This window comes from Camellia sinensis, chromosome 2, assembly GCF_055761805.1.
Source record: "Camellia sinensis isolate YWXY chromosome 2, ASM5576180v1, whole genome shotgun sequence".
Lineage (NCBI taxonomy): Eukaryota > Viridiplantae > Streptophyta > Magnoliopsida > Ericales > Theaceae > Camellia > Camellia sinensis.
Window position 1 is genome coordinate 164,169,153 of NC_138962.1, and position 72,089 is coordinate 164,241,241.

General features: G+C 42.0%; 2 protein-coding genes across 2 annotated transcripts; one reads left to right on the forward strand and one right to left on the reverse strand.

Moving 5' to 3' along the window:
• Window positions 1–3,421: 3,421 nt before the first annotated feature.
• Window positions 3,422–11,491, forward strand: SYN3 (Rad21/Rec8-like family protein). Its single transcript, XM_082916025.1, has 14 exons — window positions 3,422–3,707; window positions 5,371–5,632; window positions 5,706–5,755; window positions 5,906–5,955; window positions 6,043–6,110; window positions 6,199–6,563; window positions 6,648–6,759; window positions 6,858–6,994; window positions 7,094–7,572; window positions 9,137–9,176; window positions 9,317–9,362; window positions 9,458–9,593; window positions 10,835–10,968; window positions 11,231–11,491. Exons 1-13 carry the CDS (start codon window positions 3,584–3,586, stop codon window positions 10,931–10,933), a joined length of 1,968 nt encoding a protein of 655 aa, XP_082772151.1. The 5' UTR covers window positions 3,422–3,583; the 3' UTR covers window positions 10,934–10,968; window positions 11,231–11,491.
• Window positions 11,492–12,815: 1,324 nt separating this feature from the next.
• Window positions 12,816–15,010, reverse strand: LOC114301243 (Thioredoxin superfamily protein). Its single transcript, XM_028246168.2, has 2 exons — window positions 14,731–15,010; window positions 12,816–13,220 (listed from the first exon to the last, which is right to left on the reverse strand). Exons 1-2 carry the CDS (start codon window positions 14,873–14,875, stop codon window positions 12,967–12,969), a joined length of 399 nt encoding a protein of 132 aa, XP_028101969.2. The 5' UTR covers window positions 14,876–15,010; the 3' UTR covers window positions 12,816–12,966.
• Between the last annotated feature and the right edge of the window lie 57,079 nt (window positions 15,011–72,089).

The following is a 72,089-nucleotide window of genomic DNA, read 5'->3' on the forward strand; positions in this document are numbered from 1 at the left end:
GAAATGAGATGGACAACAACTAAGTACATTTGTTCTCAGATCCAAAAGTAAGAAATGGATCGGGTCTAAACTAGAATCGTTATAATTTCTACTAGCATAAAAAGTAAAACAAGATGAAAATATACAAGTAGCATGTTTTTTTAGACGTAGTTACAAAAAATAGCTACTATAAAATTATATATATATATATATATATATATTAAAGTGAGCCATCTTGAATTATCGTACTCGACACTAGTTTATGTCACTAAAAATGTTTATAACAGAATTGATATTAAAATCTCGTACAATACCTTTCTCAATAAACTTGATTAAGGAATTAGTTAATACCTTATTCGATTCTTTTGAATCTTGGACTTGTAATTAATAGTAGTTATAATTATTTTTTTTGTTGTTATTTTTGTCTATTTTTTTAATATTATATTTTGATCCTATGTTTCATATATATAGAGTAACAACCATTTAAAATTTTCTAAAAAAAATAAAAACTTAGAGGGGACGAATTTCTACAATATGTAAATAATTGTAGCTAATATTACGATAATAAAATGGTTTTTTTGAAATCGTAGGGGGCGATCGCCCCGTCTTGCCCCCCTTTGGGTCCATCCTTAATCATTTTTATCAATAAATCATCTACTCAATTAACTGTTTTCAATTAATAATTCCATTACTTTTATTGTTGTATAAGAGTGTTAGTAATGGGCGCCCATGTGGCATGACCATTAAATTTGAATTTGAATCCTTATCCAAATAGGTTTTGAATTTGAATTCAAACCTATTTAGGATAACCACTCAAGATACAGATATTATCAGTTTTAACTGATATGGATAGATATAATAATATATTAGATATTATCAGTTTTAACTGATATGGATAGATATAATAATATATTATATATCTGATATATGGTTATGGGTAATCAAGTGAGAAAAAACGTATAGTCTGTTTCTACCCATATACTGACTCTCTCCCAAAAACACAACGATCAAGTCTTTGCACTGTGATTTTATGTGGGTGATATTCAATCTGTGATATCACTCCACTGCTGGGTTGATTTATCAGTTTTCTGGAAGTACGTGATTTATCCAAGAAGGTTCTATCATCAAGAAGGTATGATCTGATTATTTTATCCGCTGCATGTTTTGGTGGTTTTTTTAAGTTTACAAAGAGAATGTTTAAGATTTTACTTTTTCTATTAATTCTGTTAAATAAAAAAATCAGATAAGGGATTATCCATAATTTTAAAAATTCTGGTAGGTTTTGAAAGATAATTCTGTTAAATAAAAAATTCAGAGAAGGGATTATTCATAATTTTCAAAATTCTGATAAGTTTTGAAAAAGAATTTTGTGAAAAGAATTTTAAAAATTCAAAATATGTTTGGTTATGAGTTTTCGAAGCATTTTTTTTTTGTTGTTTATTTTGAAAATAGTTTTTAAAAATTTGAAAATTCAAAACTTGTTTGGTTATGAGCTTTCAAAACTAGTTTTTGAATTTTTTTTAGGTCTTGTGTTTTTTTGTTTTGTAATCAAAACTTTTTTTGCAATATTATAGTGAAATTTGTGTACTTCTTTCATATACCTAATCTAAATTTACTTTTTCAATGCATCTAATCTAATCTATAGGGCAAAGTTTCACTCCGTATTTTTTATTTTTTATGAATGTTTTAAAAATTTTAACATTTCTTTTCTAGTTTTATATCAACTCAATCTACTGGCAGTTAAAACATTTCACATTTAAATGTAACATTTTATAAAATTATTGAATAATGAGAAATATACACACCAAAAAAGAAAAAAGAAAAAAATCGACCCAGTTTAAAAATTAATACAATTTTAATGTTTTATATATTTATTAAATTTATTTTTGAATTCTTCACATTTTGTTTTACTATTTAAGTCTAAGTAGATGATATACATCTAAAATATAAAAAATTATTTGGCCAATACTTGAAAACCAAACAAAATCAATTTTGTGAAAATCCTAAACCAAACTGGTTTTAGGTGTTGAGTTTTGAAAACTTCATTTAAAAATTTAACCAAATGCACCTTTTGTATTTTAAGCAAATCTGAGAAGACGTATATGTAATTTACCTTTAAATTTATTGGGCAAATTATTTGAGAGTCCTATTTAAAAGAGGAGAAGTCTATTTAGTCCCACAATCTTTTGGATACTCTCAAAAGTCTACTATGTTTTTCTTCTACATTCTTCTCTATGCATTCGTTCTTTTCAACATCTTTTTCTTTATGATTTTCGGCGATCGACGATCATACCTTGCTTCTTTACTTTCTCTTTCTCTTTCTCTTTCTAATATATATAATATAATCACTGGCGACCGACGATCATCATTGATTGGGGTTCACCGGCAACTACTGACTCCTTACTTCACTTTTACCGACGATGAAGAAGACAAGTTTCCGACAAAGAAGATTTGAGTAGATCTACTCAGATCTACATCAGATTTGAGTAGATCTATATTAGATTCGATTAGATTTAAATAAAAAATAGTTACCGGAGCACAATCTTCTCTCTATATCTGTTTCTCTCATTCGAATAGAGAAAATTTTTCAAATTCTAAACAAGTTGTTTCAAATTTTAGTTATAGGCGGTGAAAATTGTAAAATTTTACAGTTTCATTTTTTTTTAGTGCTAAAATGAATCATACTTTAAAATTGTAAAATTTTACAGTTTCATAACATGTTTTCTAGTTTGATTAATAACGATAAATGCTTAATAGATTCATGCTTTGGAATAATAACATTTTACACTTTCAAAGCCTGCTTTTTAATTTGATCAATATTAGAGATTATTTACTGAAACCATACAAAATTTGTGAAATAATGTATATTTTTTCCCATTGTTGTTTATTGTTTTTTTTTTTCCTTTTCATTTTATCAATATTTACCACATTTTGTTATGTTTTTTTACTATAATTTTTCCATTTATTTTTTTTCCCAGCAATATTCTGAAAATTCCAGTGAGTCTTCGACAATGTTTTTGACATCCAGCGAACATTGTAGACATTTTGGCGACTTCTAGTGACGTTCAGAACACTCCGGTGATACTTCAACAACTTCCTGGTAATGTTGAACATTCCGGCGAATCTCTGATGACTGTCTGACGGAAGTCTGACGATGATGGGATGTAACAACGTTTTTAAATTCATAAAAAAAAAAAGATTTTTTAATAATGATTAAAAATATGTAAAATTACCTGGCGTAAATATTTTGTTTTTAGATTAAAGAGGTTTGAACTTTATGTATGTTACTTCTCGGTAAGTGCCCCAAATTTATTTTGCTCTTTGATTGGGCCTGAATGTTAGCTTAGATTGGGCTTATATTTAGGAGCCTATATTTTTTCTCCAAAATCTGAGGGGCCAGGTTCTAGTTTTTCGGAAGCAGCCTTGGCGGGAAGTGTATTTCGGGCGGGAAGGCTTATTTTGGGCGAGGTAATTCCAACCAAAAATTACACAGATGGCTTTGATACTAACATTTTCAACAACCAACTCTTTTTTTTCCGATGATATAGGGAGAGATAGATAGAGATCTGTAAAGCCTTGAGGAAGAAGAAGAAGAAGGAAGGAGATGTTTTACTCGCATACGTTTTTGGCTCGGAAAGGGCCGCTTGGAACGGTGTGGTGTGCGGCTCATTTACAGCACAGATTGAAGAAATCTCACTACACCTCCACTGACATCTCTTCCACTGTTGGTTCGTTTCCTTTCCTTGTTAATCCCTCTTCCTTTTCTCCAATTTTAATTCATTTTTGTTTTTGATTTATGGCGTCTATTAGACATTGTTGATTGTTCATAGAGAACCCTATTGTCAAACATGATTTGGGTTTGATGTGAATTCTTCATAATTTTTTATCAATGGGTTTTGAAATTTAATGGAAAAAAAAAAAACCCAATCATATTCTTTGACTCCATGATTATGAAACCAAACAATTGGTGGGTGTTTTGTTTAACCCAGATGACATAAGAGTGATAAATTTTCTTTCCAGAGTTTTTTAGTGCTATATTGACCCCAGTAATTTTTATTTTTATTTATTTTTTTGGGGAAAATTACACTGATTTCCCATTAGGTTTGGAGAGAAAGGACAACTAGTCTCGCAGTTTTGGCATAATTACATTGACCTCTCTTTTAGTAAGGCTGAAGTAACCAAAACTAATACAAATAGCGTGAAGACATGTGCATAAATAAGAAAAAATATTCATTTCACTATAAAATAGATAACATCATTTTTTTTTTTTTAATCCATGTAACCAACGAATTATGCTAAAATTATGGAGCTATTTATTTTTTCTCCATACCTCAGGGGAGTTCAGTGCAATTAATCCAAAAAATTTCAAGAGCCACTGTCAACTTGCACCAAACAATTGGTCCAACAAAGAAGAGTTTCATTGTATGTTAAAGCTAAGTGAATTTCAATTGATGGTTGCTAGTTGCCACACTTTTTAATTCTTAGATGCGTAGTAGGTCAATCTTGCCAAAAGTTGATAGCTAATAATCCCTTACATTTGTGAATTTGGGATTTTTTGTGAGGTTAATCGGTCCATATTTATTTCTTATAATTTCAGTTGGTGCATATGCATGTGAGCTTTCATCTTCATGCCTGCATGTTTGCAGCAGCATGAAGTCAAGAGAGGGAGATGTTGGTTGGTTGGTAAATCTACATGCTTGAATTGGGGTGAGTTTAGTGTGGTTAGATGATGGGGATGCCATGACTATTTTTGATGTTTTACGAAGCATTTTGGTTGTCGTACCATAAAGTTGTGATAGGGGATGTTAAAGAGAGCTTAATCTTATGGTAAATTTATATGGTTGAATTAGGATCACTTTAATAAGGTAGAACAGTCATCCTTGTTGTTCGAAGTTCTTCTAATGGCAACTAAAATTCTTATTTCATTTTCAATTACTCTCCCACCACTTCTTGATTTATGCTCCTATCTTTGTGATTCACTATTTGCAAAATATCTATATTTGTGTGAATAAATGAGTATTTACTTCTGATTAGTTGAACACGAGAGTCTAGTGGTGGGATGCAACAAGTTGAACTTCCTATCTACTTGCATAGCACTTGAAACCAAGGGGAATTCTTTATCTTTCTTTCTTTTTATTTTATTTTATTTTTAATGTTTTTTGGGTATGCTGGTGAAGATCCTTATCCTCTTCAATGTTGAAAAATTACATATAATTCTTTTATTGCTTCATCATTTGACTAGCAATCTGCTGCTTATTTTCTTAATGTACTCTAGTTCTGTTCTCATTCTTCCTCTAAACCTATGTGTTTAGCTTGCATAAAATCATACATCAATGGCGTGAAATGGCCTTGTTTGATAATTGTTTTTTCCCCCCTGAATGTTTCTTCTAGAGCGCATCATGTATCCCGAAGTTCCCATTGCACTAAGAATGTCAGGTCATCTTCTACTGGGTGTTGTTCGGATATATTCAAAGAAAGTCGACTATCTGTACCAAGACTACAATTTTTTTCTGATAACCATAAGAAAAGCATTTGCTCCTGTAGAAGTTAATCTACCAGAAGATGCAACTCATGCACCTTTTGACTCTGTCACTTTGCCAAACACGTTCAAACTTGATGCCTTGAATTTGGAGGATGACTTCTCTTATGACGGGTAATTTTCTGGCAACCTATGCACTTGTGCCTTTCTTTGAATCTATGGATAACACTCGCTTTTTAATTCTCAGGGCTCAAGATAATCATCTCCGGAGCGAGGAGGAGATAACACTTACTTGTGGTAGTATTTCACTTTTGAATTCATATTTTGTAAATTATTGCACTCTAGTTTATGATTTCTCAGTTCAATAACACTTAATGGTGCGAGTATTCATATTTTGATTTGATAGTTCAAATGGTAAATGATTGAACTGGAATTATCATATTGTAGATCAAATTCCAATTGGAAGAGATCCGTACATTGCCATTACTTTTGATGAGGTAACTTGATTACCTGAGTCATTTAATTTTTGAATTGGGAGGTATCTGAGTTGCAGTATCACATAACAAAGATGTCTGTTGTTGTAGGGCATTTTGAGGGATTCAATCGGTTTGAAAGATGCTTCTGTATCAGGAGCCAGTCCAATGAAGGAAGAGTATGTTTTTGATAAAAGGAAATAAAAGTCTCATTCTTTTTCCTGTCTCTTGATGAATTAATGAGTTCCTTTCTTTTGTTAATTGCAGTCCTCGTCCTTCACTTCCAGTGGACCCAACTGTAGGTTTTCAAGATCCTGGTCCAGAAGAGACTGAAATGCTCAATGAAGATAGTTTTCCTCAAAATATCCCAGAAATTGAAGTTATGCGTGATGCCGCCCACGATTTTCATGCGGATAACATTTCACTTTGGCCAGATCAAGGGAATGATGTGCTTGAACCGGACAGGCTTTTGGAGCAGCAAATCATAAATGAGAAGGAAATCCTTCCACCAGCTGCGGAAGAAATATTAGTCTCTGGAGGACAGTCTCTCCCATCTCAGCAACATGGAGAACCAGTTAGTTCTGCTTCTTCAGACAAAGCTCCTGACGTTTTTGATTCACATGTTTCATTTGGTAGGTGTGAATTTCTCATTATTGGATGCAGCCTAAAATTGAACTTGCTTTATATTTGGGTATACTTTCTTTCTTGTGTGGCAGGGCATGCATCACCTGAACTGGCAATGCGTTCAACGCCACCTGTTGGCCAGCCAAAAGCTAGACCAAGAAAGAGAAAGCAGCTCTATGATGAGTCCACAGTATTGACTAATAAGTATGAATTTTGAGGCTGTTCATTTGGGTTTTTTTTTATTATTTATTATTGTAATACTTTTAAAAAACTGTTTTTCAACAAGGATATGGATATGTCAGGTTTATGAAGGCAGCACTTGATAATTGTAGTGATCTACTGAGGAAGAGGAAATGTTGCCCTTCTTCTGCTTTGGATGTTTGGAAGTCAAATAATAGATTAAGAAAAGAAAAAATCTTTCTCGAGCCACTAATGACTGGTGAGTGGGTTTCTTCATTTACTGTTATGCCTCAATTGCTTTTGCCTCTTGATCGAAGGAATTGATTTTATGAGAGAATGGGTGCCCATATATCTGCAGGGTTGTGCGCAGATCTATGTAACCTTTATACAAGGGATTTCATTACTGTGAAACCTCATTTAGTTAACGTGGAAGAAGCTTGTCCAGAGCCTACTGTTGCAGAGTCTCCTCCCATGCATGACCTTGATATGGAAATTGAATGCCTTCGAAATTATGAAGGCCCCGATGGTAGTAACATTTTACCTGAAATCATGGGTTCTCCTAATAGATTCATGGCTTCTGAGACCAGATTCACGTCTTCTCCATATAGAAGAGATGACTTCACTCCTGCTTCAGCTGGCAACTTAGGCTCACAATCAGAACCTCAACTGGGAACAACTGTTGGGACTGGAGTACAACCCACACCGGACTTGGCAGCATCTACTGGAACTCTTGGGTCTGAGTCGGAAACACCGATGACATTTTTAGGGGAGTGTCTAGGATTTGAAAACACTGGTCTTTCAGATATTCCTGAGGTGATGAATTCCGCAGAAGCAGATGTAAGTTCATTCTGTTTAAATCATTTCTGTGCCTTGAGTGGTTATTATTGTCGGAGGTATATGTGTTTTGTCTTTAATGATCCATCATGTTTTCCTTTCTTGTAAATAGTTACTTTGGAATATCATTAACAATAGGTTCATTTTGTGGTTCTGAAATATGGTAGATGCTTCTTGATGACCTCTCAGGGCATTACTTAAAGAAAACAATTCAGCAGGGATCAACTTGAGACTTGTGCCTACAAATGTGACATATACATGAACTGCATGCCATACACTTTATGGTCCTGTTTTGTTGCTTATGTGTTATATAACCATCAATTTACTTAATGAATGTCATATACAGAATTGCCACTACTGTAACTTTTGACTTTTCTTTTATGCACATGTACATATATTCACTCTAAAACTTTTGGAGCGAGTTTCATTTAAGATTCAACACAATAAGTTGGAACTTGTAGTTCAATTAAAAAGTGTAGGCTCTACATAAGTGATATTCAAGGCTTTAAAAAGCGGCCGCAACTGTTACGTAACGCCGTTACGTAACGGTTTTGGCGGTTACCACCACCCGTTATAGCCGCTTTTGCAGTGTGATTAAGATTCACAAGTGTGTCGGCTGTAGCGGCTGCCGTAGCGGTCGTAACGGTGCCGTAACAGACTGTTATGTAACGGTTCCAAATTGTTTCTTTCGAAAAAACACAAAAAAACTGAAAATAGGGAAAGAGGGATAGAGAGAAGAGGGAAGAGGGAAGATAAAGAGAGAGAATGGAGAAGCAAGAGATAGAGAGAGAGAACAGGAAAGATGAAGAACATGTTATTGATTTGTTGAACTGAAGCTGTAAGACCTATGTTATTCTATTCAGCTGCTATCACTCAACCATTTTGTTTGTGTGTGTCTATCTGTATATTGTTTGAAAATAATAATAATAATAAGTGTGGTCATTATCTATTTGACTTGGTTAAAATATGTATATATATATATATATATATTTAGGCTCTTATTTATTCTCTTACTTTTGTCATTGTTTATCTTATATATAATAGTTAGTGATTGATTTTTTGTATAAAATAAAGTCATTAATTATTAAAATAAAATGCAAAAAATTTAGTTTATAGTGATTTAAAAATATTAAATATATTGGATCATACTTAAAAATTTACAAAAATTGATCAATATTTATTTGTAACCTAATAAATATGATCATGGAAAAAAAATATGCGTATCGGTAAGTTTTTTTCAAATTGTGCGAAAAATAAAAAAATTCACGATTCCGGTTACCGCAATCGTTACGCTACGGCCTTTACACCCTGCAACCGCAACTGCGCCACTGCCACCGTTACGGCGACCGCAACCGCTTTTCAGAACCTTGGTGATATTGTTAAACTGTTTGATAATGATCCTCTCTTTTAGTTGATTTCATAGTGCATGAAATGATGCAATGCATTAAATTCTTTTATGCACATGTATTTGTACACATGGCTTCACTTAAAACCTCATCTTTTGAATGATTGAGTTGAGAGCACTTATTGGAGGTTGCATCTCACTCACTGTCTCATTTCATTGCAGGACCTAAGTTTTTTAGCCTCTGAAGATTATACGCCAACCAGTAAGTGAAGAAACCTTTTGTAGATTTTTTTGATTATCAATATGAATGATTTTGTGACAAGACACAAATGATAGTAGACATTCCACTGTTATTTACGTTTGGTATCAAATCTTTGTATGACCTATTCATGCTTTTAACAGAAATCCAAACAACTCAAGGCGTTGACGTATTGTCGGGGACAACAAGGTAGCTTCTTGCAAGATATCCCATTAGTACTAAATGAGCTTCACTGTTTTAAGCAGCTTCTCGCAAGATATCCCATTTGTGTGACTTACTTACAGGAAAGTGGCTCAATATTTAAAAGGAAAGTCTTCAGTTACCCCCATCTCAGAAGACATATCTGGGGATCTAATCTTGAACAAGCTCGTAGAAGGAAAAATCAGAAAAGTATGTGCTCGAATGTTCTATGAGACTCTGGTGAGCTCCTGAACCTTCCATCCAACTGTGGGGTTTATTAGTGTTTTTTTTTAATTTTTTTTCAGTATTTGGTTAGTTTGTGATTGTGTCATCATTTTTATATTGTTGGTATGCAAATGGTTGAAAATATATGCATGATTTGAGATGAATATCATGGGAATGACCAATTTATATTCTGCAGTTTCTGTGGTTATTCTTGTATAGATAACATGGTTATTTGGCACAGTATCTACCACCATGCATGTTGGATTGAGTTTGTGCTTAAAGGCTCTAACTGGATCACTCTTCCCCTCAAATTTCTACCAAGATAACTGGAAGTTCCAACCAATAAAATGGAACTTCAGTGGTAATTGGGATTAGTATGATATATTTGGTTTATTGAAATAAAATGGAATGAAATGATCATTCTATTATAACGTCAATTCACACATTTGGTTTGCCAAGGCTGTGTTTGGATCATGGATTTTAGTAGGGATTTGGAAAGGAAAGAAATTTACAAGGAAATGAAGAAAAAAATTACCTTATATTTCATTAACATTTCCCTCACCTTTTTCTTTCCCTTTCCAAATCCATGATCCAAACACAACCTAAAAAAGTAACACAAATATGATGAAATTTGTATGACAAATGAAATAATCATTTACCATTGTAAGGGAATAGTCATTCCATAAGGTGGATAAAGAATGATCATTCTATTCCATTCTAGTAACCCAAACACTACATTAAATGTTTTAATCAGCATGAACTATGATGTATATCTACACTAGTTCATTCTGATCCAAGTATTGTACTCATGTCAGCCTTGCAATATAACAATGTTGCATACATGCTTCACCTATATGCCTTTTGATGGTGGTTATTGGTATGAGAACAATTTTCACGCCAAAGAGTCTGAATTGTCCTTGTATGTGTTGGTGGGGTGAAATAGCTCCCAACAACAAAGAAAGCTATCATTCGTCTCTCTATGGTTGTAAAAATCAATTGATTTCATCAAGTTGCACCATTACTGAGCTAATCCCTAATCGTAGTTTATAAAAGGGTGAATAGATAAATTGAGAATCACGATTTAGTAAAATTGTACATTTTGAGTCTTGTTTCTTTTTCACCATCTGATTGCTATTGCTGTCCCATTTGGTAATAAACATGTAGCAGACTATCAGTTATTTCACAAGCATTTGAGATTTGTGGTGCTAGATGATAAAAATTGACTAAAAGGGTAAAATGTCTGGCATCTTTGGTAGGTTTTAAAATGTTGTGGACTTGTAGATGTACAAGAAGCAGAGCCTTATGGTGATATTACTTTGAAGTTGACACCTAAACTATTCAAGGACCAGCTTTGAAGTTAAATGTGCTTGGCATGCCTTCATGCAAATAGGTAAGAAAGCTAATTTGCTTATTTTGGCAAATTGAATAGCAATGATTGCTTTTCCTATTGTCATATACACTGTTAACAAGTTCTGTTGGTGCCTTTCAGTTTAAATTCTCACTTTAACATGTATAGATTTTGGTTGTTTCTGTGAAGTATCAGTAGTGTATATCTGTGGTGTGGAGAGTCTGCATGCTCATGGAAACTGCAAAATATAACCGTCCAGTTTTTTTTACCAATTCTGATTGTAGTTTCGACTTGTGAATTGCAGTTTGTGTACAGCGGGACTAACATAATTTTGATAATCTTATAAAGATGCAGAGCCCTCCTCTTGTTTCTTCTTTCTGGCTGTTGTTATAGGTGATGCCTAATTATTGTAATCCACAGCTTTTTCATCCACAACTCTCTTTTTGTAAATTAGTGTGTTTTTTTCTCCACTTCGACTTAAGTGGTAGCCAAAGTGGCTGGATAATGTAAACAGCAGTCAGATTTATTTATCCTCGAATATGTAGTTTTTGCTTTCGGCTTTTAATACCGCATTACTTTGCATTCACTTAAGAGGACTATCTGCTGCCTTTTGGGTCTACTCTCCAGTCACAAATATCTCAGCTCTTCATCTTAGCGAGATGGAAACCAGGCTCTTCTATAGGGTTCCAAACCTGCAGTTCTTCAAATATCCCATAAATAAAGGTAGGGCTTCAAAGCTTGAACTAACAAACAAGAAACTTGACTGAGAGAGGAGTGCGCTAGCTGCAATTAAACTAAAGTGCCAACACTGGCCCTCTCTTGCTCATAAGCACTTACTAATAAGATAGAAAGGGCTTTTCAGCTTTCTTCCACCAAGTCTCTTGAATGTCTTATATGAACATTGAGTGAATATTACAAAATTTGTGTCTTAGAAGTGTCAATAATTACTATTAAACCAAAATTTGTTCACCTTGAAAGGCTACAAAGGTTTGCATATCCACAAGGCTGTTTATAAGAATTGTAAATCGAGGTAAAAAGTTTTTTCCAAAGTCTCGAGGTATGTTGGTCATACATAAAGTGGCAATCATAGAGAATACACTTATAGTCAGAAGATACAAAGGGTATTGTAATAAAGAAACTTCTAATAAAACAAGTTTATGCTACTATGGCTCTTATACCAAAAGCTTGTCGCTAAGAAGATACAATCACAAAGAAGGAATGATCAAATTTTAAACACTCAGCTTTCAGCTTATTAAGAACTGCAATACATTTGCCTACTTGGCTTTGCAATTGCAAGTGGCATTGTTACATGTGCAGTAACTAAATTCTGACAAGAAAATTTTTTAAATTTTTTAACTGCCACAAGAAAATTGTTTAAATGTTTGGAATGTCCTCTGTTTTAACAAGTGCAGAGCTGCCCCAGGGTTTGCTCAAGTAGTGGTTTTTTGTGTTTATTATAAAATGAAAACAGAAAACAAAAACAACCAAATAGCTGACTTCTACTTCATTTATCCTTTAGTTTTCATTACCCCCCAGATTTAAAATCCAAACACAGCCTAAAAGGATAATATACTCTATTGCTTGTGATTATCCATTGCTAGTTTAAGAATGCATGGAACTGTAGTAGCTGCAATTACTCTTAGAAATCAGATTTCTAGGTTGAAGCAGGTTTTCTAATTGGTAAAAAAATACTTCACTTATTTGGAGCATCTTTTACTGGAAAATAGCAGTCATGCTGCTCCAATTATAAACTAGTGCATTATAATTTTATAATCCTAAAAAACAAAACAAAAAAATTGTATTTTTATAAAAAATTTAATCTGCTGACCAGAGATTGTTTACCTAAATTAGGATTCACTTCAATCAATGATTCAAGTTCCAAAATCACATATCATGGGCATAAATTTTTTTACTTCATTAGCCAATAAGGGCAACATCATTAATTAATGTTCAACAGAGATGAAAACTGCAGCGTTTAGTTGCAGATTATTCTATGAAACATAGCTTATCCAAACCATCTTCATTGAGATAGACGATATCTTATTTTCCAGCAACGAGGGCGTCAATTTTGTGTTCAAGGTGGGCTTCATGGTCTTCAAGGCGGCCTTTGACGGCATCGTCTTCCCATCGAATTAGTGTAGGAACTCCTGTGAGCTTGAACCGTAAATCAACCCGCCATGGATGCTGGGGATTCCTCCATGTAGGTCGATCACCAACATAAGCTTGCAAGAGTGCCACATCATCAGGCAATGCTTCTAGCTTTTTGTAAATTACAGGTTCGGCTCTCACACAATCTGCAAGCGAAAAAGAGAAGAGCTTATGATTTAATAAGGATCTGCTTTTCCAACAAAATGGGACAGAGTGTATTGACTCGAGAGCAGGATTTAAAACAACAAACTTTCTTTTCCCGACCGTCGAGGCAAAAAGTGCAAATAAAATTTTCTATTCTAACCAATTGCCTCATTACAGGTTCATTTACAAAAGGCTATGCTATGTTTTAACGTGCAAATTTTTTTTTTTTCACCATAAATGAAAATGCAAATGAAATTTTCTTTCACTCCTTTTCCTTTTGTTGTTACCCAATAAAGCTTCCCATGCTAAAATTACACATCAATTATTTGCCTGGATGAATGTTGCATGGACACTTCTAAATCTACCCTATTACATAAGGGAGAGAGAGGTTTTTAACATTAACGTCAAATTCAAAGTCTTCATTCCAATTGACACTACGTGATTTGGCTATAAAATTTTTCAATATGTTTTTGAATTTGAAGTCACATAATTGAGCTCTACAAGGAAAGTTTCAAATAATACAAACAATTTGCATGGACATACATTAAACTTGTATGAATACATGCAATTGCTCGGCAAGATAACTGATATATTTCCACAATGGCATCATCGATTGAAAGGAAAAAGGGATTTCAAAAGGAAAAAGGGAAAAGGTGAGGCAAATGTGAACAAAATCCAAGCTAAAAATTTCTCCATTTTCCTTTCCCTTCCCAAATCCTTGTCTAAATTCATGATCCAAACAGTGTAAACTTCTTCCCCATTCCAAAATTGTCTCCTCATTACATGAGAGTTTGAATTCTGCTTTTTTCCTAAAAACAGAATTTCGTATGTATATATATGCATATAATTCAACAGCATATTTTGACTCTTAAATGAAGTTCTTACATGTATATACAAACAACACAAGTCATTTTTCCATATACATATATTATGAGTAAATTCCCGATTACTGTTCCCAAGTAGCTTCAAGAATAGAACAATTATATCCTAAAATGCATCACAAAAGATTTCCAAATTCCCAACTGAACTGGATTCGCAAGAATTACCAGAAATTTTCTCAAGATAGAATAGACCTTACCTTGACACTGTGTGCTATTCTACAAATTAAGTGGTTTAAGAAATACCCCAAAAAACAAAAGAATAAAAAAAAAAAAATTCATATATGAACACATAGAAAGACCCATACAAGGAAGACATCAGGAAAGACTAAATCCATCATTAAAACAATGCAATACAAGCCAAAAAAAAAAAAAAACCAATGAAATGGCACAAAACAGAATATAAAGCAGCACCCATTAATTAATGTAAAATCTGTAGCAATGTATTCCATTTTATGTCTGATTTGGGGTATAAAAGGGCAATTGGTTTGATTGGGTTTCACAAAGGAATACAATAATAAATCAAATTTGGGTATGTCACCAATGGCTATAATTCTGACAAAAATAGAATAAAAACAATATCAAAATAAACGGAATTTTATGTATATATATGGGTATGTATGTGAGTGAGTACCAGGACACCAGCTGAGAGAGGTGGTAGGGTCTTTGTCAGCCAAGAAGAGAATGAGATTAGCTTTGTTGTTTGGTGCGTCCGATTTGAATTTCTCCAACACATCGTCGAAGGTGGAGATTGTAGCGTCCAACATCTTCAGAGGCATTTTCTCACTCAGACTACTCAGTAGACACTAGGGTTTTCACTTTCTTCAATACTCTCTCTCTCTCTCTCTCTCTCTGGCATCCGCAATGGATACGCAAAATGCCTCCCTACTGGGGCTTCCTCCTCTCTTATACACGGGTCTCGTTTGGCAGATTCGCTATTTTAATAGTCTATTTTGATTTTTGGTTATTTTAATAAATTAAAATTTTTGTATTTAAAAATGTAGTTAGATTTTTTTATAATTAGATGTGATATTTATGAGAAAAAAATAAAATAATTATAGATTTAATATGACATTTTATTTTATTGACTATTTTAACTTATTTTGTCTTGTTATGGATTTTAACCTTAAATAATAAAAAATAATAATTAAAAAAAAAGGGCTCTAAACCCGCCTCTTAAACAGGGCCTGGTGGAGGATGCGGCACATTCTCTAACTGAGAGCCAGGGTCGATTCTTGGGAGGGGCGTTTGAAATCTCTCTTGAGAACACGCTCATACTCCCCTCGAATCTTGTCCTCTGCTGTGGCGTGTGGTTGCCCTACATTGGTGCCCTAGTGGTGGGTCCCTCACTTGGTGGAGGTTAATTCCTAGCAGGCAACCGGCTACCCTGGGGCTAGGGCCCAACGGGGTCATGATGACACCATAGAGCCCTTTTTTCCAGATCAAAAAAAAAAAAAAAAAGGGCCTCAAATGGAATAAGGCAGCGTTTAATTTGAAAATATGCGTTATATTGGTTGGTATAATTTATTAGTTAAAAATAAGGAAAAATTAGTATAAGGTCCCTCTTCCACTTTTGGTGATGGAAGAGATCCACAATATTATTTTGTGATGTTTAAGGTCCCTTAATTCTACACCCATATATCCAGAGAAATTCCAGTCTCTCGCTTTCTCTTTCTACACACATGAACACATTTTTAAGCTTTTCACTTCGACCATTAGATGTAATCTCTCTCTCTTTTGCCCTCTCTCTCTCTCTCTCTCTCTCTCTCTCTCTCTCTCTAATTCGATCAACCATGAATCGTTTTAACACTGATTCGGAGGGTTGTTCAACAATGATTCGGAGGAGCCAGTCCACCGCCGGCTGTCATCCTTGCCAAGTTCGCCGTCGAAGAGATCGTCACGCAGAGAGATCTCTGTTCGCTCTCATCGATCTCGATCTCATGATCATCATGTTGCTGACTCCGGCGAATCGAGGACAGAAGAATGGAATTGCAGTGGATCAAGAGCGTCAAAACGAAGGCTCTGTGTCGCTGAGGTCTATTCAGGCGCTGAGTATTCGTACATCGTTATTGAAAATGGCAACCAACCTTCCGTCAAGCTCTTCACCGATAAATGCGGTGACTTTAAGTTTTGTACTTCATCAATCCTGGTCCACCCCGTCTTCACCAACCGTGTTCGGCTCAGTAATCGAGTCGCCATCCTCAAACTCGCTCCCTCTGACGCTAAGTCCCTCTACCGCCGCCGATTCTCCACCACCGAGTTCTTCCCTAGGGACATTGACTTAGTCCTTAACAACAAGCTCAATCTCAGTACTTTCATCACTGTTCCACACGGGTCCTACTCCTGGCCTGGTTCCGCTTATTGGCTAACCCACTCAAATATGTATGAATATATATAAATGTGTTGTATGTATATATGGTGTGTGTTTGGACTAGAGAAATTCTGATTTGAACTAAATTTTCTCCGAGTTGGTCCACAGAAATTCTTTGGTTTGGACTGAATTTTTTTTTGATTTGAACTGAATTTTCTCTGGGTTAAAGAGAATTTCTCTGGAAATGTTTCTTTAGGAATTTCATTAATTTTGAGAGAATTTCTCTGGCTTAAAGTGATCCAGAGAAATTCTTCATTCATTTTCTCTGGAAAAAATTTCTATCCAGAGAAATTCTTTAGGATTTTGGCCATTGTGTAAATTTTCTCTGAGAAATTCTCTGGAAGGTCAGAGAAATAGAGAAACCTCCCAGAGAAATTCTAGTTCTTTGGAGAGAAATTCTCTCAGAGGTCTAGAGAAATTCTCTGGATGAAATTTTTCTGGATAGGAATTTCTCTGGAGAGAAATTTCTCTAGAAAGTCCAGAGAAATTCTCTAGATGAAATTTCTCTGGATCAAATTGAGGGATCTTAGATATTATGAAAATATTTGGTGTCTTTTATGCTATAAAATTTTAATACCAGGGACCTTAAAAAAAATCCCCTAAAAATAATGTAAATAAGTTTAAAAAATTGATTATTTACAAGTTAGGAAAGTGGTGTTTTTAGTTTAATTTTTTAATTATCAATTTTTAACATAATTTTTTTTTTACCAAAAGGTAAACTACATTAACATTAAATTTAAAATATATATAATTAGTTTTATATTTTTAATATAATTATATTGGTATTTCTTAAGAATTTAATTCACATAACAATTAATTTTTTTCATCAATAATTCGTTAATCGAATAAACAAAAAAAATGTATATTTATATTTATTTATTTTAGCATCTACACATTGTCTGCATTAGCTTTAAGGGTGAAACACCAATAAATTTCAAATAGTGATCTTATGAACTATTTAGTCCTCCATTTTTTTAATAGATCTAAAAGTCTTATTCTAGTGTGAATTACATAAAAAGTCAAGCATAACGTACGTATATTATATGTTGAGAGACAAATGTGAATTTTCTCATAATGTTAAAATTACTAAATGTAATACTTCAAAAAAACTCCTCAGTGTGTGTATGTGTGTGTGTGTGTGTGTGTTTTTTTTTTTCTAAATGTAACACTTCAATGTGACACTCAAAAAATATAACACTCTAATGGAACACACTAACAAACTCTTTAGTATACTTTTTTTAAACGTAACAATATAATATTTAAATTTTTTTTTCTTAATATACTTTTTTCTAAACGCAACACTCTAATGTAACATACTAAAAAACTCAATTGTATACTTTTCTTAAACGTAATAACGTAACATTCAAAAAAAAAAAAAAAACTATTTTGTGTACTTTTCCCAAACGTAATACTGTAATATAACACACTAAAAAACTCCTTAGTGCATTTTTCTCAAATATAACAACATAACATTCTAAGAAAACTCCATAGTGTATTCTTTTCAAACATAACACTCCAATAATGTAACACACAAAACTCCTTCGTGTATTTTTTTCTAAATGTAACACTCTAATGTAATAATCCAATGTAATACCAAAAAATCATATTAACAAAAATGTAGATTTCAGCAGTCGACAACCAAAACTTTAGCCATTAATCCCCCCAATAAGAATCTTCTACACCTCACATTTCCTTTCCCATCCCAAAAATGAATTAGAAAATTGAACAAATGAATCACAAAAGGGTATTTACTTAAACTCAAATGGCACCAAATACAATAAATACAACTTTTCAAAACAAAAAGAACTAATTGCTCCATAAGAAAACTCTTAGGACTGCTAAATGGATCAACATTCCCTATATTGAATTTATGAGTAAATTTTTCTAGTTTTAATCAGTTTAACCTTATTGAAAGAAAGATCAGTGTAAATATGTGTAGACACCCCATTTTGACCGGCCTTAAGACTTGGGCGCTTTCTTTTGAGCACTCGATGATGAAAATTGGAATATCATATTTTATGAATTTTTCAGTAGAAAAGTCAAATTTGAGTTTTAACTCCAACCTTCACCTGTTTTGGCCAAATTATTTTAGACCGCTAAAATATATTTTTAGTTCATTAATTTGTAGCATTTTATAATTTTACATGATTTTAGATATGTGTACATAAAAATGATCACACCCCACTATCACCACTCACCATCTACTTTCATAATCACACCCCACCATTACCACTCACTATCCACTTTCATAATCACACACCACCATCACTACTCACCTTCTACTTTCCTAATCACACACTATTGTCACCACTTATCATCCATTTTCATAATCACATACCACCATCACCTCTCACCATCTACTTTCCTAATCATACACCACCATCATTACTCACCATCCACCTCTATTATACATTGTCTCCTACCTTCATTATACATTGACTTCTATTATTGTCTTCCACTTTCTCCATTAAGAAAGCCATCTTCAATTGCCTATATAAGAAGACCATTAGATCTATGAAAAGAGAGGTGAAAAATTTTAATTAGAGAGGTCTATGTTGGAAAAGTAATGATTTTTTGGTGACTTTAATGCAATATTAAAGTGGGTTCCAATCCTCAATTGAGGTGGAGTAAAGGGGGTTTAAATTCTTTGTAGTGAGATCTTTACACCACAAAAAGAATGACAAAAAACAATTAAAATTTGAATGAGAAATTGAGTTATTAAGTTGGCCTCATGAAAGAGGTGTTGGGAAAGGTATAAAACCTTGTATCCTACATTGATTGTAGAGGAGAGCATTAATGGGTATTTAAATCCCATTTTTTGCCTAAGGGTGTGAGCCCTTTGGGCATCTAAATTTTTCGAAGAAAGGAAGTTATGGATGCTTCAAGGATGGACTTGGGCCGAGACTATGGTCTAAGTTGGTTATGCAAAAATTGCCACACATGCGCGCGCGCGAGTCGCCTGCCCGGACCGGTCCGGGTCTGTGGATCTTGGATCTTGAGGCTTGAAGGAATGGATTGAGTGTGGGGGTTGGGCTTGGCCCACCCATCTTAATCTTTTTGGGCCAAGCTAGGTTTGTGGGGTACAAAATTATATACATTCACTTGTGTATAATACTATGTAAGTTCTCTATAATGGTGATGGTTTAATCCATCAATTTTGCAGATTAATTCTAAGAATTAATTCCTGTATCTGTTGCAGGGGAGTGTAGACACCCCATTTTTGACCGCCCGCAAGACTCAGACACTTGGTTCAATGCACTCAATGATGAAAGTTGAATTATGAATTCGTAGTAATTCGGAATCAATCAAGTTTCCGAAATACCCTCACATCTTCAACATTTACTTTGTTTGAACCCTTGGATATCATTTTTGGTCCATTTTTCACTCTGAGCTGAGTTTGAACCAAAAAAACAGAGGAGGCCATCAAGGCCCGGCCGTGTATCAGTGGTGGCCGGCTGTGGCTATGAATGATCGGCCAACCTTCGCTGGAGATAAACACTATTCTGGGTGGGAGGTCGCCAGCTGTCCATTTTTGAAGATATTTATCACCTTTTGAGCTCGAATTCTATAAAACCGAAGCTATGGGATTGTTTTGAGGGTTGAACAAAATTCTAGAAGAGATATATATACCTTGAAAGCCCTTCACTCCTCTTTCTTTCACTGCAAGTTATCTTTGAGCTAACCTAGCTTGCTTACACCACCTATATACATCATATACAACCGTGTCTTACCATCCTAAAGCCTTGGTTGATCTTAAGGAAGTGTAATTCAAGCTTCAGAGTGCATTGAAACTAAGTTTGAAACTTCAAGAACAAGCTTACTTCTTGAAAGGTATAAGCTTGTTTTCTCTTCTCTTGCCTTCATTTCTATCCTTTACTTCATTATTCTTGTTGTTTTGGTTGGTTTTGAGTTTTTTTGAAGTGTTGGAGTTGGGTTTAAAGAGTTACCAAAAAGGTGGAGAGAGCTTGCTCTTTTTACACCTTTATTCATAACTCAAACCTTCTCATTTTCACTCTTTTTCTTTGGTATTTACACAAAATTTTAGAGGTTTAAAAAGGCTAAAAACCATGTTTTGAAGCTTCAAAAATAGAGGGGTTAGCCACCCCTCCTTATCTTTGTTTACTAGCCTTAATTCTCATCTTTATTGTCTAGCTTTTCAACCCCTTTTCATGCATGCTTCACCTCTGATTTTCATGTATTTAGGACTATTTTCAGGTTGTCTAGGCCTTTTCAATTGGTTCATGCCTTGTTTAATGTACTTGTGGTCTCATCAAGTTGGCATACTCCTTGTTTATTATGCTTTATTTGTTTATTTTCCATGTTTGGAGCTTAAGTCTGCTAATCAATCAATCATTTCATACCTTTCATTCTTGAGAATGATTTCAACCAATTGAGGTTGTTCAATGCATGTAAAGGAGACCTACACTTAATCGCTTAATCTCTTCAGAGATTTATTGTTAACGATGTAGTCTCCTTCTCATGTCTTGGAAGAACCTGTTGTTTGACATCATTTCTAGTTTAGAGGACTTCAATATCACATTTGGACAATTGGACTAATGAATGGCAATGACTAAAGCAATTGGTTTAAAACTTGAATCAACACACCTAAAGAAAATGACTTAAATAGCTTGAACTTGGCCGGACGTTACTCCAAGTTTCTTGTGTCAAGGGTCATCAAGCATCAATTCATGGTGTTTTTGATGTCCTTGAAGCGTCTCAACTTCCTTTTTTGAGTTCATTCCATGACAAAAAGGGAGGGGTGGTCCATTTGTATCACATTTATTGATTTTTGGTCCAAAATGATATTCGAGATTATCAAGCGATCATATTGCTCATTGATGGTTTTGGAGTCAATCCCAACCTTCTCTTGAGGCTTTCTTATGACAGAGAAGGAAGGAAGGACAAACGGAATTTGAAAATGCTTTATCTGCATTGTTTTCACCTCAAAGCACAGAAACAGAGTTTTGCACCAAATCAATGCACGATCGGCCCTCTGTAGGCCCGGCCGGCCATCAGTAATGCACGGCCAGCCCTTGGTGTGTGGCCATCAGTGCAATTTTATAGAAACAAAGGCAGTGGCTGAAGGTGAAACAGAGGCAGTCTGGGTAGATAGAGTAGCTTTCAGGCGATGTGCATACAACCTCCATCCATCTTCCTTGGTGCTCATATCGAATGCGTTTGATTGTTTAATTGTTTCATTAGTATAATGAATTGTGTTGTAATATTTAATTAGTCTAATTAGTTGTAACTAATTAGTTGATGTTGTAATATTTAATTAGCTTAACCTAGTTAATTTATTTTAATTAATTAACTTAGATAGTTAGTTAATTATTCATTTCAAGTGTTGTAATAATTAGTTAATTAGTTTAGCTATTTATTCAATTTTTTGTAATAATTAGCTTAATTAGCTTAGCTTAGCTTAGTTAGTTAGCTTTATTCATTCGGACTCTCCTTCGTGAGAGCGTAATGTAATAATGTGTATGTCTTCCAACCCCACGTCTTTCTCCCTTTCATTTAATCGCTTTTGATGGTTAGATTAGGGACATGCTTCGATTAGCATACTGTAGACGTCCCCGAACGTCCTGGGAGGAGATCTCCCCTCGTTTTGTTCATTGGGCTCACTACAGTTTAGGACTCAATGTCACGGTCTTGTATCTAATCTCACAGAGTGCAATGCAAGACCGATGAAATCATCAAAGAGTCCAAATCCAGCAAATCGTTTTTGAAAACAGATTTTTTGAAAGAAGTGCCAAACATGGATTGCTTTGCCAGATATAGAGTCGCCACCTAAATATTTTATTTTGGGAAATTTAGGAAACCCTGACTCGTTGCCTAAGGCCATGTGTCCGTCATCACCAAAGTTGCCTCGGCTCGGGAACTTGGGTACGATTGGGGAAGGTCACTTCGTGAGCAGCCCCGCTCGCCCGATCAAAAATCGGCCTCTACTAACCATGATATCGGGTTTTGAAAATATTATGCGTTTTTATTCCGGTTATTAGCCTAGATTTACTATGTGGTACGCACAGTATACAAGTATAGACTGGATCACCTGAATTGGAACAAAATATCTCATGTTTGTTTTTGAAAGCGGTTTGCTACTCGCAAGTAGGCTAAAATGTGGATTTGCCACCCTCAGGTGGGCTTAGAAAACAAGGTGATTTGCCACTATCTAGTGGGCTTAAAACTCACAATTGATGAATTGTTCCAATCCAAATAACCCAACCTTCACCCACAGGCATTCAGGCAGGTATATCATATAACCACTTAGCCTCATGGTAAGCATGCTATCATGGCAGCCACTCACACACATGCAAGGATGCTAAAGCATAAAACTTACCGAGTACTCCAAGCCAAAACAGAAGCTGTGCTAGAAATCCATGCATGATCCTAACTATACAGAAATGTCTAATGCAACACATGCAAAATGCAACTAAGATAGGCTCGGCTATTCTAAAGATGGCATATGAAATGCTACAACTAACAGGTATTCAACTTGAAATTGAAATACAAATGCAGTTAATATGGTGCGCCGAGCCCGGTGTATGTAAGACAGATGAATGATGCAAACATGCTATCATGTTGTATGCTAATTGAAACATGCCCTAATCTAACCATCATAAGCTGGTAAATAAAAGGGAGAAAGACGTGGGGTTGGCAGACATACATCACACTCACGCACACTTATTACAACATTGCCCTCGCTCGGAGGGTCCGAAAGAATAATACAGTCCAAATGAATAATACAGTCCGAAATGAATAATTAAATATTACAAAACCCTAATTAATTGACAAATTAATCTAGAAAAGTAGGTAAATTGACATGCAAATCCATGGACTGCCTCAGCTCTGTTCCAAATGATGAATGATGCATGCTCGAGTTGCCTTGCATAGAAATCCATTGCGATGCCCCGATTTGCCTCTATTTGCAATTGTTTTCGGAATATTGCGCAACGCTCCAGAAGGCCGTTGATTTCTAATTTACTGCAACAGAGAGCAACAAAGGGGCATGGCAAAGTATTTCACATATGTATGCATGACTACTCTTCAGGGAGTGTAGTCCTCGATCCTCGTGCCACCAATTACGCATCTCGATGCATGATGGCTGAGGAGTCGAATTGCACGACTCGATGTGAAATGAATGCACATGAAAACACAACAAGACCTAGACTCCATCATGGGTAATCCGGAGTGTCGGCGACCGGGAATTGAGACACGTTCCGTCACTCGGAGTACGAAACGTCCCTCGTTTCCCATGCTTGGGCTAACTCCTATCCCAAACACAATGCAAGTGAGATGGCATACACAATGCGACTAACATACAACCTAGCATACGCAATGCTATGAAATGGCATACACAATGCTCGATGTAACATGGCATACACAATGCTCTAACATACAACCTAGTATACGCAATGCTATGAATTGAAAAGGCATACACAATGCATAATGGACTTACACCAACATGAGTGGACCTCAGCCACACTCACATCAGTGGCCATTAGATGAAAATGAGACAACCGAAATGCGTACACACATGCACGCATACCGAGGACCGAACCTAAGGCATCAAATGCCACTCTTCCAAAGCATGGCAAGGGATGAAAGATGGCCTATGAACATGTAATTTCCAGCACTAAAATATGATGCTAAATGATCCCGAAACATGGAAATATGGCACCCGATGCATGGAATAAGCCCCGAAACTCAATACTAGGCACATGCATTGAACCACAAGTATACAAAGCAAGCATTATTTGATCATGAAATCTAAAGACAGAGCCAAGGCAGTCCCAAAACATGTACATTTCCAGTTTAAATCATGGCCAAAAGATGCTAACATGATGGACTAAAATAGTATGCAACATTGGCCATGATTTAAACTGGAAATGCATTCAAAAAAATGCAAGTTTAAGGGAAATAGGCACTTACCCTTGAAGAGCCGACCTCCAGCAGCTTTTGGACCAAGTTGGTGAGCTTTCAACCTCTGCAAATGACTTCCAAGGTGCTGGAATGGATGATGGAGGTGTGGTGCTAAGGGTTGTAGTGCAAATGGACCAAGAAAATTAGGGTTTTGGAGCTTGGAATGGTAACAATGAAGGAGGGAGGTTATAAGCCTTAAGCAAAAATGTTCAACCCCTTGATACGAAGCCAAGCCTCTCCTTTATAGAGGAGAAGCTTCAAAATATCCAAAAAGGTCCCAAGTATCCTCCATACACGTGTATGGAGGATACACCAAATGGTCTCCAGCTGGCATAGCTGGACTACACTCAGAACAAGCAAAAAGCAAGAAGCAGGCCGGCCAGTTCAAGTGGCCGGCCGGCCACCCCTCCTGGTCAGCCGACCAGGGGTCAAAAGGGTCAACAAAAATTGCTGGTCGGCCTACCCAGAAAGGTGGCCTCCCAGATGAGTAGAATACAGCTATATAGAGAAAAACCAGAAAAAGTGACCCAAGAAAGAGAAAAACTAGCTTTTAAGCAAGGTTCAAAAGGGTCAATATGAATTTCTGGCCGGCCTACCCATATTGGTGGCCTCCCAGATGAGCACAACACAATGGTGGGTATGAAAAGCCAGAAAATGTGGCTCAAAAGTGAGAAAAACTAGCTTTCTGTCAGAAAAATCGGCTTTTGGAGAGAGAAAAAGTGAAAACTGGCTTTTCAGGGGAAAAGGTGGCCGGCCACCATCCTACCACCTCCCTAGCAATGAAAATAGGGTCCCTACCAAAAATGGACCAAAACGGGTGCAAAACGAAGGTTCGGGGGCCAAAACGTGCGGTTCGGGGCCCCGAAAACAGGCTGTTAGGCACCGGAAGTGGCGTATGACCACGAAGGTGGTCTCCCAGGCCACAGTGTTCCTCTAAAGGGAGGAAATAAGGTGTGTGCCAAAACCGGAGCAAACGGAGGTAGTTAAGCGGTCCCAAACCGAGGCACACGGCCGACGGCTCCGAAAACCGAAAACTAGGCTCCAAACCGGAAAAATGGCCTACCACCACGAAACGTAGCCTACGGCCACTGAGAGATGGTCTACGAGACCTCTCCCTCCCTTCGAGAAGAGAAAACAGAGAAAATAGGACCTGGTTCGCAAACCGAGATAAGGCACAAAAGGAGCCCCGAAGCCTGGAGGCAAGGCTCGCAGTCGAGACTCTAAAACCTCAGAACGAGCACAATAAGCAACATCATCGAGCGCTCAACTGGTGACGTCTGAGTCTAAAGGTCAGTCAAGAACGGGGTGTCTACTGTTGCCCCTCTTTGACAGAACTCGGAAGTCATAGATGACGGGAGTGAATGTCAAAGCCCAGAGACGACCCATTTTTGACAAGGCCGAAGACTTAGACAAACATACAAGATAACAAAGACGTGCCTGCAGGCAGGGGGCAAGACGCAAAATGATATGCACAAAGCCAGACGTAACTCATGATCATGCAAAGCAGCAAGCTGCAATGAAGCGCACACGCAACAGTTTTAAGCAAGAATGCAAAGCAACAACTACATTTCATGCAGTTTAAGAATGCGGAGAATTATTCAATTCTCGTCACGTCACACACGGAGAAGATACAATACCTGCACGATTCGTCTGGTCGCACCGGCTTCAAATGAACCGTACATACAATATCGTGCCTGAAAGAGGAAGAAACTTAACAAGTACATCATAGTTAGCAACACATGTTCAACACTACATCGAATGCAGACAAACAGGGTGTTGATGGGAAAGCGCATCGCAATGCGAGAGACACGCACGTAACAATGCAAGCTAAGCATGAGGGTATAACAATATCAATGAAGCGTGCAAAACAATGCAAGTGGTATGCATGAGAATGCAAGTGACGTGCACAATAATGCAGGATAAGTATAAATTCGAATGCATGTTTGACGCAAAACAACGAGCAAAGAGATGCAAATTTCGACGAGCGCGACTCAATCGCGACCTCCGATTTACCTCCCGGAAGGGTCACAGCGTGCTCAAAAAGGATACATCTTTCTCTTGACGAGTGACGATGAAACACGCATCGGAAGTTGGAGTTGGAGTTCCTGCGGAGGGATTTCGCGATGAAAAGTGCACTTTTCTTGTACTTTCTCGGGTGCTGGGGACTCCGATGACTACCAAAATTTGCAGAGACCTTGGAGACCACCTTGGGAACACCACCGACCAGGTTTGGAGTCCAGGGAAGGCCACCGACAAGGTTTGAGTGCAGGGGGTGGTCGGCCTACCAGAAAAGGTGGCCGGCCGACCACCTAGCCCAAATCCGGGGCAATTTGGTCTTTTTTCTCTCATTTCTTTAAATGTACATGTCCAAAGCTCTTTTCCTCATAACTTCAGCTCCGAAACTGCCTTCTCCTCCTTCCTAGACCATTTTCTCTCTCAGATCTACGCTCTATACACGTTTTCCAATGCCCCACGCCAAGTTGTTTCGTGAAAACTTTCAGTTTTCTTCACTTTGAACCGATTAAAACTTGATTTTGGAGCTTCTTTTCTCATTTTCACCACTTGAGGTAAATTTGTCTCAATATTTGGAAGATTTTCTCGGGAGTTGACTTTTGTTGACTTTTTCATTTCCCGAGAGTCGACTTTTGTTGATTTTTTTCCAATTTTGGCTCATTTCGTTCATTTTTGCTCATTTTTGCAGATTTCTTGAAATGACAGGTCAATTTCCCCACGACGGAGGTTCTCCAGGCGCCGGAGGTGAGCCTGACATCATGCCTTTGCATCCGAGGGTTCGGCCATTCATCCCCGAGAGGTACGATCCTCCGGCTCATGTCCTCCCTCGGGCAATTTTTTATCATTTTATCGACTTCGACCCTCGAGCTCCTGTAGACCTGCTACTGCGGGAGCCAGAGTCCCATCTCTCCCATCAGGCACGAGAGGTACGTATTTCACCTTTTTACATTTCCTGCCTTAATTCTGCATTTTCCCTGCATTTCATGCTATGTTTGCTTATATGCTCATTCTGAACACATTCGCATGTCATACTTCTGCTCATTCTAGTACACAGCTTGTTCTGCATGCTTAGTCTATAACACAATACTCTGTCTTGAACACACAACTCAATCACTTGAATCACTAAAATCTGAACACACAACCCAAATTTAATTGTGAACACGCAGCCCACATTTGATGAAAGTTGAACACGCAGCCCAAACTTGATTGTGAACACGCAGCCCACATTCAATGAAAGTTGAACACGCAGCCCAAACTTTAAATTTTCAAAATCTAAACACACAACCCAAATTTGATTGTGAACACGCAGCCCACATTGAATGAAAGTTGAACACGCAGCCCAAACTTTAAATTTCTGAAACCTAAACACACAGCCCAAATTTGATTGTGAACACGCAGCCCATATTTGATGAAAGTTGAACACGCAGTCCAAACTTTAAATTTTTGAAATCTGAACACACAGCCCAAATTTGATTGTGAACACGCAACCCACATTGAATGAAAGTTGAACACGCAGCCCAAACTTTAAATTTCTGAAACCTGAACACACAGCCCAAATTTGATTGTGAACACGCAGCCCACATTGAATGAAAGTTGAACACGCAGCCCACATTTGATTGAAAGTTGAATATGTAGCCCAAACTTTAAATTTTTGAAATCTGAACACATAGCCCAAATTTGATTGTGAACACGCAGCCCACATTGAATGAAAGTTGAACACGCAGCCCAAACTTTAAATCTCTGAAATCTGAACACACAGCCCAAATTTGATTGTGAACACGTAGCCCACATTGAATGAAAGTTGATTTGATTTGTACACAACTCATATCTTTTCATTTGCACATAGCTTATTCATTTCGTTCTGAAACTGAATACATGTGTTTATTATGAATGCAGACATCCTCCCGCGTTACACAGGGATACGACTCTATTGCTGTGAGAGATTGGTATGGGGAGCTCCCGGAAGTTGTCCGCGATTGGGTTGATCTGGCAGGATTCGGGACCTTTTGTACCGGGATATCTCGCTATCCAGCTAGCCAGACATTAATGGGCGCCTTGGTGGAGAGATGGTGGGACACCACCAACTCCTTCCATTTCTCAGCCGCCGGGGACATGACCATGACCCCATTTGACTTCGCCGTGTTGACGGGCCTTGACGTGGGAGGCTGAGCGATACCTTACGACGAGGACATGGGCGAGTGGGAGGCTATTTGGATTCATCTGTTGGGAGCTTGTCCACCGGTCGACCGATCTTCGGGCCGAGTCCGATACACCTGGTTTTCTACACAATTCAGGGGGACTGAGCTCGAGACTCCTGAGGAGATTGCACAGTATGCCCGCGGGTTTTTGATGTTCCTCTTTGGGACCACTCTGTTCGCCGACAGGGGGAACACTGTTGGACTATATTTGCTGAGTGCCCTGGTGGACCTTACGCAGGTTGGTCAGTATGACTGGGGTGGCGCCAGCTTGGCTACCCTCTATGGCTATATGAGTGCGACCTCCCGTGGGCGGGGGAACATAGTCGGCGGCTATTGGAGAGCCTGAGAGGTATCTTCTGCCCTCTTGATTCACATTTCTGCTTTTCATTATCTGTACATTGCACACACGGCACATTTTACATTCTGTACTTATTTTCTACCCTCAGCATTCTGTATTCAAATTCTGCACTCAGCATTCTGTATTCTGATGGCTTTTGCCCTGTTTTCCACAGTTATGGGTCTTCGCGTACTTTTCGACGCTAGCCCGGGAGCTCGAGGTGGAGGCCCCTTTCATGACCCCTTATTCGCTCGTCTTTGAGGGTGTAGACGTCCCCGAACGCCCTGGGAGGATGAGTCCCGTTCTGTTCATTTTGGGCTTACTAAAAGTTCAGACTCTCAAATTGTCACGGTTCTTAATCTGAACCAAAGAGTCCAAGTCCGGCAAATCGTTTTGAGAAAACAGATTTTTTGAAAGAAGTGCCAAACATGGATTGCTTTGCCAGATACAGAGTCGCCACCTAAATATTTTATTTTTGGGAAATTTAGGAAACCCTGACTCATTGCCTAAGGCCACGTGTCCGTCATCGCCAAAATTGCCTCGGCTCGGGAACTTGGGTACGATTGGGGAATGTCACTTCGTGAGCACCCCCGCTCGCCCGATCAAAGATCGGCCTCTGCTAACCATGATATCTAGTTTTGAAAACTTTATGCGTTCTTATTTAGGTTATTAGCCTAGATTTACTATGTGATGCGCACAGCATACAAGTATAGACTGGATCGTTTGAATTGGAACAAAACATTTCATGTTTATTTTTAAAAGTGGTTTGATGGTGCTACCCGCAAGTAGGCTAAGACGTGGATTTGCCACCCTCGGGTGGGCTTAGAAAAACATGATTTTGCCACTTATCTAGTGGGCTTAAAACTCACAGTTAATGCATTTATTCCAATTCAAATAATCCAACCTTCACCCACAGGCATTCAGGCAGTTATATCATATAACCACTTAGCCTCATGGTAAGCATGCTGTCATGGCAATCACTCGCACACATGCAAGGATGCTAAAGCATAAACACTTACCGAGTACTCCAAGCCAAAACAAAAGCTATGTTAGAAATCCATGCATGATCCTAACTATACAGAAATGCCTAATGCAACACATGCAAAATGCAACTAAGATAGGCTCGGCTATTCTAAAGATGGCATGTGAAATGCTACAACTAGCATGTATTCAACTTGGAATTGAGATAGAAATGCAGTTAGTATGATGCGCCGAGCCCGGTGCATGCAAGACAGATGAATGAATGCAAACATGCTATCATACTGTATGCTAATTGAAACATGCCCTAATCTAACCATCATAAGCAGGTAAATAAAAGGGAGAAAGACGTGGGGTTGGAAGACATACATCACACACACTCACACTTATTACAGTTGTGCCCTCACTCGGAGGGTCCGAATAAATAATACAGTCCCAAATGAATAAATAATACAGTCCCAAATAAATACAGAATCCTAATTAATTAACAAATTAATCTAGGAAAGCAGTAAATTGGCACGTAAATCCATGGACCGCCTCAGCTCTGTTCCAAATGATGAATGATGCATGCTCGGGTTGCCATGTGCGGAGAATCCCTTGTGATGCCCCGGTTTGCCTCTGTTTGTAATTATTCTTGGGATGCGTGCCAGGCTCCGGAAGGTTGCTAATTTCTGATTTGCTGTAACAGAGAGCAACAAAGGGGCATGGCAAAGTATTTTCACAAATGTATGCATGACTACTCTTCAGGGAGTGTAGTCCTCGATCCTCATGCCACCAATCACGCATCTCGATGCATGATGGCTGAGAGTCGATTTGCACGACTCAATATGAAATGAATGCACATATGGACACAACAAGGCCTAAACTCTATCATGGGTAATCGGCGACAGGGAATTGAGACACGTTCCGTCACTCGGAGTACGAAACGTCCCTCGTTTCCCGTGCTTGGGCTAACTCCTATCCCAAGCACTATGCAATATGCAAGACATGCATGAATGCAATCCTAACATGCAACCTAGCATACACAATGCTATGAAATGGCATACATAATGCACGATGTAATGAGGCATACACAATGCTCTAACATACAACCTAGCATACACAATGCTATGAAATGAAATGGCATACGCTATGCATAATGGATTTACACTAACATGAATGGACCTCAGCCACACTCACATTGGTAGCCATTAGGTGAAAATGAGACTATCAAAATGCATGCATGCATGCACGCAAACCGAGGACCAAGCCTAAGGCATCAAATGCCACTCTACCCAAAGCATGGCAAGGCATGGAACATGGTATGCAAACATGAAAATTTCAGTGCTGAAATGTGATACAAAATAGCCCCGAAACATGGAAACATGGCACCCGATGCATGGAATGAACCCCGAAACTCGAAACTAGGCACACAGAATGACTTACAGCTATACAAAGCATGCATTATTTGATCATGAAGCATGAAGAGAGATGCAAGACAGTCCCAAAAAATGCATATTTCCAGTTTATAACAAGTCTCAAAAATGAACACAAATAGGGCTAATCTATCATGCAAAAATGGCCCTAAAAGAGAGATTAAACACAAAGGGACAGAATCTGGCCCCAAATGGAAAAGATCCCTTCAACAAAGTTGAAGAGGGGCTCAAAATAAGGCACTTTACAGTTTACATTAAGCCACGAAAATAATCACAAATAAGGCCAAACTATCATGCAAGAAAAGGCCTAAAAGAGGGGTAAAGAGACAAGTGGCAGATTATGTTCCCAAACAGAGGAGAGCCCTTCAACAAAGTTGAAGAGGGGATTAAAAAAATATATTTCACAGTTTATGGAAAAGTCCAAAACAGCTCACAAATAAGCCTAAACTACTATGCAAAAATTGGCCTAAAAGAGAGATAAAGAGGCAAGTGATAGTAGGAGACCTCAAACAGAGGAGAGCCCTTCAACAATGTTGAATAGAGGCTCAAAAAAAGTTATTTTACAGTTTATGACCAAGTCCAAAACAACTCACAAATAAGCCTAAAATACTATGCAAAAAAATGGCCTAAAAGAGAGATAAAGAGGCAAGTGGTAGTAAGAGACCTCAAACAGCCGGAGGTCCTTGATCAAACATGAAGAGGAGCTTAAAATATGACTATTTACAGTTTGGATTGGAGCCCAAAAATGCTTTCAAGTTTGACTTGTAAATGAACCAAGAAAAGGCTAGAAAAGGGAGGAAGAAGACTCACCCTTGTAGAGCAGCAACACAACAGCTTTTGGACCAAGAAATGGTTCTCCTATCCTCTGAAAAATAGCCTCAAGTTGCTGGAATGGAGTGTAGATTGATAGGCTAGGAGTTGATGTAGAAATGGCCAAGAACCAAGGTATTTTGAAGCTTGGATGAGAGGGATGGAGAGAGATGTGTATACCAAGCTCAAAACAATTTTTCTAACCCTCTCAAATGCAGCTGGAAGTGCTGGTTTTATAGAGGGAGGAGGGGAGGAAAAGGGCGGGAAAATGAATTCAAATTTCCCCCCAAAAGGGAAGACCTTCGGATAGTGGGTCAAATACAGAATAGCTAGCACAGCTGGAACACACTCAGGAGGGCAAAAATGGCCGGCCAGCTCAAAAGGGCCAAAGTGGTCAACCGATCAGGCAAGTGGCCGGCCGACCAGTTCAGGTGGCCGGCCGACCAGGTCAAAAGGGTCAAGGTGGCCGGCCACCCCCCTAGGATGAAGCCCCAGAAGTTAGATTTCCAATGCCGCAAACCTTGCATCAAAATTCCTCCTGTGCAAAAAGTTATGCCTGTTTTGGTGAAGCCGCACAGATTCGGTCCAAACAGACTTTAACCAACCATATCTCCCCCACCCGAACTTGTCCTTAGGATATGCTTGAGTGAAAAATGAAGCCCCGGAAGTAAGCTTTCCAATGGTGGTAACCTCATATCTTAAATCCAAGTATGCAAAGAGTTATGCTCATTTCGGTGAAGCCGCGCAGTGTTTTCCTCCTTCCCAGATTCATGCTGAATCACTTGTGACCAAAAAAAGCTGCTTTTTCAGAAAAATTGCTGGCCTCCCACTCTCCTACAACCTTTCTAACAACGAAAATAAGGTCTCCACCAAAACTGAACCCAAACTGATGCAAAACGAAGGTTCGGGGGCCAAAACACGCGGTCCGGGGGCCCGAAAACTGACTGTTAAGCACCGGAGGTGGCGTTTCACCACGAAGTTGGTCTCTCGGACCCCAATGTCCCTCAAAAGGGAGGAAATAAGATGTATGCCAAAAATCGGAGCAAACAGAGGTGGTTAAGCGGTCCCGAACCGAGGCACACGGCCGTCGGCTCTGAAAAAAACGGAAACCGGGCTTCAAATGGGAAAAATGGCCTACGACCACGAAACGTAGCCTACGGCCACTGAGAGATGATCTACGAGACCTCTCTCTCCCTTCGGGAAGAGAAAATAGAGAAAACAGAGCCTGGTTCGCAAACCGAGGCAAGGCACGAAAGAGTTCGGAAGTCCGGAGGCAAGGCTTGCAACCGGGACTCTGAAACTTCTGAACGAGCACAATATGCAATATCACCGAGCGCTCAATCAGTGACGTCTGAGTCTTAAGGTCGGTTAAAAATTGGTTGTCTACAGAGGGCCAGTACCGGTCGCGGCCCCAGGAGACTCTCCTCTACCTGCGGCAGTATTTTGACACTGTGCGGGCGACCGAGGTATTTCAGAACTCTCAATTCTTTATGTGTTGATCTTTGACTTATTTTGCACATTTGCGATTTCTAATCGGCTTATGCATTGGTCATCCGCAGATCTTATGGCAGCCCTGGGCGCCTTTGGGTGGGGATCTCCGATTCCAATTTGCCGGAGGATGGGCCTCCTCCCGGTATAGGATCTTGTTCGAGGGGCCAGTTGGTAGGGCCTGGTTCTTGGGAGACCGCTTCCTTCGTCAGACTATGGGCTTCCCTGAGCCGAGTATCCCTTCAGCACCCCCGGACGATATGCGGCTCGCTGATAGGCTTACTCCCCAGGGTGTCATTGACGCCAGGCTGGGCACTGATGCACTGCTGCATTTGGAGGACGGGGAGTACGCGACCTACCGTCACACCTACTTGATGCCTCCGTTGACAGGTGTCCGTACTCCCTCGAGGAGGTCTACCAGCATGCGTCTTCGAGTCGCACCCGAGCCAGAGACATTCCTTCGACCAGTAGGGCTAGTACATCCAGTGGTGGGGTTGGATTGGTCCCTCCGATTCCCCCGACTTATCATCATGCAAGATGGCCAGACATTCCGACCGAATTGACGGGTTGGCGATACGGGAGCTCCTACCTGATTCCGATAGAGCCTCCTATGCCTGATCATTGATATGTCAGTGATCCTGACTCACTACCGGTATGTCCCACTGCTTTTCATTTATCACTCAGATACTTAGACACTCATTTATTCATTGATGATTTGAGCTTGTGTCTGCAGCCACCCAGAGAGTACATGGAGGAGATGCTCGGACTAGTGGCCTCACTCGAGGGTATGGTCTTGCGGAGAGAGGCGCAACTGTCCATCATGGCTGTCTCGGTACTCTTTAGTTTTCTTACATTTATCATATCTCTGATGACATGCTGAATTTGAACATTTCACTGCATTGATTGACCGACTGTATGTGGAGAGCACATCTGATAGACACCACATCTATGTACTATATTTGCATACATCCACTCCATGTAGCTTTTTATCTGTACATCTGATATACATATTTTGGCTAATGCACTCAAATTGCACTCTTCCTTTTCAGATGCCTCCGATATATACCGGATCACAGGCCGGGCCATCTGGGCCTTCTCGAGGAGCTGGGTGTAGACGTTCCCGAACGCCCCGGGAGGATGAGTCCCGTTCTGTTCGTTTTGGGTTCACTACAGTTCGGACTCTCAAATTGTGTCACGGTTCTTAATCTGAACCAAAGAGTCCAAATCCGGCAAATCGTTTTGAGAAAACAGATTTTTAGAAAAGAAGTGCCAAACATGGACTGCTTTGCCAGATATAGAGTCGCCACCTAAATATTTTTTATGGGGGAATTTAGGAAACCCTGACTCGGTGCCAAAGGCCACGTGTCCGTCATCACCAAAGTTACCTCAGCTCGGGAACTTGGGTACGATTGGGGAAGGTCAGCTATAAGCACCCCCTCTCGCCCGATCCGAAGATCGGCCTCTACTAACCGTGATATCCTATTTTGAAAACGTTATGCGTTCTTATTCCGGTTATTAGCCTAGATTTACTACGTTATGCGCACAACAAACAAGTATAGACTAGATCGCCTAATTTGGAACAAAACATTGCATATCCGTTTGTTTGGAAAACGCTTTGGAATTTGCTACTCACAAGTAGGCTAAAATACGGATTTCAACGAGTTATCTCAACTCAAACAATCCAACCTTCACCTACAGGCATTCAAGTAGTTCATCAAATAAGCATCTAGCCTCATGGTAATCATGCTATCATGTTAACATTCACACTCATGTGAGATGCTCAAGCATAAAGAGCTCACCTAGTACTCCGTGCCAAAACAAGAACATGTTAGCAATCATGCATGATCCAAGTGCATGTTTAAATGCCTAATGCAATGCATACGGAATGTCACTAGAGTAGGCTCGACTAGTCTATAAATGACATGTGAAAATGCACAAGTAGCATGTATTCAAGTTAGATTTGAAATACTTATGCAGTTAGTATGATGCGCCAAGCCTGGTGCATGCAATACTGATGAATGATGCACGCATGCATAGCATAAGGTATGCTAAGGTAAACATGCCCTAATGCTAATCACCAAAGCAGGTAAGTAAAAGGGAGAAAGAAGTGGGGGTTGGAAGACATGCACACACGCACCCACACTTATTACAAATTTGCCCTCGCTCGGAGGGACCGAAAGAATAATACAATTTAATTAATCTACAAGCTAATTAAATATTAAAAATCAATTAAATTAGCTAAGCAAATTAACTAATCTAATTAAGTAGTAAACAACAGCCTCGGGAAGAGGGTCCAATGCATGCGCCCTCGATTCCGCTCGGAAAATCACTACCATGCACAAAATGCCTCTGCTTTGGTTGTTATCCTCCTCTGAAGACTGCACAAGTCCCAAGGTTGCTTCTCTGAGTGCTGTAGAACACCACCGGCTGAAGGGATTGGTCACCGGCCATGTATGATGGTCACCGACCACAAAATAATCCATCGGCCAACAATGGATGGCCGGTCGGCACTTAAGATGGCCAGCCGGCCAAATCTTCCTGCAAAAACTGGTTTGACAGTAGCAGAGGATAGAACTTGGCATGGCAATGCATTTCAAGCAATGTATGCACCAACCACACTCCTTATCATATTTATGACTCAAAGGAGGATGGGCCTCGATTCTCGGGCCACCAATCATGTATTTTCATGCATGATGGCCCAAAGAATCAAGTGTGCATGTTGATATGGAATACAATGCACATAATCAAGCAAATTGAACTCAACCTCTATCACAAGTAATTCAAGAGGCGAAGCATGCATGCCAATGCAATGCAATCCTAAGCATGTCGACTAGTATGCAACATGGACAATGCTAAGAAGCATACAAGGCATACAATGGTCATGCAAGACATAGGGCATGAGACAATGCAACTAACAAGTATGCAAGACACAATGTGGGTGTTCGAGCATGTAAGCAATCATGCAACTCCATTCAATCATGCAACTCCAATCATGCAACAACACACAAATATGCAACAACATACAAGGTGGGCATACAACAACATGCAAAGGGGTGGGCTTAAACTAACATGGGTAGCTTGCAAGCTTGCCAAAATCAGTGGCCAATACTATGGAAGTGAGGTCCAACACACACACACGCATGCATGCAAATATGGTCCAACACTTAAGCATATGAAGACAACTTGTAAGCACAAAAACATGGACTAATGACATGCAACATAAGCTCTGAAAATCATGTTAAAATGGTGCCAAACCAAGCCAACAAGACAAGCATAAGCATGCAATTAGAGGTCTAAAACTCAAGGCAAGCTAAGGAGGTATTGAACTACCCTTAGCAAAACCAAACATGGCATGAATTAAATGACCAAAAACAGAGTTTTAGCATATTAAAACAAAGCCTAAAGACCACTTAGATGGCATCTAAATGACTTAAATTCAAGGGCATGCACAATGACCAAACATGGAGCATAAGGCACAACCTCATAAGGCATCAAAGAGGCATCAAAGGCAAGCATGCAAGTATGTCATGAGGACTGAAATGATGCTATAAGTGGTGTCAAACCACTGAAATAAATCAAACAATGCATGCTTAACACTTCACACATTTAAAGCCTACAAGCTAAACAATGTAAAGGGGCTATGCAATGCATGCCATAGTCGACCAAAATAACTAAAGGTAGACCTTAAGCATGGAAAAACAAGTACAAAAGCTTCACAAAGTAGGGCCTAAAACATGTTTGAACAAGGGTCAAAGCCTAGATGCATGTTAAGGCTAAATTATGGCATTACAAGACATGTATGCAAAGCATGCAAGGCGTGTCCAAACCAACTCAACACAATGCTATTTCATGGCAAAATAAGCATAAATATCAGTCAAGGCATGGTCAACACACACTTAAACTAGATGCTCCCTCAAGAGGCAAAAATAGCCCTTTTCAAGGACAACAAGGAGAGGGGGTGGCCCTCTCCTTCCTAGGACCTCAAGGCACCATCCTTACCTCTGAAATCCCTCAAGATTTCAGTGGTGAGGAGGCCCAAACACAATGGTCCCGGAGCTCAACCAAAATGGCACAAAACAAAGGCCAAACAAGCCTTAAGAGGGGTCAAACAACCCCAAAGCTTAAAACACCCTTAACAAACTATTTAGAGCAGACAAAAACAAGACTTTTATATGTTATATGCTAAGCTCAAAAATAGATGCAAGATAGGCTAAAAGGCTTTGCAAAAATGGGTTAAAAAGGGACAAAAGTCTTACCCTTGTAGACCCTCTTCACAAACAATGTTCCAGCAGCTCTTTTGGTTCCAAACCAGTCCAAAAGCTTCAAGGAAAGGCCTCTGGTACCTCAGCGACTAAGAAAAGGTGTGATGGTGGGTGTTTGTGCACAAAAATGAGACTAAACACACACTAAACACAAGAGAGAGAGAGAGAGAGATATAGAGATAGAGGATATATGTAAACCCTAACCCTAAAGCTCAAGCTCTGAAAATATTGTCTAAGTTGTCTAACCCCTGAACAAGAGAGAAGAGGTTCTCTTTTATAGACAATTAGTCTTGTAAAGCTTCCAAAAGGAACTTACAATAGGGCAATCCCTCCATACACGTGTATGGAGGGGGTGACAGTGTATGCCAGCTGCACAAAAATATCTGCAAAAGTAGATGCACAGTAGTCGGCCGGCCAAAAATGCAATTGACCAAAAAAAGATAGCCGGCCGGCCAAGCATTTGGCCGGTGGCAACAAAACACAACCGGTGGCCTCAAGCCATGGCCGGTGGAGTGTGGGGATGGCCCATAAGCCATTCCCTGCCCGTCCAAGGCAAAGCACAAGTGTTTGGTGCAAAACCAGACACAAAACAGTCGAGTCGAGAGATCCTGAGGCAAGGCACGTAGCCGAGACCTCCGGGAACTCAAGAGGAACACAAACATGGATGATCACCGAGTGTTCAAGCGGTGACGTCCAAGTCTTGAGGACGGTCAAAAATGGGGTGTCTACACTGGGCTATCTAGGCCTTCTCGAGAAGCCGGGAGAGGGGAGTCGTCTCGCAGACGAGGCGGGCGCAGAGCACATATCATTGAGGAGGAGGAGTTTGCGCATCGTCAGTCAGAGACATCTGCTGGCAGAGAGGATGACTCTGGGTCTGGCTTTGAGGGCGGAGGTGATGCCGAGGAGGATTCCGAGGACAATGGCTCCGATTCGGATAGTGGTGCTGATGGAGATGGCACAGAGGCTGTTTCGCGGAAGAGGACGAAGAAGGCCTCTTTTTCTTACGCTTGAGAGCACAGATGTTCCCTGCTTTATTTGCCTGTTTTACTAGTAGTTGTAGCACATTGCACATTATTAGACAGTTTTTATTTTCTGTAAAACTTGTACCCTTGCTGTAAAATGTTGTAACAAAGGAAACATGATGGAATGAAACAACTTTTGTTCAAAAAAAAGGATTGTATTTTATGTTCTTGCATTGCATCGCATTATTTTGCACAAAAATGAGATTGAATGTAAATCGTGCATTGAAAATTGCCAAGTTAGGTAGTGAACTGACGCAACCAACAAAGCAACTTAACTTACTAAGAAAGAACAGAACCTTAGCAAGTTTACAACTCGATAAGCAAGACACAACAATGTTGATAAACAAAGAGTAACAACTCAATACACAAAACTCGTCAACTCGACAAAACTTAACAACTTGGTAAGCTTAACAACTCGGTAAGCAAAGCAACAACTCGATAAGCAAAAACAACAACTCAATAAGCAGGATTTAACAACAACTCGATAAACAAATGCATTTCGGATGATCTGGGTGATGGAACGCATCCGAAACAGAGGAAAACTCGCACCTTTAACGCCCTCAATGCATGGAAATGCTTGGAACTTTCTTCTAGAGGCTAGAACAAGACTAAAGCCACCCTCCTCTTGATGGCCGACCACCTAAGGGAGCTGGCCAACCAGTTTTTTGCATTGGAGGGGAGAGGGGTGGTCAGCCTGCCAGAAAAGGTGGCCGGCCAGCCACCTAACTTGGCAACCCCAAAATTTTCGACACGTGTCCTTCGAATAGTGCCTTATCCCCTTTAAAAACTCCAGCCTCGTGGTTCTCTCATTTCATCTTAGTTTTGCACAAAAATGGAGGCATTTCTCACCCAAAATCTCACAGCTTGGATTGCTTCTCTAGATGGCTCAGAAAAGTTGAACTTCCGGGGCTTCGGCTTGAATGCACTATTCACCCTGAGCCGTACTTCGCTGCACATTCCGTTCCTCCATGCCACGGCGAGGTTTTGGAATCTGGTAACACACGTCTTTAGCTTCGGCGGGTAAGAGATGTGTCCGACCTTTGAGGATTTTCAAGTTTTGATGGAATCTGAACGCCATGAAGAGATTTTGTCCCAGTTTCGCTTCAGTCACGCCCAAGCTTTAGGACAGATGTATGGGCTCACCATGCACGATGCTCGGTCTCTAATCTGCAACGGGGAACTAGATATCCTTGGCTTGATTCATCGCTTTTCTAATGCCGGTAACCGCGGCGACCATCATTGGCAAGGTTTTCGGCAACACGCCCTTTGCTTGTGCATGCTATCTCACTTTTTGCTTGCCCTGGGCTTTAGCGGATCTAGCATTCGTCTGATTGAAGTTGCTCAAGGCTTGAAGGAAGAAAAGAGCTGCATTGTCATGGCATTGGCCGAGACGCTGATGGGCTTGTGTAGACGTCCCCGAACGCCCCGGGAGGACGAGTCCCGTTCTGTTCGTTTTGGGCTCGCTACAGTTCAGGACTCTCAAATTGTCATGGTTCTTAATCTGAACCAAAGAGTCCAAATCCGGCAAATCGTTTAGGAAAACAAATTTGTAGAAAAGAAGTGCCAAACATGGACTGCTTTGCCAGATACAGAGTCGCCACCTAAATATTTTATTTTGGAAAATTTAGGAAACCCTAACTCGGTGCCAAAGGCCACATGTCTGTCATCACCAAAGTTGCCTCGGCTCGGGAACTTGGGTACGATTGGGGAAGGTCAGCTATGAGCACCCCCTCTCGCCCGATCAAAGATTGGCCTCTACTAACCGTGATATCTTGTTTTGAAAGCATTATGAGTTCCTATTCTGATTATTAGCTTAGAATTACTATGTTATGCGCACAGCAAACAAGTATAGACCAAATCGCCTAAATTGGAACAAAACATTGCATGTTTGTTTTGAAAATGGTTTGCTACTCACAAGTAGGCTAAAATGCAAGTTTTGCCACCCTCAAGTGGGCTTTAGAAAAGATGGTTTTGCCACTATCTAGTGGGCTTAAAACTCACAGTTTTAATACATTATTCCAATTTAGGTAATTCAACCTCCACCCACAGGCATTCAAGCAGTTATATCACATAAACAAGTAGCCTCATGGTAAGCATGCTGTCATGGCAACACTCACACGCATGCAAGGACGCTAAAACATAAATGCTCATCGAGTACTCCAAGCCAAAACAGAAACTAGTTAGTAATCATATGCATGATCCTAGTTCATGTTAAGATGGCTAATGCAACACATGCAAGATGCAGCTACAATAGGCTCGGCTAATCTATGGATGACATATGATGATGCTACAACTAACACGTATTCAACTTGGAATTAAAATACAACGCAGTTAGTATGATGCACCGAGCCCGGTGCATGCAAGACAAATGTGTGGATGCACGCACGCATAGCATAAGGTATGCTAAATCAAATATGACCTAATATTAACCATCAAAAGCAGATAAGTAAAAGGGAGAAAGAAATGGGGGTTGCAAGACATGCACACACGCACCCACACTTATTATAAGTTAGCCCTCACTCGGAGGGACCGAAAGAATAATACAATTTAACTAACTAACAAGCTAATTAAATATTACAGACCACCTAATTAATTAAGCAAATTAATTAATCTAATTTAAGCAATAAACAGCCTCGGGAAGAGGGTCCAATGCGATGCGTGCTCGATTCTGCTCGGATGTCACTGCCATGCACAAGCTGCCTCTGCTTTGACTGTTCTGCTTCTCTGAAGACTGCACAAGTCCCAGGGTTGCTTCTCTGAGTGCTGTGGAGCACCACCGGCCGTGAGGAATAGTCACCGGCCATGGGGAATGGTCACTGGCCATAAATTAATCCATTGGCCACTTATGGATGGCCGGTCGGCACTGAAGATGGCCGGTCGGCACTGAAGATGGCCGGTTGGCCAAATCTTCCTGCAGAATCTATTTTTGACAGCAGCAGAGGGCAAAACATAGCATGGCAATGCATTTCAAGCAAATGTGTGCATGGCCACTCTCCCAATCATGTTATGGACTCAAGGGAGCGTGGTCCTCGACCCTCGGGCCATCAATTATGCATGATGGCCTAATAAGCCATGTTTGCAACTTAATGTAAAAATGCATGTAACAAAGAGGAGATGAATGCCAACACCCTATCATGTTGGGGTCAAGGGGCTTGGCGACCGAGGGTTGAGACGTGTTTTGTCACTTGAAGTGCAAACAATCCTCAGCCCTCAAGTTTCGCTTGACACCCCAAACCAAACAATGCAATGCGTGTATACAAATTTGGCTCAAAGATGCAACATGAATAATGCAATGCGAAGGGGCAAACCTCAGCCCACCCCAAAACAGTGACAAAAGATGCCTAAAATGATGAACAAATACTCATGTAAGCATACACACCAATAGGCCCAAGATTAAGGCATAACCAAGGGGTATTCTACTACCACTACCCCAAGCCAACATGGCATGAGCTATACAACCAAAAACAGAGTTTGGATGCATTGAAATAAGTCCTAAAACCCTCTGATATGGCAGCCCCGAAGGCTTAAACACTTAGGCATGCACAATGCTCATTTCAAGGCATAAAGGGACGCATCTTCAAAGCATGAAAGAGGTGATGAATGCAAGCATACAAGCATGGTTTGGGGACTAAAATGACATGGCAAATGACTCCAACTCAATGAAATAGGCCAACTAGGGCATGTTTATGGCTCACACACTTTGGGCTCACAAGCCAAAATGCATAGCAACCACATCAAACATGTCAAGCATGACCAAATCAGTAACCAACAGACCTTAAGCATGGAAAAATAATGCTAAAACCTTCTTAGGACCAAGCCAAAAACATGCTCAAATGATATGCTACAACATGATACACTTTAAGCCAAATGATGGGATTTCAAAGCAAGTGTATTATACATGCAAAAGGCCAAAAAAAAAAAAAACCAACATGAGGCAGAGACAATACATGCTAAATGAGCACCAAATAAGGTCTAAAATAAAGCCAAACAAGACTAGGCATGCATGCTACCATATTGAGCCAACTATGCCAACAAAAGAGAGACCAAGGGAAAGGGGTGTCCCTCCCCTAAGAAAAACCTCAAAACCTCTTCTTCACTACTGAAAATCCACTAGATTTCAATGGTGAGAAAGCCAATACATAAGAGTAACCAATGCCTAACAAAAGAGCCCAAAAAGAGGCCAAAAGAGGCCTAAGAAGGGGAGGTCGGCCCCAAACAACCAAATGACCTTAATGAAAGATCTCAAGCATGGAAATACAAGACTTTTTTCAGTTATACACAAATTCTAAAATAGCAAGCAAGGTAGGCAAAAATCTAGTGCAAGATTGGGGAATCTAAAGTAAGAATGTTACCCTTGAAGAACCCTTGAGGAACAGCAAGATCAACCACCTTCCTATGATCAAAACCAGTCTAAAAACTCAAGAACAAACCCTCTAAGCCTCTCAAGGTCGAAGTGTGGTGTAATGGTGTGTGTTTTAGTGCAAAACTAAGGTCAAAACACACTTTTAAGCCATAAAACACACACAAAAGAGGAGAGAGAGGGAAACATATAGAGAGAGAGTGATGTATATCAGAATATATGTATAAGCTCTGGTTTTTTTCATTCAACCCCCAACAATGGAGGAGGGGGGCTCTATATATAGACAAAACAAAGGTTTGAAGCTTCTCAAAGAAGCTAAACAAAAAAAGGGGTCAAAGGAGGCAAGGCTTCCTGAGGAAGCTAGGACAGCTGGCAAGCTTCTTGAGGAAGCTTTGGCAAAGGGTCAAGCTTCCTCAAGAAGCTTTGACCAAAAGGGTGCAAAAAGGGCAAACCAGCCACATGCATGCCCCGGGGCAGGTTTGGTGCATTCCAGCTGGCACAGCTGGCATGCACCATGCCTGAAAAAGGTAAAAAGGTGCTACTAGCCAGAAAAGGAGGTCACCGGCCAAACAGATGGCTGGCCAGCCATACTGAGTGTCGACCGGCCAATGGTATAATTCACCAATGGCCGGTAGCCTCAAAACATGGCCGGTGGCCTCAAACCAAGGCCGGTGGGTGTCAGGGGTAGCTAACAAGCTATTTTCTACCCTCAGAAGCAGAAACACAAGTTTTTGGTGCAAAACCAAACACAGAACAGTCGAGTTGAGAGATCCTGAGGCAAGGCGCGTAGCCGAGACCTCCGGGAACTCAAAACGAAACACAAACATGAGTAATCACCGAGTGTTCGAGCGGTGACGTCCAAGTCTTGAGGACGGTCAAAAATGGGGTATCTACAGTTGCCCCTCTTTGACAGAACTCGAAAGTCATAAAAATGACAGAAGTGATTGTCAAAGCCTAGAGACGACCCATTTTTGATCAGGCCGAAGACTTAGACAAGGCATACAAGCTGCAGATAAAGATATGTGCCCGAGGGCAGGGGCAGAATGCAAGACAATGCACCAAGCCGAGCATAACTTATAATCATGCAAAGAAAGCTGTAACGAAGCATAACATGCGACAGTTTTAAGCAATCATAGACCAAACTATACTACAATGCAGAAAGGATGTAAGAGAATTATGCAATTCTCGCTACGTTTCACGCGGAGAATACAATACCTGTGCGGTTCATCTGGTTGCGCCAGCCTCAAAGGAACCATACATACAATATCGTGCCTGCAAAAGAAAATAACTTAACAGATACAATATTGTTAGTAACATGCGCATCTATGCAATTGAAAGTGCGTGACAACGCAAAACAAGCGGGATGCATAACAATGTTGTGAAAGCGCAAACACATGTGAGTAAAGAACACGGGGCAACGTGCGCAATGTGTGAGGATGTAGACACATGTAAGTAAAGTATACGCAATAACGTGTACAATGTGTATACATGGACACTGAACACATGTAAGTAAAGCATAACACGACAACGCATGCAATGTGTATAAAAGGAATTTGGACACATGTAAGTAAAGCAATGCACGTATGCACGCAATGTGTATACAAACTTGAAATTGAACACATGTAAGTAAAGCAATGCACGCATGCACGCAATGTGTATAGAAACTTGAAATTGAACACAAGTAAAGCAATGCACGTATGCACGCAATGTGTATAGGAACTTGAAATTGAACACATATAAGTAAAGCAATGCACGTATGCACGCAATGTGTATAGGAACTTGAAATTGAACACATGTAAGTAAAGCAATGCACGTATGCACGCAATGTGTATAGAAACTTGAAATTGAACAAAGACGAGCTATTCATGATGCTGAAATGCAAAGTACTGCAACACAGTATGATTGAAAGGATTCGTGAAGTTCACAAGATACATAAAGGATACGGGAAGGGATGCTTCTCGTATGTACAGAGCATCGTTCATAGAAAACACAACTTGAGGTCAACTCGGAGATCTATGAATGTTTCGAAGGCGTACTTCCTTGCACTGCCTCGAGAAATGAAGGTGCCGAACCATATAATTGATCCAAACAAGGACGTGAGAGATGTATTGACCACAAGGGAGGGGTTACCGGCATCAATCCTGATACTTTGCTGCCTTGCTCCTTCTTTTTGCTTTACTTTTCTTTTTACTGGTAGTCTAAGCACATTGCACTGCCTCAGGCAGGTTTTACTTTTTCTCAAAACTATATATTTTTGCAAAGCATGTGATGGGAATGAAACTGCTATTTTGTTCAAAAAGATGTTGCATTTGTACATTCTATGCATTGCATCGCATGGCATCACATAACAATGCAAATGAGATTCGTTTTGAAAATGGAGCATTCGCGTCGTAATAATTAGGTAGTGAGCCAATTTACAACTTGATAAGCAAAACAGAGAGACTCGATATAACCAACTAAGCGTGAGTACAACTCAATAAGAAAATTAAAGACTTGAAGAGAGTGACATACAACTCAATAAACAAATGTACAACAACTCGATAAGCAAATAGGCGTGACTCCGCAAGAATCGATCACCGGAGGGCATTGGAGGTGGTGGAATTCCCCAATCCTCAGCATAAACAGCTCAGAGAACAAGGAGGAAGACCACCGGCCAGAGATAAAGGCCATCGGCCGTGAGAAATGGCCATCGGCCAGAAACTTTGATCAATCGGCCAAAAGTGGTGGCCGGTCGGCACTATATTTGGCCGGTCGGCCATGAATTGTCAGAATCCGCAGAATGCTGACATCTGTCCTTCACTCAACCTTATCTTCTACAAAAAGGCCTCAGCTTCGTGGTTCTTCCCAATTCAACACTGATTTGCCCTAAATGGAAGCGCTTCTTGCCCAAAATCTCACAACTTGGATTAACAACTTGGATGGCTCGAAAAAGCTGAATTTTTGGGGTTTCGGCATAAACGCACTATTCACTCTGGGTCGTACCCCGTTACACCTCCCGTTTCTCCATGCGGCGGCAAGGTTTTGGAATCCGGTGACACATGTCTTTAGCTTTAGCGGGCAAGAAGTGTGTCCTACCTTTGAAGATTTCCGAGTTTTACTGGAATCTGAGCGTGACGAGGTGATCCTGTCCCATCTTAATTTTGGCCATGCCCAAACCTTAGGGCGAATGTGTGGACTCACTATGCGTGACGCTCGGTCTCTGATTTATGACGGAATGCTGGACATTTCTAGTTTGATCTATCGGTTTTCCAATGCTGGTGATCGCAGCAACCATCATTGGCAAGGCTTCCGGTGACACGCCCTCTGTTTGTGCATGCTATCTCATTTTCTGTTTGTCTCAGGCTCCGTTCGATTGATCGAGGTTACCCAGTGCTTGAAAGAGGGCAAGAGTTGCGTTGTCATGACTCTGGCTGAGACGTTGATGGGGTTAGACGCCTTTTATCGTCGAGAGACGACTAGATTTGCGGGGAGTCCATTATTGCTGCAGGTAAAGTTTCCCACCCAATCTCACATGTGTACTACTCACGCCGCTCGGCCCTCAAACTCGTTTTCTCACAAAACCCTTTTCTCACTTTTTCTCTCATCGTACATCACTTTATTCTTTATTCTCTCATTTTTCATCCCTTCCCAGGTGTGGTTGATGGACAAGTTGCAGGTTGTGGACTCTTGCCCAACATACTCAGCTCGCGGCTATTTCTTCAGGCAACGTCTGGTCGACGCCCTTGATGAGGGTTGGTGGTTCGACTGGATGCGCAATTTATCTGCCGACGTCATTGCTTGGCGGTGCTCTTGGCTCAATCTACCGGCAATGGGCTACAGCATGTCCCGACAGATTGGGATTCAGTTGATTGGCTTTACTCACTGTGTGTTCTATTTCCCATTCCGGTTCCGACGCCAGTTCGGCCATGACCAGATTTGCCCCGCAGAGGGGATAGAATATCTTGCTGCCTTTCCGTTTCGAGGTGCGTAGCTTGTTCGGCAGGCGGCAGCATGGAGGACAAGAGAACTCTTGGCCCCCGCTCCTACTTTCAGTTGTACTTTGTCTAATGGCGCCGGGGGCTTCGACCAGCTCTGGGAAGGGGCGCAGGAACACCTGACTTGACTATGCCCCGGATTTATTGCTTTGTTAGTACTTTCAAGTTTTCCTTATGAATGTAATAAAAAGCAACTTCAATTTGTATGCAAGAGCAGGAGGACTCTATACTGAAATCAGTGAACTTGAAGGTTGTGGTACTGAAAATTTCCGGTTTTGGTCCAGAGATGGTCTTAGTTGTAAAAAGATTAATTTGAACAAAGCCAACTTTTATGAAAACTTTTCAAAACTATTTTCGATATGGATCAGAACTGGACACGCCTGAGATCTGTCACTGAGATGCACAAACCCCGGATCCCAGCAACTGGAAAGTTGCCCCTAGTCTGCCAAGCACTGCACCGGAGATCATAACTGAGCTCTTGGATGCTGAATAGACAAAGATGGCCCAAGACGATCAAATGTACAAAGTTGATCGGGGAAGTGTTTATGGCTGAACTTCAGGATGAAGCTGCCTACGTATCCCAAAGATGGGAATCAAGCCTTACGTAGTTCAGGCTTGGGTTCACTCGAGTATTTTCACTCTCCTTTTGCGCTCTAACTTTTTGCCAAAGCCGCCCTTTGCGGGTTTTCAACCTTGCGAGCTTAGTTTTTATATTTTCTAATTTTCCGTACTCTAACTTTTGCCTAGGTCGCCCTTTTGGGTTTTCGGCCTAGCGAGCCTCTCAGGGGTAATATTTCTTCAATTTGTCCATGTTGATCGGTTGGGAGAACTCTAAGCCATCTAGGTCTATCAGAACGACAGCTCCACCCAACCAAATAGACTTAATGATGTAGGGACCAGTCCAATTGGGTTTGAACTTGCCCCTTGGGTCATGGATGGGAGCTCGGTTATCCTTGAGTACCAAATCCCCTTCTTTCAAATTCCTGGACTTAACCTTCTTGTTGAAAGCCCGGGCAATTCTGCGCTGATAACCTTGAACATGGTACAATGGTTTCAGTCTTCTCTCATCAAAGAGCATGAGTTCCTTGAATCTGCTCTGCTGCCAATCTGTTTCGGTTATTTGATACTCAGCCAATACTCGCAATGACGGAACCTCAATTTCGATAGGTAGAACGGCCTCCATCCCATAGACTAATGAATACGGAGTCGCCCCAGTAGAAGTTCTAATTGAAGTTCGGTAGCCCCACAGAGCAAACGGTAACTTATCTGGCCAGTCCCGGTAGGTTTCTACCATCTTCTGCAGTATGTGCTTGATGTTCTTGTTGGCGGCCTCAACTGCTCCGTTGGTCTGCGGCCGGTATGTGGACGACTTATGAAAAGCCACATTGTATTTCTTTAACAAATCAATCACCTCCTTCTTGAAATGGGAACCATTGTCTGAAATAATCTCGTTTGGGACCCCATAGCGGAAAATGATATTGTTTCTGATGAATTTCGCAACATGTGAAGCCTTCAACACCGCATAAGATTGGGCCTCGACCCACTTCGTAAAGTAATCTATTGCGACCAGGATGAACTCATGCCTATTCGATCCCTTTGGAGTAACAGCCCCGATCACATCGATTCTCCAAACTGAAAATGGCCATGGCGAAGTCATATTGTACAGCTTTGACAGCGGAATGTTCATGCGATTTGCATGGATCTGGCATTTGTGGCATCGCCGAACAAAGCCGATATAATCCTCCTCCATGGTGGACCAGTAGTAACCCTGTTTGAGGATCTTCCGCGCTAGCATTACCCCATTCATATGTGCCCCACATTCTCCTCCGTGGATAGCCTCCATCAGGCGCTTTGATTCCTCAGCTTCTACACATAACTTATGCATTCCCAGATGACTTCTCTTATATAGCTTACCCTTGCAAATGATGAACTGAATGGCCATTCTTCTGATTGCCCTTTTATCCTTGGCGTTTGCCTCCGATGGATACATTTCCTTCTCCAAGAAGTTCTAAATGTCGAAATACCAGGGGTTTTCATCCTGAACCTCATCTATGGCGGTGATCGACTCGTAGGCTGGCGTAAATTTCTGGTCAATGATGACTGGACGCATCTGGACTCTGGACGGGATGTCTATCATGGAAGATAGAGTTGCTAAAGAATCTATGAACCTTTTGTTCTCTCTTAGTAGATGAGCAAAATTTAGCTTCTCAAATCGAGGAATTAACAAGTCCAAGGTCCGGTGATACATCATCATCTTTTCTTCTTTGACTTTCCAGTCTCCTTTTGCTTGAGACACAACAAGGTTCGAGTCCCCAATGACGTCCAACCATCTTGCCCCTAGTTCCAGGGCTGCTTCTAGACCGGCAATGCATGCCTCATATTCTGCTTCGTTGTTCGAGACTTTGAACCGGAGTTTGAAGGCTAGAGGAATACGGGAGTTGTCGGGTGCTATCAACAACACTCCTATCCCATACCCGTATTGGTTTGACGCTCCGTCAAAATACATCGTCCAAATTTCATCTTCAATGTGCAAAATGGCCTCGTTTGGGAATAAGTACTCAACTGCTTCACCCCCTTCCACTGGATGATCGGCTAAGAACTCTGCCACTGCTCTTCCCTTGACTGACTTGCGTGTCACACATTTTAGATCAAATTTAGAAAGTAACAGCAACTAACGAGCTAGCCTACCCGTAGGTGCCGGTTGCTCGAAAAGATATTTGATGGGATCGAGTCGTGAAACCAACATTACGGAGTGAGCTAACAGGTAGTGCCGCAACTTCCTGGTAGCCCATACCAAAGCCAAACAAGCCTTCTCTAGTGGAGTGTAACGGGTCTCGTAATCCAGCATCTTTTTTCTCAGATAGTAGATGGCCTTCTCCACCTTATCCTCCGATTCTTGTGCGAGCATGCAGCCCATTGTAGTCTCAGTTACTGAAAGGTACAATATCAACGGTCTTCCCGATTCTGGCGGTGACCACATGGGTGGGTTCTGTAAGTATTTCTTGACTTGTTCAAAAGTAGCTTGGCATCGGCTGTCCCATTGGAATTTCTTTCCTTTCTTCATGAGACCAAAAAGTGGTTCACAAGTCAGGGTTAGTTTTGAGATAAACCGTCTTATGAATTACACTTTACCCAGAAAGCCTCGCACCTCCTTTTCAGTCATTGGTGGTGGCATTTCTAAGATGGCCTTGATTTTGAAAGGGTCGACTTCGATGCCCCTTTGTGTAATCAGAAACCCTAGCATTTTTTTCGCTGTAACACCGAACGTACACTTCTGAGGATTCAGCCGCAGCCTGAATTCTCTGATCCTTTAGAAGAACTTTTGCAAGGCAGTGTAGTGGCCTTCTCTTTCTTTGGACTTGACAATCATGTCGTCCACGTACACCTCCACTTCTTTGTGGATCATATCATGAAATATCGTGGTCGCGGCCCATTGATATGTAGCACTAGCGTTCTTCAACCCAAATAGCATCACTCTGTAGCAATATGTCCCCCATGGGGTGGTGAAAGCAGTCTTCTCCCGGTTTTCGGGTGCCATCACTATCTGATTGTAACCTGAGAAGCCATCCATAAACGAAAGCAAAGCATGCCCTGCCGTGAAATCCACCAACTCATCAACATGTGGCAAGGGGAAGTCGTCCTTTAGACTAGCTCTGTTCAAATCCCTGAAATCCACGCACACTCGAATTCTTCCATCTTTCTTTGACACTGGAACAATGTTGGCCAACCAAGTCGGGTATTCGGGTACCAGCAGGAAGCCTGCATCGATTTGCATGGTGACCTCTTCCTTAATCTTGATGGCTCAGTCTGGACGAATCCTTCTGAGTTTCTGTTTGACAGGTCGGACCTCGGGGTCAAGAGGGATCCGGTGCTGTACAATCTCAGGATCGATTCCAGGCATGTCTTCGTAGGACCACGCGAAAACATCTTTGAAATCTTTTAATAAAGCGACTAAGCGCTCGCGTTCCTCCGAAGACAACGTGGACCCGATCAGGACCAGCTGCGGGTCCTTCTCAGTACCAATATTCACAGTAGTGATTTCATCAACTAAAGGTTTAACAAATCTTTCCTGCTCTTGATCAATTAATCGTTGCAAAATCGGAGGAATTTCTCCCTCGTCGTTTTCGTCAAAATTTTGAAAGTCCTGATTTGAGCAATATATCAAAGGCACAGAAAAGTACTCAGAAACCACATCCACATTATTCTCATTAAGTACTTCCAAACCGTCTGATTCTTCTGTTCCAACAGACTCAAAGGAGAAAGAAAAAGACGACCTGGACAGGACTGTGGCATCCGGGTTATCACCCCCAGGAATACCGGACTCAGACTCAGTTGAGCTGGAACCTGATTCCGACTCACAAGACTCAGTGGAATCAGATTCCGGCTCACTACCTGACCCGGCGCTGTTCGACAAAAATCCCTCTTTGTATTGCCAAATGAGAGAGGGTGCGATGGATGCATCCAAAATGGTTGATGGTAGGCCCGCAGCCGTTTCATTCCTGATCATGGACACCGAGAAGTCCTCCCCCAAGAACTTTCGTTCGATCGAAGGATCTGAAAGTAGACATGCCAGTGCTACCCCCATTTCAAGTTCGGTGTCCTCAGACTCCATTTCCCCACTATGCTCAGCCTCGACTGTCGGGTCTGTCTGCTCTTCGGCAACATCGTCCCCAGATAATTATAGGTCAAAGAAAATCTCGAACCCCGGTACGCGCTTCCTCTCCGCGTTCAGCCACGGCTCCGGAAAACCACAGAATGGAAAATCTTCCCCCTCCCGGACGAAGCATCCGTTTAGGGTACCCTAGATGGGCCGGTGCATCAGCTCAAAAGGCTTCCCCATCTGTTTCGCTCTAGCTCTTCCAGCCATTTCCTTTCCTTTCCTTACCCAATCCTCCTTGGTGGGCAGATAACCCAAGCCAAAGGTATGAGGGTTATGTGGCACTTCGGCCAATGCTGCGACGCCCTTCCGGCCGCTCCTTCCTAACCCCATCTCGGGGATGTGTTGGAGTTTGTTCATGAGGTATACCGCTTGAGCACTGACATATATCCCCTCGTTAGCAGCCATGATGTTTTGTACAACCCGAGCCTCAGCAAGGGTGAAACCTGATATAAACACGTCCTCCATGCCGTGCTCAATTTCTAAGACTGGTGTAGATACCTCTGGAGGTGGGTGGATCGATGAATTTCTGAAAACAATGGCCACTCCCTTTTCATAGGGGTATTTCACCATCTGATGCAAAGTGGACGAGACGGCCTTCACTCGATACAGCCACGGCCTTCCCAAAAGCAGGTTGAAAGTTGCCGGAACTTCTAAGACATGGAAATCTATCTCATGCTGTCCTGGCCCAACTTTAGTCTGAATTTTCACTGTCCCCATGACCTCTCTACTTGTGTTATCGTATGCCCGAATTACTTGGGCTGTTGGTAAAAAGTCCGTGATTTTCAAGCCGATCGTATACGCTGTCCTTGCCGGGAAGACGTTAATGGCGGATCCGGTATCAACAAGAACCACCGGTATCCATTTATTCTTACACTCCACAGAGATGTAGAGTGGTTTGTTATGGTTTGCCCCCTCAGGTGGCAGTTCCTTGTCGGAGAAAGTCAGCGTCGGGGTAGCCCCTCCCGGAAAAACTAATCCTACTAGTTGTTCTGGCGTGGTTTCTATCGAAAGCTTTGCCTTGTCCATGGCTGATAGGATAGCCTGTTTGTGCACTTGTTATGCCATAAGCAGTCCCTAGATAGAGATGTCTGCTTGTATCTTTTTTAACTGTTTGAGCACAGCCTCCTCTTCAAGTTGTTTCTCTTTTTGCTTCTCAGCCTCCCTATCCTTCCCAAGAGCCTCTGGTTGATCTAGGTGTGGGGGTTTGAAGTACCGCCCGCTCCGTGTCATATGGTCGACTTCTCCAAGGTACCAGGTGTCATCGGGTTGGTTGTTTCCCCAATCTTCGTCCGTATGGGCAAGACATAAATCCTCATCTTCCCACCACATTCCATCAGCAGTCGACAGATACCTGTCCGGCTCCGGTATGACTGTTCTCGTACTCGCGGTACCTTCCATCCCTATGCTCGCAGCATTTTCTGTTCCTGTGCACACAGCAGTTTCAGTCCCTACATGGGCCTTTGCCTTTCTGATTCTCGTGGGATCTTTAAATCTTTCCTATTTCGACCGTATCAACATAGCTGGCTGCTCAATAATTCCTGTATTCAGAATGCTCCAATCCCGAGCGAAATTCTTGACACTGGCGTTCTCCGGTGATGTATTCTGTTCTCCGACTCTCTCGACTGTCACCAACATTCGTGCCCCTGTCGGACCCTGTCCTGGTTGGAACTCTTCCACCACATCCGATTGATCAACCAACCACCCAGTAGCCTCTGCTGATTCCGCATAATCAAACAGTTGACTGCTGTGCCCCCCGGATCTTGGTCACTATAAAATTGGAGATTGGCAAGGTCCTCTTCCACAGCCCTTAAATCATCTGTTCCCTATCCCAGACTATCCCCTTGGATCACACACAGTTCTCCCCCTGTTAGCAATTCCACATTTGGCCCATCCTGGCCTATTGATGAAATGTAGTCACCCGGACTATATGTCTTCTCAACACGACTCCCAGATTCTGCAGACTCTGACTCAACAACCTTCTTCTCCTTTGGGATCTCCTCTCTCCTGTTCTCGATAGTCACCATCATTGGCTTAGGTCGGGTCATGGAGATGTCCATCATGCACAAGTTGGTGCAGTCGGGAAGGAATACCTCCGGCTTAGGTAGGTGGGAAGGAGTGATATAGATGCTAGGATCGTAAGACACGACCCCAGTTTGGATGAAGTTGACCCTTTTAGGCGGTGGAGCTTGGTTATGTATGGGGAGAGGGTTTGTTGTAACATTGGGTTTCTCGGGAGACAGAATCACCCCGTTATCGATGAGATCTTGAATCTCATGACGTAATCAGAAGCACAGATCGGTGTCATGACCGTGCTGTTAGTGAAATGCACAATATTTGGCTGGGTTGTGGGTAAGGGGAAGTCTTTCTGGTAAGGGCCGCGGTTCTAGGGGCTTCAAATGCCCTTTTATGATTAAAACCCCCAGAGCTTTGGATAGGGGCATATACAGTGGAGCGAAGGTTCTTGTGTTTTTGGGTGGGTATTTGGTTGTTTGGGTATGGCTTCCGGACGTGCCAGAGAATGGCGCAGCTGCCATGGTTCTTGGAGGGAGGGTGGTGGTGACCATGCTCACTTCGGAGGCTCTTGTAGTTATAGTACCGCTCGGGCCTGCATTAGTGTTACGGTTGAAAGTTCTTCGGGGTTGCTCCCGGTCATTATCAATTAAGCCTTGCTTTAAGGCATCCTCAATATGCACCCCCATTTTATGTAGATCAGAAAAGGTAAGGAATGGGAGTACAATCATCTTTTGCATCAACTTCGGCTGAAGATTGCGCACAATCATCCGAATCTGGTCTTTGTCTGTAGGCCTTAAGGTCATCATCGAAGCCTTGGCCCTCTATCTGGTCACGAATTCTGAGAAACTCTCTTTAGGCTCTTGCCGTGTTGTCTCGAGATCACGGGTTGTAATCTCGATTTGTGTATTGTATGAGTATTGCGTAATGAAGGCCTAGGCCATCTCGTCCCAATTTCTCTTGACATCATCTTCTAATTTGGCATACCATATGGCCGCCACACTCGACAGGGTTCGGCCGAACAGAGACAGCTTCTAAAGTCTGCTGAGGCCCATTGGCCTTAAGATGTCTGAAAACAGTCTCAGGTGCACCATGGGGTCCCCGGACCCATCAAATCGATCAATGTGCGGCATTTTGAATCTGTCAGGCAGCGTCACAGCTGCGTCGGTATATCCATCTTCGATGTCAAGGATGGTCTTGACTCCTTGGGATCTTTTGAACAGCTTTTCGAGCTTGCTCAACTTCAATGCTGTGGGGTCTGTCTTGAACTCAAAGGGAGAGTCTGGTAGGTTGGTGGGTGTTTTGGATAACTAGGGTTGGATTTGGGGTAAGATCGGGGGTAGAGGTGGTCCCGTGGTAATGTCCGTATCATTCTAAACATTAGCTGTCTCCCCGGGGGTTGGAATTCTCGGCGGGAGAGGAGCTTGCTGTGAAGCAGATGCTCCAATTTGCTGCTGTAACCTCACGATTAACTCTGCTTGTTCATTTATAATCGTGGCCTGCTGCTTGGCGAACTCTGCCTGTCGGACAGCATCCTACTGCATCATTTTCATACTCTCTTGGAGCTGGCGTACCATCTCCTCTAAATTGGCCATACTGTTCTGGTCTGACTGAATTATCGGTATATGTTCCCTTTCTGTGGGAGAAGCAGAATCCTGATCCCTACTATACACAGGTGGGGTAGACAAAGCCCTCTGTACTGACTGTTGAACTGATGCCCTCTGCCTAGCTGCCCTCCGTCTAGTAACCGGGGGTAGAGAGTGGTATATTGGTTGTCCATCTACCAGATCCTTAGATCGATGGAGTCAACGACCTCTAGTCCAGAGTGCTTGGGGAATATCTACTGGGTCAGAAGCAATTGTGTTCGACTACCTAGTAAAAAGATAAATAAAGCATATAAATAAACAGACAATTGGACAACGTAACAACGTAAAATAAACACAACACACAGCTGGGTATCACAACAAATTGCCAACAAGCTGAATGCACTGTTCCTTAATCACCGATCACTGTTTCCAAATCGTTGCCCCTAAGTCTGAATCTGATACCCGTAGATGACTGATTCCCAAAAACACCGATGCCCGCAGGCCTGACACTCAGACTTGCGAACTGATATGTGTGTTCCCTGCATAGATACACTCTAAAAACACATAGCAAGTAAAAGAGAGCCAAAACACCCCTAAGTTGGGGTAGGGTTTCCCTGTCTTATTTTGTCAGGTGCTAGGGTTTCACTATGCACGTAGCAGTTTTCAAACAACCTAACATCGGGTAAGCAACCTGTCCTAGTTTGGAATAGTCACTATGGATTTCGATATGCACTAGGTCGAATGGTCGAAAAGGGTGCCCCGGTAAAACCGGGGTTTGTGTTCCCATACTATCAGAGCCCACAACCGGTCAACCTTATGGCATGCTTTGACAAAGTCAAGCCTCCGGCAAACCGTTCGAGAATGGCAGATGGCAAACACGGTATCCTAGGTGCACCAATGCACATGCAATGCAAAGAGACACATAAATGAAATCAAAACAGGATATCATGAGTTCGAGTCAAGCTCTCTAACATCCCCAGCGGAGTCGCCAGAAACTGTAGACGTCCCCGAACGCCCCGGGAGGACGAGTCCCGTTCTGTTCATTTTGGGCTCGCTACAGTTCAGGACTCCCAAATTGTCACGGTTCTTAATCTGAACCAAAGAGTCCAAATCCGGCAAATCGTTTTGGAAAACAGATTTGTAGAAAAGAAGTGCCAAACATAGACTGCTTTGCCAGATACAGAGTCGCCACCTAAATATTTTATTTTGGGAAATTTAGGAAATCCTGACTCAGTGCCAAAGGCCACGTGTTCGTCATCACAAAAGTTGCCTCGGCTTGGGAACTTGGGTACGATTGGGGAAGGTCAGCTATGAGCACTCCCTCTCGCTCGATCAAAGATCGGCCTCTACTAATCGTGATATCTTGTTTTGAAAGCACTATGAGTTCCTATTCTGATTATTAGCTTAGAATTACTATGTTATGCGCACAGCAAACAAGTATAGACCAAATCGCCTAAATTGGAACAAAACATTGCATGTTTGTTTTGAAAATGGTTTGCTACTTGCAAGTAGGCTAAAATGCAAGTTTTGCCACCCTCAAGTGGGCTTTAGAAAAGATGGTTTTGCCACTATCTAGTGGGCTTAAAACTCACAGTTTTAATACATTATTCCAATTTAGGTAATTCAACATCCACCCACAGGCATTCAAGCAGTTATATCACATAAGCAAGTAGCCTCATGGTAAGCATGCTGTCATGGCAACACTCACACGTATGCAAGGATGCTAAAACATAAATGCTCACCGAGTACTCCAAGCCAAAACAGAAACTAGTTAGTAATCATATGCATGATCCTAGTTCATGTTAAGATGGCTAATGCAACACATGCAAGATGCAACTACAATAGGCTTGGCTAATCTATGGATGACATATGATGATGCTACAACTAACACGTATTCAACTTGGAATTGAAATACAATGCAGTTAGTATGATGCGCCGAGCCCGGTGCATGCAAGACAAATGTATGGATGTACGCATGCATAGCATAAGGTATGCTAAATCAAATATGACCTAATACTAACCATCAAAAGCAAATAAGTAAAAGGGAGAAAGAAGTGGGGGTTGGAAGACATGCACACACGCACCCACACTTATTATAAGTTAGCCCTCACTCGGAGGGACCGAAAGAATAATACAATTTAACTAACTAACAAGCTAATTAAATATTACAGACCACCTAATTAATTAAGCAAATTAATTAAATCTAATTTAAGCAATAAACAGCCTCGGGAAGAGGGTCCAATGCGATGCGTGCTCGATTCCGCTCGAATGTCACTGCCATGCACAAGCTGCCTCTGCTTTGACTGTTCTGCTTCTCTGAAGACTGCACAAGTCCCAGGGTTGCTTCTCTGAGTGCTGTGGAGCACCACCGGTCGTGAGGAATAGTCACCGGCCATGGGGAATGGTCACCGGCCATAAATTAATCCATCGGCCACTTATGGATGGCCGGTCGACCAAATCTTCCTGCAAAATCTATTTTTGACAGCAGCAGAGGGCAAAACATAGCATGGCAATGCATTTCAAGCAAATGTGTGCATGGCCACTTTCCCAATCATGTTATGGACTCAAGGGAGCGTGGTCCTCAACCCTCGGGCCATCAATTATGCATGATGGCCTAATAAGCCATGTTTGCAACTTAATGTAAAAATGCATGTAACAAAGAGGAGATGAATGCCAACACCCTATCATGTTGGGGTCAAGGGGCTTGGCGACCGAGGGTTGAGACATGTTTTGTCACTTGAAGTGCAAACACTCCTTAGCCCTCGAGTTTCGCTTGACACCCCAAACCAAACAATGCAATGCATGTATACAAATTTGGCTCAAAGATGCAACATGAATAATGCAATGCGAAGGGGCAAACCTCAGCCCACCCCAAAACAGTGACAAAAAATGCCTAAAATGATGAACAAATACTCATGTAAGCATACACACCAATAGGCCCAAGATTAAGGCATAACCAAGGGGTATTCTACTACCACTACCCCAAGCCAACATGGCATGAGCTATACAACCAAAAATAGAGTTTGGATGCATTGAAATAAGTCCTAAAACCCTCTGATATGGCAGCCTCGAAGGCTTAAACACTTAGGCATGCACAATGCTCATTTCAAGGCATAAAAGGACGCACCTTCAAAGCATGAAAGAGGTGATGAATGCAAGCATACAAGCACGGTTTGGGGACTAAAATGACATGGCAAATGACTCCAACTCAATGAAATAGGCCAACTAGGGCATGTTTATAACTCACACACTTTGGGCTCACAAGCCAAAATGCATAGCAACCACATCAAACATGTCAAGCATGACCAAATCAGTAACCAACAGACCTTAAGCATGGAAAAATAATGCTAAAACCTTCTTAGGACCAAGCCAAAAACATGCTCAAATGATATGCTACAACATGATACACTTTAAGCCAAATGATGGGATTTCAAAGCAAGTGTATTATACATGCAAAAGGCCAAAAAAAAAACTAACATGAGGCAGAGACAATACATGCTAAATGAGCACCAAATAAGCTCTGAAATAAAGCCAAACAAGACTAGGCATGCATGCTACCATATTGAGCCAAATATGCAAACAAAAGAGAGACCAAGAGAGAGGGGTGTCCCTTCCCTAAGCAAAACCTCAAAACCTCTGCTTCACCACTGAAAATCCATTGGATTTCAGTGGTGAGAAAGCCAATACATAAGAGTAACCAAAGCTTAACAAAAGAGCACAAAAAGAGGCCAAAAGAGGCCTAAGAGGGGGAGGTCGGCCCCAAACAACCAAATGACCTGAATGAAAGATCTCAAGCATGGAAATACAAGAATTTTTTCAGTTATACACAAAGTCTAAAACAGCAAGCAAGATAGGAAAAAATCTAGTGCAAGATTGGGGAATCTAAAGTAAGAATGTTACCCTTGAAGAACCCTTGAGGAACAGCAAGATCAGCCACCTTCCTATGATCAAAACCAGTCCAAAAACTCAAGAACAAACCCTCTAAGCCTCTCAAGGTCAAAGTGTGGTGTAATGGTGTGTGTTTTAGTGCAAAACTAAGGTAAAAACACACTTTTAGGCCACAAAACACACACAAAACAGGAGAGAGAGGGAAATATATATAGAGAGAGAGTGATGTATATCAGAATATATGTATAAGCTCTGGTTTTTTTCATTCAACCCCCAACAATGGAGGAGGGGGGCTCTATATATAGACAAAACAAAGGTTTGAAGCTTCTCAAAGAAGCTAAACAAAAAAATGGGTCAAAGGGGTAAAGGCTTCCTGAGGAAGCTAGGACAGCTGGCAAGCTTCTTGAGGAAGCTTTGACAAAGGGTCAAGCTTCCTCAAGAAGCTTTGACCAAAAGGGTGCAAAAAGGGCAAAACAGCCACATGTATGCCCGAGGGCAGGTTTGGTGCATTCCAGCTGGCACAGCTGGCATGCACCATGCCTGAAAAAGGTAAAAAGGTGCTACCGGCCAAAAAAGGAGGTCACCGGCCAAACAGATGGCCGGCCAGCCATACTGAGTGCCGACCGGCCAATGGTATAATTCACCAATGGCCGGTAGCCTCAAAACATGGCCGGTGGCCTCAAACCAAGGCCCGTGGGTGTCAGGAATAGCTAACAAGCTACTTTCTACCCTCAAGCAAAAACACAAGTGTTTGGTGCAAAACCAAACACAGAACAGTCGAGTTGAGAGATATTGAGGCAAGACACGTAGCCGAGACCTCCGGGAACTCAAAACGAAACACAAACATGAGTAATCACCGAGTGTTTGAGCGGTGACGTCCAAGTCTTGAGGACGGTCAAAAATGGGGTGTCTACAGCTTGGATGCTTTCTATCACCGAGAGACGATCAGATTCGCGGGGAGTCCACTACTGCTGCAGGTAATGTTTCCCACGCTTTTTCACATATATATTGCTCACATCACTCAGCCCTCAGGCTCAGTTTTTCTCACAAAACCCTTTTCTTACTTTTCTCTCATCGTACATCTCTCTATTCTTTATTCTCTCATTTTCCAATCCCTCCCCAGGTATGGTTGATGGATAAATTGCGGGTTGTGGACTCTTGCCCAGCCTACTCAACTCGCTGCTACTTCTTCCGACAATGACTAGTCGATGCCCTTGATGAGGGATGGTGGTTCGACAGGATGTGCAATTTGTCTGCAGATCGTATTGTTTGGCGTTGTCCTTGGCTCAATCTCCCGGCAATGAGGTATAGCATGTCCCGGCAGACCGGGATCCAGTTGATTGGTCTGACTCACTGTGTGTTCTACTTTCTATTCCGGTTCCGGCGCCAGTTCGGTCATGATCAGACTTGCCCGCTAGAGGGGATAGAATATCCTGACGCATTCCCGGTTCGAGGCGCACAGCTTGCCCGATATGCCACAGCATGGAGGACTAGAGAGCTCCTGGCCCCTGCTCCTACTTTTAGTTGCACCTTGTCTGATGAGTGCTTGGATTGGCTTAATGAAGAGGCACAGGAAGGGCTAACTTTGGTATCAGAGGCTTTGACCAGCTCTGGGAGGGGGCGCAGGAACACCTGACTTAGCTATGCCCCGAATTTATTACTTTATTAGTACTTTCAAGTTTTCTTTATGATTGTAATAAAAAAACAACTTCAATTTGTATGCAAGAGCAGGAGAACTCTGTATTGAAATTAACGAAATTGAAGGTTGTGGGTACTGAAAATTTTCCGCTTTGGTCCAAAAATGGTCTAAGTTATAAAAAGATTAATTTTGAACACAGTCAACTTTTATTAAAACTTTTCAAAACCATTTTCGATATGGATCAAAACTGGGCATGCCTGAAATTTGTCACTGAGATGCACAACCCCGGATCCCAGCAATTGGAAAGTTGCCCCTAGTCTGAAGAGCACCGCAGCACTGCACAACAACGGAAAGTTGCCCCTAGTCTGAAGAGCACTGCACAACAACGGAAAGTTGCCCCTAGTCTGAAGAGCACTGCACCGGAGATCATAACCGAACTCTTAAATGCTGAATACGTAAAGATGGCCGAGATGATCAAATGGACAAAGTTGATCGGAGAAAAGTTTATGACTGAACTTCAGGATGAAGTTGCCTACGTATCCCAAAGATGGGAATCAAGCCTTACGTAGTTCAGGCTGAGGTTCACTCGAGTGTTTTCACTCTCCTTTTACGCTCTAACTTTTGCCAAGGCCGCCCTTTGCCGGTTTTCAACCTTGCAAGTTCAGTTTTTATATTTTTCAATTTTTTTCAATGCTCTAACTTTTGCCTAGGTCGCCCTTTCGGGTTTTCGGCCTAGCGAGCCTCTCAGGGGTAATATTTCTTCAACTTGTCTATGTTGATTGGTTGCGAGAACTCTAAGCCATCTAGGTCCATTAGAACCACAGCTCCACCTGACCAGATAGCTTTGATGATATAGGGACCAGTCCAATTGGGTCTGAACTTACCCCTTGGGTCGTGAATGGGAGCTCGGTTGTCCTTGAGCACCAAATCTCCTTCTTTGAGATTCCTGAATTTAACTTTCTTGTTAAAAGCCCAGGCAATTCTGCGTTGATAGCCTTGAACATGGTACAGTGCTTTCAGTCTGTGCTTGTCAAAAAGCATGAGTTCTTCAAATCTGCTCTGTTGCCAATCTGCTTCGGCTATCTGACACTCAGCCAGCACTCGCAAAGACGAAACCTCAATTTCAATAGGTAGAACGGCCTCCATCCCATAAACTAATGAATACGGAGTCGCCCCAGTAGAAGTTCTGATTGAAGTCCGGTACCTCCACAGAGCAAACAGCAGCTTGTCTGGCAAATCCCGGTAGGTTTCCACCATCTTCTGCAATATGTGTTTGATATTCTTGTTGGCGGCCTCGATCGCTCCATTGGTTTGCGGCCGATATATAGATGACTTATGAAAAGCCACGTTGTATTTCTCCACAAGTCAATCACTTCCTTCTTGAAGTGGGAACCATTATCTGAAATGACCTCGTTTGGGACCCTATAACGACAAATGATGTTGTTTCTGATGAATTTTACAACATGTGACGCCTTCAACACCGTATAGGATTGGGCCTCAACCCACTTTGTGAAATAATCTATCGCGACCAAGATGAACTCATGCCCATTCGACCCTTTCGGAGTGACAGCCCCGATAACATCGATTCCCCAAACTGAAAATGGCCATGGCGAAGTCATGTTGTACAGCTTCGACGGCGGGATGTTCATGCGATTTGCATGGATCTGACATTTGTGGCATCGCCGAACAAAGCTGATACAATCCTCCTCCATGGTGGACCAGTAGTAACCCTGTCTGAGGATCTTCTGTGCCAGCATTACCCCATTCATATGTGCTCCACATTCTCCTCCATGGATGGCCTCCATCAGGCATTTTGATTCTTCAGTTTCAACGCATAGCTTATGCATTCCTAGATGACCTCTCTTGTACAATTTACCTCCGCAGATGATAAATTGAACGACCATTCTTCTGATTGCCCTTTTATCCTTGGCATTTGCCCCTGGTGGGTACCCCTCTTTCTCCAAGAAGTTCCAAATGTCGTAATACCAGGGGTTCTCATCTTGAACCTCATCTATAGCAGTGATTGACTCGTAAGCTGGCGCAAACTTCTAATCAATGATGACTGGATGCATCCGGACTCCAAATGGGATGTCTATCATGGAAGATAGAGTTGCTAGTGAATCTGCGAACCTATTGTTTGCTCTTACTAGATAAGCAAAGTTTAGCTTCTCAAATCGAGGAATTAACAAATCCAAGGTCTGGTGATACATCATCATTTTTTCTTCTTTGACTTTCCAATCTCCTTTCGCTTGAGATACAACAAGGTTCGAGTCCCCAATGACGTCCAACCGTTTTGCCCCTAGTTCCAGGGCTGCTTCTAGACCGGCAATGCATGCCTCATACTCTGGTTCGTTGTTCGAGACTTTGAATCGGAGTTTGAAGGCTAGAGGGATACGGGAATTGTCGGGTGCTATCAGCAACACTCCTATCCCATACCCGTATTGATTTGACGCTCCGTCAAAGTACATTGTCCAAAACTCGTCGTCGATATGCAAAATGGCCTCATCTGGGAATAAGTACTCAACTGCTTCACTTCCTTCCACTGGATGATCGGCTAGGAACTCTGCTACTACTCTTCCCTTGACCGACTTGCGCGTCACATATTTTAGATCGAATTCGGAAAGCAACAGCAACCATCGAGCTAGCCTACCCGTAAGTGCCGGTTTCTCGAAGAGATATTTGATGGGATCTAATCTCGAAACCAACATTACAGAGTGAGCTAATAGGTAGTGTCGTAGCTTCCTGATAGCCCATGCCAAGGCTAAGCAAGCCTTCTCTATGGTGTGTAGTGAGTGTCATACTCTAGCATCTTCTTGCTCAGATAATAGATGGCCCTTTCCACTTTGTCCTTTGATTCCTACGCGAGCATGCAGCCCATTGTGGTCTCAGTTACCGAAAGGTACAATATCAACGGTCTTCCCGGTTCTGGTGGTGACAACACAGGTGGGTTCTGTAAATATTTCTTGATCTTTTCAAAAGCAGCTTGGCATCGACCGTCCCATTGGAATTTCTTTCCTTTCTTCAGGAGACCAAAAAGTGGTTCACAAGTCAAGGTTAATTTTGAGATAAACCGTCTTATGAATTGCACTTTACCTAGAAAGCCTTGCACCTCCTTTTCAGTCCTTGGTGGTGGCATTTCTAGGATGGCCTTGATTTTGGAAGGGTCGACTTCGACACTCCTCTGTGTAATGAGAAACCCCAGCATTTTTCCTGCTGTAACACCAAACGTACACTTCTGAGGATTCAACTGCAATCGGAATTCTCTAATCCTTTGAAAGAATTTTTGCAAGGCGGTGTAGTGGCCTTCCCTTTCTTTGGACTTGACAATCATGTCGTCCACGTACACCTCAACCTCTTTGTGGATCATGTCATGCAATATCATGGTCGCGGCTCGTTGATATGTAGCTCCAGCGTTCTTCAGCCCAAACGGCATCACTCTGTAACAGTATGTCCCCCACGGGGTGGTGAAGGCAGTCTTTTCTCGGTCTTCTGGTGCCATCACTATCTAGTTGTAGCTTGAGAAGCCATCCATAAATGAAAGCAGAGCATGCCCCGCTGTGAAGTCCACTAACTCATCAATGTGCGGCAAGGGAAAGTCGTCCTTCGGACTAGCTCTGTTCAAATCCCTAAAATCCACACATACTCGGATCCTACCATCCTTCTTCGGCGCTGGAACGATGTTAGCCAACCAAGTCGGGTATTCGGATACCTGCAGGAAACCTGCGTCAATTTGCTTGGTGACTTCTTCCTTAATCTTGAGGGCCCAATCCGGGCAGATTCTTCTGAGTTTTTGTTTAATGGGTCGGGCCTCGGGGTCAAAAGGGATCCGGTGCTCTACGATCTCAGGATCAATTCCAGGCATGTCTTCGTAGGATCACGCGAAAACATCTTTGAAATCTTTTAATAAAGCGACTAAGCGCTTGCGTTATTCTGAAAACAACGTGGACCTGATCTGGACCAGCCGCGGGTCCTCCTCAGTACCGACATTCACAGTAGTGATTTCATCCATTAAGGGTTTAACAAATCTTTCCTGCTCTTGTTCAATTAAGCGTTGCAAAATCGGAGGAATTTCTTCCTCGTCGTTTTCATCAAAATTTTGAAAGTCTGAATTAATGCAATAAATCAAGGGCACAAAAAAGTACTCAGAAACCACAGCTACTTGATTCTCATTAAGCACATCCAAATCGTCCGATTTTTCGATTACAACTGACTCAAAAGGGAAAAAAAAAGATGACCTGGACAAGACTGTGGCATCCGGATTATCATCCCCAGGATTACCAGACTCAGACTCAGTCGAGTTGGAACCTAATTTCGACTCACTAGATTCGGTGGAATCAGATTCCCGCTCACTACCTGACCCGGTGCTGCTGGACAAAAATCTCTCTTCATACTGCCAAATGAGAGAGGGTGCGATAGATGCATCCAAAATGTTTGCTGGTAGGCCTGCAACCGTTTCATTCCTGATCATGCATACAGAGAAGTTATCCCCCAAGCACTTTTGTTCAATTGGAGGATCTGAAAGTAGACACGCCAGCGCTACCCCCATTTCACTTTCGACGTCCTCAGACTCTACTTTCTTGCTCTGGTCAGCCTCAGCTAATGGGTCTGTCTGCTCTCCGGCAATGTCATCCCTGGGTAACTGCAGGTCAAAGAAGATCTCAAACCCCGGCACGCACTTCCTCTCCGCGTTCAGCCACGGCTCCGGGAAGCCGCAGAACGGAAAGTCTTCTCCCTCCCGGACGAAGCGTCCGTTTAGGGTACCCTGAATGGGCCGGTGTATTAAGTCAAAAGGCTTCCCCGCCTTCTTCACTCTGGCTCTCCCAGCCATCTCCTTACCCTTCCTTATCCAATCCTCTTTGGTGGGCAGATAACCCAAACCAAAGGTATGTGGGTTATGTGGCACCTCGACCAATGCTGCGACGCCCTTCCGGCCGCTCTTTCCCAATCCCATCCTGGGGATATGTTGAAGCTTGTTCATGAGGTGTACCGATTGAGCACTGACATATGCCCCCTCATTAACAGCTAAGATGTTCTGCACGACCCGGGCCTCAGCTAGGGTAAAACCAGATAAGAACACATCCTCTATACTGTGCTCAATTTCCAAAACTAGCGTAGATACTTTCGGCGGTGGATGGATCGATGAATTCCTAAAAACAATGGCTACTCCCTTTCCATGGGGGTATTTCACCATTTGATGCAAGGTAGAAGAAACTGCCTTGACTTGATGCAGCCACAGCCGCCCCAATAGCAGATTGAAAGTGGCGGGAACCTCTAGGATGTGAAAGTCAATTTCATGCAGCCCTGGCCCAACCTTGGTCTGAATTTTCGCTGTCCCCATGACTTCTCTATTTGTGTTGTCGTATGCCCGAATCACCTGGGCTGTTGGCACAAAGTCCGCGGTCTTCAAGCCAATTGCATAGGCAGTCCTTGCTGGACATACATTGATGGCGGACCTTGTGTCGACAAGCACCATGGGTATTCATTTATTTCTGCACTCCACGGAGATGTAGAGTGGCTTGTTATGGTTCGCACCCTCAGGTGGCAGTTCTTTGTCAGAAAAGGTCAACATCGGGGTAGCTCCTCCTGGAAAAACTAAGCCCACCAGCTGTTCGGGCGTGGTGTCTATAGAGAGCTTGGCCTTGTCCATGGCCGACAAGACAGCTTGTCGATGCACTCGCGATGCCATAAGTAGTCCCCAGATGGAGATGTCAGCTTGTATCTTCTTTAACTGTTTCAGTACAGCCTCTTCTTCGACTTGCTTCTCTTTCTATCTCTCAACTTCTTTATCCTTTCCAGATGCCTCCGGCTAGTCTAGGTGCGGGGGCTTGAAATACCGTCCGCTTCTCGTCATATGATTGACCTCACCGATATACCAGGTATCATCTGGCTGATTACTCCTCCAGTCCTTATCCGTGTGGGCAAGACATAAATCATCGTCCTCCCACCACATTCCGTCGGCAGCCAACAGATACCTGTCTGGCTCCAGTTCAATTGCACCCGCAGTACTCTCCGTCCATGTGCTCACAGCATTCTCTATCTTCGTGCACACAGCACTCTCAGTCCCCTTAGGGCCCTTAGCTTTCCTAATTCTCTCGGCATCCTCCAACCTTTCTTGTTCCAGCTGGGTCAGTACAGCTGGCTGTTCAACAATTCCCGCATTCATAATGCCCAAGTCTCGAGCGGAATTCTTAGCACCGGCGCTTTCCGGCGATTCATTCTGATTTTCGGCCCTTCCGGCCACCACTGATATACTTGCCCCTGCTGGGCCCTATTCTAACTGAGCTTCGTCAACAATGTCTGGCAAGTCATCAAGCCACCCAGTAGCCTCTGCTGATTCTTCATAATCAAACCAATTGACTGCCGCGTCTCCTGGATCTTGGTCGTTGAAAAACTGGAGGTTGGCCAAGTTCTCTTCCACAACCGTCAAACAATCTGTCCCCTGCTCAAATCCATCTCCTCGGATCACACATAGCTCTGCCCTCTCTGGCAATTCAATATTGGGCTTAAACTGGCCTGGTGGCAGAATGTAATCACTCGGATCGTAGGCTTCCCCAGCGACACTCCCAGACTGCTCAAACCCTAATTGAACAATTCCATCCTCCTCTAAAATCTCCTCTGTCCTATCTTTGCCAGTCACCACCATTGGCTCGGGTTGGGTTCTGGAGATGTCCAACATGCACAAAGAGTTAGTGCAGTCAGGAAGGAGCACCTTCGGCTTAGGCAGGTGGGAAGGAGTGATATATATGCTGGGATCGTAAGACACGACCCCAGTCTGGATGAAGTTGATTCTTTTGGGAGGTGGAGCTTGGTTATGCGGTGGGAGAGGGTTTGTTGTGACATTGGGTTTTTCTGGAGGTACAATCACCTGCTTGTCAATGAGGTCTTGAATCTCACGACGCAATCTATAACATTGGTCAGTGTCATGACCGTGTTGTTGGTGATATGCGCAGTATTTTGCTGGGTTATGAGAAGGAGGAAGTGGATTTGGCAATGGCCTCGGCTCCAGGGGCTTTAAGTGCCCTTTCTTGATTAATACCCCTAGAGCCTTGGACAGGGGCATATACAGTGGGGTGAAGGTTCTTTGGCCTCTGGGTTGGAATCGAGTGGTTTGTGTGTTGCTTCCGGACGCGCCGGAGAAAGGTGTAGCTGCCATGGGTCTTGGAAGGGGAGGAGGAATGGTGGTGACCATGCTCACCTCCGAAGCTCTTGCAGTTGCAGCACCACTTGGGCCTGTATTGTTGTTGTGGTTAAAGGTTCTTCTGGGTTGCTCTCTATCTTAGTTAATCAGACATTGTTTCATTGCATCTTCGATTTGTACCCCCATTTAATGTAGATCTGAAAAAGTGGGAAAAGGGTGCACAATCATTTTTTGCATTAGTTTTGGCTGGAGATTGCGTACAATCATCCTGATTTGGTCTTTGTCGGTAGGTCTCAGGGTCATTATCGAAGCCTTCGCCCCCCACCGAGTTACGAAATCCGAGAAACTCTTCTTAGGCTCCTGCCTTGTTGTTTCGAGATCCCGGGTCGTAATCTCGATTTGGGTATTGTAAGAGTATTACGCGACAAAGGCCCCGGCCATTTCATCCCAACTCCGCTTGACATCATCCTCTAACTTCGCATACCAGATAGCGGCCACACCCGACAGGGTCCGGCCGAATAGTGAAAGCTTTTGTGGTCTGGTGAGGACCATTGGCTGTAGTATATCTGAAAATAACCAGAGATGCACCATGGGCTCTCCAGATCCGTCGAAGCGATCAATTTGCGGCATTTTAAACCTATCCGGCAGCGTCACAGCCACATCGGTATATCCGTCCTCGATATCCGAGATAGCCTTTACCCCTTGGGATTTCTTAAACAACTTCTCAAGCTTGCTCAATTTCAGTGCTGTATGGTCTACCTCAAACTCGAAGGGAGAGTCCGGTTGATTGACAGACGTAGGTGCCTTAGATAGCTGGGGGAGAATTGGGGGCGGAGCTGGCCCTGTTGGTATGTCCGTATCTACCTGGACATTTGGTGCCTCCTCGGGTGTTGGGATTCCTGGTGGGAGAGGAATTGGGTGTGAAGCAGATGCTCCGGTTTGTTGTTGTAATCTGGCAATTAACTCTACCTGCTGGGCCATGATCTCGGCCTGTTGTTTGGCAAATTCGTCCCGGCGAACAGCATCCTGCTGCATGGCTCTCATGGTGTCCTGCATCTGACGCATCATTTCCTTAACTCCTGTCGGTCCCGCCATACTGCCCTGATCTGTCTGAACTACTGGCAGGTCTATCTCTATAGCAACAATTAGGATCTCAATCCGACTGTCCACTGATGGGGTAATCCACTGCTTTGGCAACCTCTGTTCGGATACACTGCGTCTTTTCGACCTCCGTCTGATAACCGGGGGTAGAGAGTGAAACACTGGTTGTCCGTCGACCAGATCCTCAGATCGATTGAGTCGGCGACCTCTTATCTAGAGTGCTTGGGGAATATCTGCTTGGTCTGGAGCAATTATGCTAAACTACCTAGCAAAAAGATAAATAAAGCAATAATAAGGAAATAAACGAGCAGAAGAACGGACAGCATAACGGCGTAAATAAACACAACACATAGTCGGGTATAATTAACACGCAATTGATACACTGTTCTCAAAGACCGATCATTATTCCAAACTCACTATTCCCAAATCACTGTCCCCGAAGCTGAATCTGATACCCGTAGATAACTGATTTCGAAAATACTGAACTGGTGTCCGCAGGCCTGATGCCCAAACTTGCAAACTGATACATGCATTCGTATAGAGACGCACTCTAAAAGCACATAACAAACAAGTAAGAGCCAAAACACCGCTATGTTGGGGTAAGGTTTCCCTGTCCTATTTTGTCAGGAACTAGGGTTTCACTATGCACGCAACGGTTTCAGACAACCTATAAACGGGTAAGCAACATGTCCTAGTTTGGAATGGTCACTATGGATTCCGAATATGCACTAGGTCGAATGGTCAAAAAGGGTGCCCCGATAAAACCGGGGTTTGTGTTCCCGTCGTGGCAGAGCCTGCAACCGGTCAGCCTTATGGCACGCTTCTCGAAACGAGCCTCCGGCAAACCGTTCAGGAATAGCATACGGCAAACACAGTGTCCTAGGCGCACCAATGCACATGCAATGCAAAGAAACACATAAGTGTAATTAAAACAAGATATCATGAGTTCGAGTCAAGTTCTCTAACTCCCCAGCAGAGTCGCCAGAAACTGTAGACGTCCCCGAACGTCCCGGGAGGAGATCCCCCCTGTAATGCTCATTGGGCTCACTACAGTTCAGGACTCAATGTCACGGTCCTGTATCTAATCTCATAGAGTGCAATGCAAGACCGATGAAATCATCAAAGAGTCCAAATTCGGCAAATCGTTTTTGAAAACAAATTTTTTGAAAGAAGTGCTAAACATGGACTGCTTTGTCAGATACAGCGTCGCCACTTAAATATTTTATTTTGGAAAATTTAGGAAACCCTGACTCGTTGCCTAAGGCCACGTGTCTGTCATCACCAAAGTTGCCTCGGCTCGAGAACTTGGATACGATTGGGGAAGGTCACTTCGTGAGCACCCCCGCTCACCTGAACAAAAATCGGCCTCTACTAACCATGATATCGGGTTTTGAAAATATTATGCGTTCTTATTCCAGTTATTAGCCTAGATTTACTATGTGGTACGCACAGCATACAAGTATAGATTGGATCGCCTAAATTGGAACAAAAAATCTCATGTTTGTTTTTGAAAGCGGTTTGCTACTCGCAAGTAGGCTAAAATGTGGATTTGCCACCCTCAGGTGGGCTTAGAAAACAAGGTGATTTGCCACTATTTAGTGGGCTTAAAACTTACAATTGATGAATTGTTCCAATACAAATAACCCAACCTTCACCCACAGGCATTCAGGCAGGTATATCATATAAGCACTTAGCCTCATCGTAAGCATGCTATCATGGCAGCTACTCACACACATGCAAGGATGCTAAAGCATAAAACTTACCGAGTACTCCAAGCCAAAACAGAAGCTATGTTAGAAATCCATGCATGATCCTAACTATACAAAAATGTCTAATGCAACACATGCAAAATGCAACTAAGATAGGCTCGGCTATTCTAAAGATGGCATATGAAATGCTACAACTAACAGGTATTCAACTTGGAATTGAAATACAAATGCAGTTATTATGGTGCGTCGAGCCCGGTGCATGTAAGATAGATGAATGATGCAAACATGCTATCATGCTGTATGCTAATTGAAACATGCCCTAATCTAACCATCATAAGTTGGTAAATAAAAAGGAGAAAGACGTGGGGTTGGAAGACATACATCACACTCACGCACACTTATTACAACATTGCCCTCGCTCGGAGGGTCCGAAAGAATAATACAGCCCGAATGAATAATACAGTCTGAAATGAATAATTAAATATTACAAAACCCTAATTAATTGACAAATTAATCTAGGAAAGCAGGTAAATTGGCACGCAAATCCATGGACTGCCTCAGCTCTATTCCAAATAATGAATGATGCATGCTCGAGTTGCCTTGCATAGAAATCCATTGCGATGCCCCGATTTGCCTCTGTTTGCAATTGTTTTCAGAATATTGCGCAACGCTCCAGAAGGTCGCTGATTTCTGATTTACTGCAACAAAGAGCAACAAAGGAGCATGGCAAAGTATTTCACATATGTATGCATGACTACTCTTCAGGGAGTGTAGTCCTCGATCTTCGTGCCACCAATCACGCATCTCGATGCATGATGGCCGAGGAGTCGAATTGCACGACTCGATGTGAAATGAATGCACATGAAAACACAACAAGACCTAGACTCCATCATGGGTAATCCAGAGTATCGGCGACCGGGAATTGAGACACGTTCCGTCACTCGGAGTACGAAACGTCCCTCGTTTCCCGTGCTTGGGCTAACTCCTATCCCAAACACAATGCAAATGAGATGGCATACACAATGCAACTAACATACAACCTAGCATACGCAATGCTATGAAATGGCATACGCAATGCTCGATGTAACATGGCATACACAATGCTCTAACATAC

Bases quoted from the DNA above. Each gene is read 5' to 3' on its own strand.
- SYN3 (XM_082916025.1), top strand. From the start codon at position 3,584: ATGTTTTACTCGCATACGTTTTTGGCTCGGAAAGGGCCGCTTGGAACG. The intron at 6,564-6,647 runs GTAGGTGTGAAT...CTTGTGTGGCAG, and splicing joins TGATTCACATGTTTCATTTG to GGCATGCATCACCTGAACTG. The intron at 9,594-10,834 runs GTGAGCTCCTGA...CATCTTTGGTAG, and splicing joins GAATGTTCTATGAGACTCTG to GTTTTAAAATGTTGTGGACT.
- LOC114301243 (XM_028246168.2), bottom strand. From the start codon at position 14,875: ATGCCTCTGAAGATGTTGGACGCTACAATCTCCACCTTCGACGATGTG. The intron at 13,221-14,730 runs GTACTCACTCAC...TTTCGCTTGCAG, and splicing joins CTCTCTCAGCTGGTGTCCTG to ATTGTGTGAGAGCCGAACCT.